The following is a 53,038-nucleotide window of genomic DNA, read 5'->3' on the forward strand; positions in this document are numbered from 1 at the left end:
TCTTGAATTAAACTGAGTGTGGCTATCTAATATTCTCATAGCCTCCTTCTATAGGCATTACATATTCTTGAATTAAATTCATAGTGGTTACATCCAGAATGTCATCCTTTTTAATCACGGATTTACACTTGCATGCCAATCCTTGCACGGATTACATGGCCATGGTGAACCTCACACCTGCAGAAAGCCCATTTATACAATTTCTCCCAAACATAACTAGGCATAACAAAACTGTGGTTAAAATTTTCCGTGAATATTGCTACTCCTTACTCATACAGATATAACATGCAGATAGCGCCTAGCAAATCCTATGCCTATGTTGGCTTAACTTGCAGGAGTCCCATCAAGGCCAATAAAACTGAAAGATCATACATTTCCGTAGTAGTCATGTACTGCCAAATAATTAGCTCACAGTTTTGCTTCTGTTACCAAATACGGGTGTTTCTTTTTAGCTGGACATATTTAGTTCGACAGATTAATATAACACGCCATAAACCTGCTATTTATCATGCTTTCAATTTTATACTAAATCTTAGGTACTGACATGCTCCCTCATCCCATGGACGCAATCCGATAAGCATGGAACAACTCCTTTTATCTTCCTCTGTATTGTTTTGGAAGGATAAACATAATTGATTGAAATTCTTCAATTTTTAACTAGTTTGAGAATTCTGCTAATTCCAAGTATTCCATTATTATTATTAAAAAAGAGAATATAAAAAGTAAAGAGGAGAAGGCATAACCAGAAGAATTTTGATAAATAAGTCAATTTATCAAGTTGAGGCATTTCTATTTTGATTTCAAATAAAACCCTCAAGACAGAAAAAGACTCCCTCCCTATATTATTATATCATAGATTTCCTTCTAATAAATAGGAATAGGAAAAAAAAAGATAAACATAATTGATGAAATTCTTCAATTGTTAACTTTATTTAATATACCATATGTGCATGGTGAGGAATAGCTTTTACAACTCTTCCTTTTGTTCTACAGAGTCATTACTTTGTTGTTCCATTAGGTCACCAGCGATTCCCAAAAGGCGAAGGGCCTGATGCTGAGTTGTTGCCAGATCCGGCCGTCGAGCTGAGGCGCCGCCGCCGACGGCGAGGAAGAACCGACAGGCAGCCGGCAGGGCCAACCCCACACAGCGCAGCGAGACAGGAGAGGTGACATGGTCTGGCTTGTTCACATTGCTTCAAAAAGTTTACTGCATTCTAATCTTTGATTGGACTCATGTTGGCTAATGACATTTTCCCTTGATCATGCTCTATACTCATCGTGCTGTATAAACCTAAGTAGGGCAACATTTCCTGGGGTTGACTGGCGATCTTTTGTACATGTTCCGAAATTATATAGGTCGTGCTTACCAAGTATGTTGAAAAAAAGGTAAATTTACTTATGAGTTTTATTTGGTTGAAATATAGATCAATAAAAAAATTGACTCATAGATTTCCGTATCCTAATAAAGATGTTGCTTTATGTTACATTGTTTCTTAATTTTAGCTTCACTAATTCAGTTCTATGTGAAAACAACACTTATCAAATTATCTGTTCCTTTCTAGGAACCAGCACATATCCAATCGAGGCCATGTTGTCTCTTGATTGACCGCGACAAACAACAAAGATCCACAATGCTAACGTCAAACTGCCTCAGTTCCTTTGCAGCCACGTGACATCCATATGTGAGGCCTTAGAGTGGTTTGCATACTCAAATTGAGTGTTTCTTTCTTTGGCGAGATTGTTTGTCGCTAATCAGATGCTGTCACAAAAGGGCAATGTATCAATAACAGAGCTTCAGACTATTACATCATCCACCAGTCGATGGTTGCTACACAAAGTAAATGTGTTACATGACAATGTATCAATAACAGAGCTTCAAACTATTATTACATCATCCACCATGGTCGATGGTTGCTAGACAAATTAAATGTGTTAAATGACAGATTATGCACTACAACTTAAAATTTTTCCTCTGCCCATCGACGCGCGAGGGCGCGCGCCCTATACTAGTTTATTCGAAGTGATAATGTGAGCATTAATGTCGGGTACCATAGAAAGAGGCCCCCTAAGCAACAACCGAAAAAATCGCTTAGACCCTGTCAAAATCAATACCAAGAGACAAACTATTGGCTAACCCCCAGCCTTGAACGAGGCCACCGATTCTCCGCCTGTCGATGTTTGACCACCGATAGCCTACCACGGGGATACCCGGGGCAGTGTGTTCGGGCTTCAGCGTATGCGGAACTCGACGGTTAACGCAAGAGACAGTCGAATTATCCTGGTTCGAGCCCTCGATCGTAAATCGAGTAATAGCCCTACGTCCAGTCGGCGTTAGCCTTTGTGTTGGATTGATTGTAAAGTATTGTGTTGTACAATTGTTGTCTGAACTCCTGATCCAAGGAGCCCTGCCCTCCTTTATATAGTTAGGAGGCTAGAGTCCTAGTCGGTTTACAATGAGAGTTCCTAGTAGGATTACAGAATAATACTACTACTAAGATTACAGGGGAAGAATCCTAGTTAGGCTAGTTCTTCTCCCTTCCCTACGGGATATCCCGTGGGTCCCGCACTGACAAGCCCCCGAGCACTTCATGGTTGAGTTCTGGAAGCCTCGTCTTGTTCCTTCAAGTCTTGTCGAGCAGGAACAAGCGTCGTCCGAGTGCTTTCTTGAGCGAAACCATGCAGCGCTTCATGAGATCTTCGCGTGGTGTGTACCTTTTTGAAGAAAAAAGTATCCCCATTTGGATGTAGCCCCCAAGCCTCTTGCTGTTTGGCACAAGGAGCTTGAGGGTCTTTTCTTGAAATCTTCCGGATTCTTCGTTGAAAGGTTCCTCGGTTTCCTAATTGAAAAGAGCTCTGATTTAGCTGTGTTCGGGTTCTTTTTGTCGGAAAGAGCTCGGATATAGCTATGTCCGGGTTCTTTTTATCTTGTGGCCTTGAAGTCGTCTGTCTTGAAGAAGTGTTCTGATTGATGTGCACTTTTTTGAAGGAAAAAGTGCACTCACTGAGTGTAGCCCCCGAGCCTCTTGCTATTTGGAACAAAAAGTTGGAGGGTCTTGAATCTGAGTTGTTCGAAAGAACTATATACCTCTCCTTTTGCAGCCCACGAGCATATATCCAGGTTGTTTTGTTCAGGAAGAACTCGGATGCAGAGTCTTGGCGTATTCTCTGGTAGTCTGCTGTTGTTAGATGTAGTTGTATGGTGGTGGTTGAGTGTAAATGCCTTTTGTTCACGGGTTGTACTGTGTTGGTATATTCTTCCGAATATGCTTGCCTTCGAGTACTGTTCCCTCTCACCTGAGTCTTCCATTATTGAGCCATGTCTTTTTACTATGTCCTTTGTTAGGCTTATTTCGTTGGTACTCCTAGTCCATGTGCACCGCTCCTTTGATCTATAAATACCCTCCCGGAGTGCTTGTTTTCATCCATTGAACATTCAGTTGAAACCTTCGTAGTTATGAATATGGTAGTTTGTGAAGTAGAGCAGCCCCCGGGCGTGTTTTGTAGTTCTTGTGTGTCTTGTCGTAGCTAGAGGAAGTCTTGTGATAGGGATTAGAGGTAGACTAATCTCACAGCAGCATTGTACCAGGATGTACGTGGCGGTAGTTGGAGGAAGTCTTGTAATGTGGGCTTCGTTCCTTCATCTAGCAGTTCTGGGTTGATCCTCGTCGCCTGTCCTGAGACTGTCTGGTGCAGATCAACACCATATCTAGCATCACATCGGTCTTGGGTAGACAAATGCCTGCTGGCCTTCTCTACTCCATGTTGTCCTACCGTACTGCTGATTTCTGCCTCAGATGCACTGCGTCCATCCTTTGAAGAAAATAGTGTAGCCGATGGCGGTTTGTCCTTCCGAGTAGCAATTTGGGATACATAGTCGTTCTAGAGTCTAGCTGTGTCTGGGTTCCTCTTTGCTACTTTGCTTTTCGTGGTACCGAGTTCATTGGGTCTTGTAAGATTTGTAATCTTCTATTTTTAAAGTCACTTGTAATGGAAAGAATCTTGTCTTCTGAGTTGTCATTTATTTTTCTGCTGTAGTTCCGGTTGTTCATGAGATTCCTGAGTTCTTTCCGTAAGAACCGAGTTCTTATGTTCCTTGTGAGGTAGCCCTTCTTTTCTTCATGGTTGATGGGTTGTTTTTGCAGTAATCTGATAACTCCGCAGTAGTGCTGGATGGATAAGTTTGAAATCTGCCTGTTGAATTGTACCGTTGTGTGGATTTGTGCCCTCTGTCATTTTAGCTGTGTTAGTAAATGGACCGTTGCGTTCTCACATGGTGCTTTAACGGGCCTGGTGGGCTATTTTTATCGCTGTAAAATCTATTTAAAGACCCTTCATCTTCTTTTTCTTTACTGCCCTTCTCTTGCCTTGAAACCCTAGCTTTCAGAAATCCACCGTTGCCATTGCCGCCACCGTCTTAGCGCTGCCGTCCAAGCTTTCTCTTCCCCTAGTTGCTTTTTTGCCTCCATTAGTACATGGGTAAGAAGAAGACCACGAGCAAGTCCCAGTCAACCTTCATGGACGAGGAATCATCACTTTCCGTGATTGAGAACCAAGAGTTCGTGGCCATGAGGGTTGCCCAGAAGGCTTGGCTGGCTCCGATGACGACCGAAGATCAGCTTCAGGAACTTGTCAGTGATGGTTTGATCCAGAGCAAGGCCATTGCTGAATGGAGAGTTCTAGGTGAGCATCGGGTCCCTGCTCCAAGTCCTGGTGAGATCGTTCTTTTCATCTCCTTCATTCGTGCTGGACTTTGTCTTCCTACCTCCGCCTTTCTTCATCAATTTCTCAACTATTTTGGGATTTGCCTGAATCATCTTGCTCCCAATGCAGTCCTTCACCTTTCTGTCTTTGTTCATCTTTGTGAAACTTTCCTTGGAATTCCCCCTTCTCTTTCTCTCTTTCGCTACTTCTTTTGCCTGAAACCCCAACCTTGCCGCGAAGACACCGGTGTTCTTGGTGGCTATAGGATTCAATTTTGCTAGGGTCATAAGAGCAAGTTCTTTGACTATGATCTGGTTGATTCTATGAGGGATTGGCATGCCAAATGGTTTTATGCCGCCAATCTGATTCCTTTTCTTGTTGTTCACTCTGGATCTGGTCCCTTGGTTAATGACCGATGGGATAAGAACCCTGTGACGACTACTGAGGTTCAGGCAATCCAGCCATTTCTTGATAGGATAAGTATTCTGAAACAATAGGGCTTGACCGGTTTTGGTATTGTCTCGAGCTTTCTTCATCGCCGAGTTCAGCCTCTGAAGGAGCGAGAGCACCTTGGCTTCGGGTATTCTGGGGCTAAGGATCCTTCACACATGGTCCTAGCCCTTGAGTTGACCGACGAGGAGGTACTCGAGCATCTCCAAAAGATGCCAAAAGGAGCAAGCGTTGTCCCGCTTACTGTCTCTGAGTTCTCTGCCAACAACCCGCCTCCAGCTGTAAGTCGTTTTCTCTTCGTGCGGGCACTTTCTGTATTTCTTTTGACGTATCTATTTTTGCTTAATTTTCCTTGTCTTGTTGTTTTATTCTTTTCGTAGGAATTGGGGTGCAACTTTGTTGACCCGATCCCTCTTGATGCCCTCCCTACCGTGGTGAATACTGGGGAGAACCTTGCTGGGGCTTCTGTAACTAGTAAGTTCCTAATCACTACCGTGTTTCCTAGAGTTTCTTCCGGAGTTGTTGATGTATATGAAGAATATGTTCCTCGTCCAGTCCCTCAAGGTCCTCATAGTGTCTCGAAGAGGGGGCGAGCGGATGGTTCTTCATCTGGTTTACCTGCTTCCAAGAAGTCTCACCAGCCAAGTACTCGTCCAGGTACTCTAGTTGTAGCTAGCATGCTCTTAGGTGAGCATATCAATACACTATGTCCCTTTGTCTTTTTGTTATTATATTGAACCGAGTTCTTTTGTTCTATTTTCAGCTGGTGCTATGGTGGCCTTGGTCGAGACTGAGGAAGAAGAGGATGATGATGTGCCCCTCATGCGGTGGTGAGTTGTTTTCTTATTTCCCTACACTTGAATCCCTCCTCTTTGTTTTGACTTTGGTCTTGATCTTTTTATAGTAAGCGGTCGTCGGGTACCAGTTCTTCTAAGGCTCCTGCTTCGGGTTCTTCTATGGCTCCGGAGCTGGGTTCTTTCATAGCTCTGGTACCGGCTATACCGCTCCTACCGCCTAGTGGCGGGGACATTTTTGCTGCCGTGGTTCTTCCTGCGAGGTCTTCTTTTTGTTTTACAAAGAAGAAGATAGCTGGATGAGTGGATTCTGGTTTCGTCTCTTTGCTTCTGTTCTCCTTTTCTCTTGTTCTCATTGGCGAGTTCTCTTATCAACTTTTAGGCCTTCGCCTTCTCTCGTCCCCTCGTTGACTTCTTCTCAGCCCTCTGTTGTGCCACCGAGTACTGAGCCTCAGGACTCATAGCACACTGTTAGTGAAATGGTTATGGGGGGTGACAAGGCCTTCTGGTGATGATGCTGCTACTGTCTTGGTTGCCTCGGAGGTGACCGTGGCCATTGCGGTGGACTCATCTAGGGAGGCAGCCGAGACTTCCCATGATGTGTCCTTGGCGTTGTCTTCTCCACATCGGCCATCTCCCTCCTCTCCTCTTTCTGCTGAAGATGAGGTTCATCAATTTGATGCCACTCATCGGTTGTCAGAGTTGACTGCTTCTTGGGGAGAGTTCACGACCTTTGCGACTTCTTTTGGAGAAAAACTCTAAGTAAGTTTTCTGAAGTTCTTTCTTTGGGTGTTTGTCTTTCTCCTGTTCTTATGCCTTTTTTCTCTCTTTCTTTTTGTTTAGTCCTTCTCTCGGGACCATACCGGCTTCTTCTTCTCATCGGAAATTGAGAAGAAGTTGTCTTCTGAGTTGAGTGCCTTGAAGGCAGAGCTGGATCTTTGCCATGCTGAGATGGAGGCTGAGCATCAAACGTATCAAAAGGAGGAACAAGGTCTTCGTGCCCAGGTTGTTGAGGCCGAGAAGCAGAGGGATGCCGCTATCTAGGAGGCCTTAAGGAATTCGAAGGCCATGAAAAACTTGGAGGCTGTGAAGAAGGAGTGCAACGGTATTGCAGGTTCTTTTTGTGTCCTTCTGCATTCAAACTCTCCTCTCTACTGACTTGTTGTTTGTTGCCTTGTCCAGCTCTCCGGGTTGAAAAGCAGAAGCTCTCGGAGGGCGTTGATGAAATGAAGACTCTTGTTTGCATGAGTCACAACAAGGCTGAGGAGGTAATTACTCATGCTGAGGAGGAACTTGCATTTGCTAAGTTGATTAGGCGTGAAGCTGATAGAGATCTTGTGTAGGCCCAAAAAACTATTGAAGACTTGTCTGGCAAGTTGGCGATGGCTACTGAAAACTAGAAAGCTTTGTGGAAATCCTTTCGTTCAGTAGACGATGTTCTCCGAACTCCAGTGGATGATGGGCAATCTTGGGCTCAGTTGATTCCTCGAATTCCGACTCATTTCTAAGAGTTCGTGAAGAGGTGCGCCCAACTATGTACCAAGAATGTCCTGGCCTAGGTCCAAGTTCTTGCTCCAGCGGCTCCTTTGGCCAAGATAGCAGAGGAAGCTGACAGTCAAGAATATATTGATGCCGTTGAGAGGATAGAGCCTGAGGTTAAAGACTTAGCTAGTAGAATAGTAGATAATCTTAATATTGTTATCTCTTCTCCTGATGATGAGGCTTGATGTATTTGCCCTTGTAATATGACATTATACTTCTTTTTGAATGAAATTTTTTTATTGATGTCTTCTTTGTCTAGATGCCTTGTTTATTCCTTAGATGATTTGTCCAATTGGTCAGAGTTACTTGAATTGCTGAGTACTTTGTCTTGCTTTCGTCTTTGCCTCGTAAACAATTCTACGCGCTATCTTGTCAAACTTTCTTGATTTGTCGAGTACTTTTCTGTCCCATGTAAACAACTCGTTATATATAGATCTTTAGTGTTTGATAACCTTTCTTGATCTGTCGAGTGCTTTTCTGGTCTTCTTTTGTGCCATGTAAACAACTCGTTATATGTAGATCTTTGTGTTCTTGGATATCTCCAGTGTAGCCCCTGAGCCTCTTGGTATTTGAAACAAGTAGCTAGTTCTGGTCTATGCTCAGGCTTAGTTTCAGCCATTTTGCTTTTTATTTCGGGTGTTAGCTTGTTAGCTACCCTCATCGATGGGCTCAAGCGTCTTTTTAGCTATTTTGCTCTCGGCCAGGATGCTCAGGCATATTTTCAGTCATTTTGCTTTTTAGTTTGGGTGTTAGCTTATTAGCTACCCTCATCGGCGGGCTCAAGCATTTTTTTCAGCTATTTTGCTCTCGACCGAGATGCTCAGGCGTCTTTTCAACCATTTTGCATTTTATTTCGGGTGTTAGCTTGTTAGCTACCCTCATCGGCGGGCTCAAGCATCTTTTTAGCTATTTTGCTCTCGGTCGGGATGCTCAGGCGTCTTTTTAGCCATTTTGCATTTTATTTTAGGTGTTAGCTTATTAGCTACCCTCATCGGCGGGCTCAAGCATCTTTTCAGCTATTTTGCTCTCGGCCGGGATGCTCAGGCATCTTTTCAGCCATTTTGCATTTTAAGAAACAACTCAGAGGAAGCCATGATGAGACATATGTTTGTCGAGAAAGAATCATATTTATTGATCATGAATATTGATATGTCACAATGATACATATGTTTTTGGTGAGCGCTATCTTTGTTGATCATGAACGTTGATCTCTTGTGTCTTGTATACATATTTTCCCTTGAGTTGTTTTTATGCGTAGAATCTTCGTAGCTGACTGATGTGCCATGTATTGTTGACTTCTTTTCTGTCTTCAGTTATGAGCTTGTATGTGCCTAGACCGATGACTTTTGTGACGATAAAAGGACCTTCCTATGGACTGAGTTATTTGTGGCGTCCGTCTGTTTTTTGTATTTTTCTCAGTACTAGGTCTTCGACTTGTAATGATCGAGACTGGGTATTCTTGTTGTAGTGGCGCCTTAGTCCTTGGAGGTATCTTGCTAATTGCAGGGTAGCGTTTACTCTGACTTCTTCTGTACTGTCAAGTTCTAATCTTCGGGTGTGCTCTACTTCTCCTTCGTCGTATTGCTCTATTCTTGGTGACATCCAGATCAAGTCTGCGGGTAGTACGCCTTCTGATCCATACACCAGGAAGAAAGATGAGTATTCGGTGGCTCTGCTTATTTGAGTCTGTAGCCCCCATACAACCTTGGGTAATTCTTCAATCCATTTTGACCCATAGTCTACTAGTTCTTCATACAGTCTTGGTTTTAATCCCGCTAGTATGAGTCCGTTTGCCCTTTCTACCTGTCCGTTGGCCTCTGGGTGTGCAACTAATGCGTAATCTATTTTGAAACCACAGTCCTGTGCCCAACTTTGGAATTCTGCGGCCGTGAAGGGAGAACCCAAATCCATGATGATTCGATTGGGCATGCCGAAGCGGTGCATAATGTCTTAGATGAACTCGACTGCTTTGGCTATGCTGTATTTTGCGAGTGGTTTGTATTCGATCCACTTGGTGAACTTATCAATTGCCACAAATATGTACTCGAATCTGCCTTTTGCTTTCTTGAGAGGTCCCACTTGATCCAGCCCCCAGCAAGAGAAGGGCTAAGCAGGTGGTATGCAGATGAGGTTGTGGGCTAGCACATGAGCCTGTCTTGCAAACATCTGACAACTTTTGCATCTTCTGACGAGTTCTTCTACGTCTTTCAAAGTGGTTGGCTAGTAAAAACTAGTGCGAAATGCTTTGTCGACTAGTGTTCTTGAAGCGGCGTGATTTCTACAGCAACCTGAGTGTATTTCATCTAGGATTTGTTTGCCTTCTTCAAATGAGACGCATTTTAGGAGTACTCCTGATGATGCAGCTTTTTTGTAGAGCTTGTCTCCTACTAGGACGTAATTCTTGCTTCTACGAATAACTCGTGTGGCTTCCTATTTTTCTGCTGGCAACTTATTCTCTTTCATGTAATCAATAAAAACCTGGGTCCATGAAGTGGTGATTACCAAGGTCTGGTTGTCTTTGGCTGAGATTTTAGGGGATATCTCACCGGGTTGCTTGATAGAGGGAGCTAATAGCTCCTGTATGAATACGCCTGGTGGGACCTTTGCCCTATCTGATCCGAGCTTAGCAAGGACATCCGCTGCAATGTTGGAATCCCATAGGACATGTAGAATTTCTAATCCTTGGAAATGTTTTTCGAGTTTTTGGATTTCAGCATAGTAGGCACCCATGTTTTCTTTGGTGCAATCCCAATCTTTATTGACTTGGTTGATGACTACTACCGAATCACCGTATACGAGTAATCGCTTGATTCCGAGGGTAATTGCCACTCATAGCCCATGGATGAGAGCTTCGTATTCTGCTTCATTATTGGTAGCTTGCCATAATATCTGAAGGACATACTTAAGTTGTTTTCTGTCCAGAGAAATTAGGAGGACACCTGCACCAGCTCCACCTAGCATGAGTGATCCATCAAAATACATCTTCTAATGATCAAGGATGGTGCTTGATATGGGTTGTTGAATTTCTATCTATTTGGCAACAAAATCAGCAAGGGCTTGGGATTTAATTGCTTTCCGTGGGGTGAAATCGATGTTGAGAGCACCGAGTTCAACTGCCCACTTAGATATGCGCCCTGTTGCATCTTTGTTGTGTAAGATGTCTCCTAGTGGGAAATCTGTCACCATGGTAATCTTGTGGCTTTCAAAATAGTGACGAAGCTTGCGTGAAGTGATCAGTAGGGCTTATAGTAGTTTTTGCACATGCGGGTACCGGATTTTTGATTCTGACAGTACTTCACTGATGTAGTATACTGGGAGTTGTACTTTATACGCACGCCCTTCTTCTTCTCTTTCCACTACTATTACCATGCTAACTACAGTAGAAGTTGCCACAATGTATAGCATCATGTCTTCATCTTTCTTTGGAGGTGTTAGGACTGGTGAGGATGTGAGGTATGCCTTAAGTTTCTTGAAAGCTTCATTGGCTTCTTCTGTCCACTCGAACTTGTCTGTCTTCTTTAGCAATTTAAAGAAAGGTAACCCTTTTTTGCCGAGTCTTGAAATGAAATGATTGAGTGCCGCCATGCAGCCTGTTAGTTTTTGTACATCTTTGACACTTCGAGGAGGGCCCATCTCTATTATGGCTTGAATTTGCTTGGCGCTTGCTTCGATTCCGCGATGACTGACCAAGAATCTAAGTAGTTGTCCTGAAGGAACTCCGAATACACACTTGTTTGGGTTCAATTTTCACCTCCATCTTTTCAGATTCTTGAAGGTTTGTTTTAAGTCTTCAATCATTGCATCCGGGTTCTTTGTTTTTACAACCACGTCATCCATGTATGCTTCTACGTTTTCGCCGATCTAATCTCCAAGGCATGTTTGGATAGCTCTTTGGTAAGTGGCTCCAGCATTCTTGAGTCCAAATGATATGGTCTTGTAGCAGTAGGTGCCGAACGGAGTGATGAAAGATGTCTTGCTTTGGTCTTGGTCTTTTAATGTGATCTGGTGATATCTGGAATAGCAGTCCAGAAAGGATAATAGGGCAGATCTTGCTATTGAATCGACTATCTGATCAATGCATGGTAGCCCGAACGGATCTTTTGGGCAGTGTTTGTTGAGATCTGTGTAGTCGACACACATGCGCCACTCGTCCTTATTCTTTTTCTGTACTAGAACTGGGTTTGATAGCCAATCTGGATGAAGGATTTCTCTAATGAATCCGGCTGCCATTGGTTTTATAATTTCCTTTTTAATTGCTGCCTTCTTGTCGGGAGAGAATCATCGTAGTCATTATTTCACAGGCTTGGAGCCTTCATTGATATCAATTCTGTGCTAAGCCAACTCTCTTGGGACCCCTGGCATGTTGGCCGGCTTCCAAGCGAAGATATCTTTGTTGTCTCGAAGAAAGTTGGTGAGCGCGAGTTCCTATTTTGCTGATAGGTGTGCACTGATGGTTGCCATTTTTGAGGGATCACCGGTGCCCAGGTCGATTTGCTTGACGTCGGCTTCTTTTGGTGGTGCTAGGATGCTTGGCTTTTTAGCCGGTATCTCTAGTTCTTCTTGACTTACTTCTACGGCAATAGTGGCTATTTCTTTTCTCCCATCGTTTGCTTGTGCTCTTGCTGCAATTTGAATAGCCTGAACATCATAGTCAAATGCACGCTTTAAATCACTCCAAAGAGAAAGAACACCGTTAGGCCCTGGCATCTTAAGCAATAGGTACGGATAATGCGGTATTGCCATGAATTTTGCTAGTGCCGGGCGCCCGAGGATTGCGTGATATGATGAATCAAAGTCTGTGACTTCAAACTTGATGAACTCTATATCGTAATTTGAGGGAGTTCCAAAGGTAACCGGTAGAGTGATTTGTCCAAGTGGCATTGCTGCCTTGCCGGGTACTATGCCGTAAATAGGTGTGCTTGTTGGTGTGATCATCCCGGTGAGTTATAGTCCCATCTTCCTTAGAGTTTCTAAAAAATGATGTTGAGTCCGACTCCTTCGTCGATTAGTACTTTTGTAACAGTCATACCGGCAATGGTTGGATCTAGAACCAATGGGTAATGGCCTGCATTTCCTACGCTGGTCCATTGGTCTTCTCTTGAAAATTGGATTGGATACTCTGACCAATTGAGATATCTTGGTGTAGCAGGTTCTGCTGCCATGATGGTTCATAATGCTAGTTTTTCTTGATGTTTGCTTCTAGAATCTGGAACCCCAGCAAAGATTACTGCCACTGTTCCCCTAGATTTTTGGAATCCCTTATCTTCAAGGTTGTCTCCTTTTTTCTGATTGTCTTCTTTATTGTTTCCCTTGCTATCTTTTCTAGTGTATCTTTCGTTGAAGATGTAGCAATTTCTGATGGTGTGCTTTTCGTTGGGGTGCAAGGGGCAATGTATGTTCTCAATGTCGTCATATCTTTTAGGCTTGGTAAATTTCTTTGATTTGTCAGCCATTGCTATTGTGTTGTCTGGACCACGCTTTCTCTCCTGATGTCTGCTGTTTCGAGGAATTTGCCTATCCAGGTTGTCTCTGTTGTTTCTATCCGGAAATCTTTCTCGTGTCTTCTCCTCTGCAGTAACCATTTTTCCACTGTTCTTCTGAATTCTTCATTGTTTCTTGGGTTTTCTTTGCAGAAGTCTTGAAATTGCCACCTAGCCATGATTCCATGAGAGAAGGCTTCGATTACTTCTCATTGTGTGATGTCATGTACTTGAGCTCGTAGTTCGCCAAATCGTCGATAGTAATTTCTGAGACTTTCACCTCCTTTTTGCTTGAGTCCTTTTAACTCTACGTGGGTGATTGGATGTGTAATAATTCCTACGAAATTTTCATAGAAAGCTCTTTGCAAGTCTTCCCAATTTCTAATTGATCCTGGATTCAATTTGTCAAACCATTGGAGTGGCATGGTTTCTAGGGCCATGGGAAAGAACAAGGCTTTGATGTCATCGTCTCCTCCAGCCAATTCAATCGATTGTGAGTAAATCCTGAGCCATTGCTTTGGTTTGGTCTTGCCACCATACTTGGAGTGGTTGGACGGCTTGAACTTGTGAGGTAGTCGTATTGAAGCAAGTCTATTCGCAAAACAGGGGAATCTATCATGCGTTCTGGCTTCCGTATATTCTAATTCTGCTCCCCCTTCTTGCCAACTATTGTCTTGGTGAGAGTAGCTCTGCATGGCTGTCCAAGTAGGTGCTTTGCTTCTGGTCTTTCTTGGTTGCTCGACTCGGTTGTTTTGACTGTGATTTCTTCGGCCCTCTCCATTGTGACTTCCAGTTGGTCCAAGTCTTTCGAAAGCAAACTTCCTTTGATTTTGATCTTCCTATTCATGAGATATTGCCCTTCCGTCGTGCGTTTTAAGGACTATTGATCAGAGAAAATCTCAGAGTTGTTCTTGTTTTTCATTGGGATATGAGGTTGCCCTAAGTTCTTCTAGTGCTTCTCGGATCTTATCATAGGGTGTATTTGCTGCTCGTCCTTCTTCAATCTCTCATTCTGATTTTCTTCTATCATACTCGGCTAGGTCTAATTCATATTTGATCCAAGTGCCCTTTCGCTGCTTAGCACGGCGTTGACTTCCTTGTTTCAATTTGTTCTTTCTTTCTCTCGCTTGCCTCTGACTCTCAGTCTCACCATCATGCCCCTAGATAAATGGTGATATGTTGGATTCGGATTCATCTAAAGACCTCACGTCAGGTACTTCTAGGGGGATCAATGGTGATCGAGGACAGCGAATCATGAATATTTCTCTAGCATGAGTTGTTCTATCATCGTCGTTGATTTCTGTACTGCCAGAGCTATTGATAACTTCAGTAGATGTTTCAAGGTCATAGATCGAATCTCCTTGGTAGGGTAGAGTTTTTGTCGTCGTATCGTCGACTAGTTGGGTGTCATCATCCTTAGGAATGGTACCTGGCCAGTGAACGATGTAGTCTTGAGAAGTTATAGTTAGAACGAGACCTTCTTGGGCTCCCTTCAGTGGCATTCTAAGCACCGGATCAAGGAATCCTTCAGGTCGTGTCTGATTAGACGTCGCCATGTTGTGGAGTCTGAACGGAAGAGGACCTGACTTCTTTGAAGTATTCTGAGTGTATTCCGAGTAGTATTCTTGATAGGTTGACGTCATGTTCTGGAGCTTTTTCAGAAAAGAACTCGGTTTTCCGAAAGAACTCGGATAAGACTTTGTCTCGGAAGCTGAACTTGAGTTTGAATCGGATGCGTGAAGTCACAGAATCCAAGTTGGATTAGAAATTACAAGCTATGTGAATCTTTCGGCAAGCTGATCTGTTGTTGTTGTCGAAATGAAAAAGTCCTGATGATAATCTGAATCTTTGAGGAGATGGCCTTGAGCTTGCCATCATTGCCTGCCTCACAGATCCATGAATCGAAGATAAAGATTGATCCCTTCGAGAAGATCTTGTTATTGAGCTCCATCATGCTCTTGGATGTAAAGTCGTCGAAAGCCCCTACCTGGCGCGCCAGCTGTCGCTGTTTGACCACCAATAGCCTACCATGGGGGTACCTAGGGTAGTGTGTTCGAGCTTCAGCATATGCAGAACTCGACGGTTAACGCAAGAGATAGTCGAATTATCCTGGTTCAGGCCCTCGATCGTAGATCGAGTAATAGCCCTACGTCTAGTCGGTGTTAGCCTTTGCGTTGGATTGATTGTAAAGTGTTGTGTTATACAATTGTTGTCTGAACTCCTGATCCAAGGAGCCCTACCCTCCTTTATATAGTCAGGAGGCCAGAGTCCTAGTCGGTTTACAATGAGAGTTCCTAGTAGGATTACAGAATAATACTACTACTAAGATTACAGGGGAAGAATCCTAGTTAGGCGAGTTCTTCTCCCTTCCCTACAGGGTTTCCCGTGGGTCCCGCACCGACACCGCCCCGCTCAAGGCCTCGCCCGAAGGGCCTCGGATGGTCTATCGATTTTCTGCCTCGCTGAAGGCCTCGCACGAAAGGCCTCGGATGGGGAACCGATTCTCCATCTCGCTCGAGGCCCCGTGCGAAAACCTCGGACGAGATGCCAATTCTCCATCTCGCTTGAGGACGGCTTGGCAATAACCCTGTCGCCCCTGCCTCGACCGATCTCCCCGACAGATCATCGCATCTAGTTAATGCGACCAACCACCCCCACGACATCAGTCGGACGATGGCTCGACACTGCAGAGCGGTCGATGGGACGAGAAGTCGCATCAACACCATATCATCTGGGACAGGATAGGGCAAGGGCTACCAGCCGCTGTGCTCAGTACTGTGCCCACAACCGGTGCCTGCACTATGCTATGCTACCTAACCCCTACTCTAGGAACAACATGGCATGGGGAGTCAAGTCTAGGTCACTATAGCCTCGGAATCAGTGTACAGGACCAACTACTCCCTCCAAGCCTCAGCAATCCACTTTAGGATCTTGGCAACCTCGGGATTCGCACTAGCCAAGCCCCCCACGATGGCTTGGCCTCGACACCAACTGAGCCTTGGCTCCTTACGCGGTCAACACACAGTGACCGGCACATCGCCCGCCATGCCCAGTGTCAAGCTATCACTGGAGCTCCCACGTCGCATAGGATCAGGTGTGACCGGCGCGTTGCCCCAGCACTTCAAGGGCAGGACCACTCCATCGACCATGCTACCACAATAACAGGCTATAGGGCTCGGACATGCCGCCTTTGTTCGCACGACGCCACATAGCTAACACATGTATCACCCCTGTCCCCCCTTCAACTATAAAAGGGGGGGACCGGGGCCGCTTTTAGGGGGAGGCACATGAGCACACAAGATGGATACGAACAGGCACGAGCTCATGAGGTAGACAGACTCACTCATGAAAGCGACACTCTGTAACACGCACGCTTCCTCATTACCTGAGATCCACATCTCAAGCAATTCGCGCTGTTCTTCGCAGAGACCTGGGACTCGCTCCCTCTCTCGCCCTGCCTGTAACCCCCTACTACAAGCACTTCGGTGCAAGGAATATAAGATCGATCTCTCAGACTAGACGTAGGGCACCTATTGCCTGAACCAGTATAAATCTTGCGTCTCTTTGCATCACCGTCTGGGATTAGGGGCACATAGTACATTTTTACTAGTTGGTTGAGGGCTCGCCAGTCCAAAACACCGACAGTTGGCGCGCTAGGTAGGGGAACTACTGCATGTCATCTTGGTCATCCCGATAGGTTCTGGATGGCAGACCCCGTGCGACCACTGCGTCTCGGCATGATAATCTAGTTTAGGAGCCTAGAGTTCATGTCTCTAGGACATGAGTATGATATGGTACTCCTCTCACCCTAGGTCCCACTAACCATCGATGACATCATGCCCTAGTAGCCTAGGCGTAGGTGGCGCCTAGGCCATCGCTCTCATCACGCTCACTAGGTATGGCACGGGCAAGACCACCCCGACACCACGCAAGCTCAGGGCGATGCGCCGCGCTCCACCAGTATCCCATGCCTAGCTGTTGGCACGAGATCCCTGGTTGGGGACCTGTCTAGCCTAAGCCTGGACAAGGGTAAGATGCCAGTGGTGTGCGGCGATGCCCCGTCATCAAGCTCTGCCCTGCCATGTCCTGAGGACTCAACTTTGGTGGAGCGAAGCCTGGCGATGGCACCATCCCTGTACCCCTTTGGGTTGAGAAATGCCACCGCCACCTATGCTTCCGCCTACGCTTCCGCTCACACGGAGCCCTTAGGACGCCACCAACACTTCATCCTCGACTTTGACACCACGACTTCAACCCACACCCACGCTGACTCCTTAGAGGAGGACAAGGCGTGGGCCGGAGCGGACTTCTCTAGACTTCATGACCCTGAAGCCATGCACCGCTTCCTAGCCGCGAGCGACTACTGCTTCGGCTACTCCGACTCTGACGACGAAGGAACTTGCGACCCCACCCGTGAGTGCTTCCATGTAGGGCTCAGGATACCGAGCATAGGTGATGAGGACGAGGGGACAGGCTCTCGCTCCCTGGCCCCCTGCGGGGGCGAGTGGCGCTGCACCTCCACGCATCAAGCCCTGAGCCGCGTGGAATGAGAACCCTGCCCCCGAAGGGCCTCGACGCCTGGACCTAGAGCAGCTCCGTGAGCTTCAGGCCAAGGTTGAACAAGACCGACTCCTTCTGCAGCAGCTCCAAGACACTCTCGAGCAAGAGCAGTGGGGTCACGGTGGGGGCAGAGTAGCCTAGCGAAGGGCTCGCGATGTCCACCGCCGCATCAACAACGACGGGGGGACGAGCAATCCCCTATCTTCAATTATGCTAGCCAGAACGTCACAGCCATGGCGATGCTTCTCTGAACGATGCCCGAGCCCTCAACCACGATAGGGCAACGGGACCACGGCGAGCTCCGAGACCTCCTTGAGACCGCTGTGGTGTAGCAGGCCGAGAGCTCCGCCTCGCGATGGCGCGGGGGCACCTTGGAACTACCCGCGACATCGCTTTGGTGGGATAGAGAGGCCTTGGTTCATCCTGAGCCTACTAGGGTGCCAACAGCCAACAGGGCCCCCTCGGTGCACGACCGCCTCGACGCCCGACGTGAGGCGCAAGGTGACCACAATGTGGGCAGCAGGCGTTGGTGCCATGACAACGAGGGGCCCGCCCGAGGCTACCATCCACACCGAGGTGGCCGCTACAATAGTGGGGAGGACCGTAGCCCATCTCTTGAGCCACCTGGCCCTTGAGTCTTTAGCAGAGCCATCCGCGCTGCTCATTTCTCGGCCCAGTTTCGGCAACCGGCCAACCTCATGAAGTACAGCGGTGAGACCAACCCCAAACTTTGGCTGGCCGATTACCGCCTGGCCTGTCAGCTAGGCAGCGCGGACTATGACCTGCTCATCATTCGCAACCTCCCGTTGTTCCTGTCAGACTTAGCGCGAGCCTAGCTTGAACACCTCCCTCCCTCGTAGATCCACGACTGGCGTGACTTGACTAGGGTCTTCGTCGGGAATTTCTAGGGCACATACGTGCACCCCAAGAACTCCTGGGACCTTAAAAGTTGTCGCTAGAAGCCGGGCGAGTCTCTCCGAGACTTCATCCAACGCTTTTCCAAGTAATGCACCAAGTTGCCAAGTGTTGGCGACTCAGAAATTGTCTAGGCTTTCCTCTCTGGCACCACCTGCCGAGACCTGGTCCAAGAGTTAGGCCAGAACGTGCTGACCTTGGTGGCCGCACTCCTCGACATCGCCACCAACTTCGCCTCAGGCGAAGAGGCTATTGGCGCCATTTTCCCCAACAGCGACGCCCAGGGGAAGCGAAAGGACGAGGCCACCGAGGCCTCAGCCTCCCACCTCCCCAAGAAAAAGAAAAAGGATTGCCAGAGGAAGCAGGAGGTCCTTGAGGCTGGCCTGGTCATGGCCGTGGAACACAAGAATCCCCGAGGCCCCAGGGGCCCCGGGCTCTTCGACGACATGCTGAAGAAGCCCTGCCCTTACCACCAGAGCCCGATGAAGCACGCCCTCGAGGAGTGCACCATGCTTCGATGTTACTATGCCAAGCTCAGGCTCCCCAATGACGATGCCAAGAAGAGGGGCGCTGGCGACAGGGATGATAACAAGGACAACGGGTTCCTCGAGGTGCACAATGCCTTCATGATCTTTGGCGGGCCTTCAGCATGCCTCATGGCGTGCCAGCGAAAGAGGGAGCGCCAGGAGGTCTTCTCGATGAAGGTGGCCGCTCCCCGATACCTCAACTGGTCTCAAGAGGTGATCACCTTTGATTGGGATGACCACCCCGATCATGTCCCAAACCCCGGGCAGTACCCACTCATTGTTGACCCCATCATCGGCAACACTCGACTCACTAAGGTATTGATGGACGGAGGCAGCGGCCTCAACATCCTCTACGCCAACACCCTAGAGCTCCTAGAGCTTGACCAATCGCAGCTTCAGGGTGATGCTGTGCCTTTCCACGGCATCATGCCAGAGAAACGCATGTGACCCCTTGGGCGCATCGACTTGCCCATTTGCTTTGGTACTCCCTCCAACTACCGCAAGGAGGTCCTCACCTTCGAAGTGGTTGGGTTCAAAGGGACCTACCACGCCATCCTAGGGCGGCCGTGCTACACCAAGTTCATGGCGGTCCCCAACTACATCTACCTCAAGCTCAAGATGTCGGGTCCCAATGGCGTCATCACTATCGAGTCCACGTACAAGCATGCATACGATTGCAACGTCGAATGCATCGAGTACGCCGAGGCTCTCGTGGAAGCCGAGACCCTCATCGTCAACCTCGACCAGCTTGGTAGCGAGGTGCCTGACTCTAAGCGTTGTGCTGGGACTTTTGAGCCCATGGAGGCCGTCAAGCTCGTCCCGGTCGACCCCACCTGTCCTAATGATCGGGCGCTGAGGATCAGCGCCACCCTCGACATCAAATAGGAAGCCATGCTCATCGACTTTCTTCGCGCGAATGCTGATCTATTCACGTGAAGTCCCTCAGACATGTCGGGCATACCGAGGGAGGTCGCCGAGCACACCTTGGACATCTGAGCCGGTTCCAAACTAGTGAAGCAGCGCCTGCGCCGATTCGATGAGGAAAAGCGTAGGGCCATCGGTGAGGAAGTATAGAAGCTTTTAGCGGCTGGATTCATCAAGGAAGTGTCCCATCTGGAGTGGTTAGCTAATCCTATGTTAGTTAAGAAGAAAAATGGGAAGTGGAGAATGTGCGTAGACTACACCGGTCTAAATAAGGCATGTCCAAAAGCCCTTTTCCCATTACCTCGAATCGACCAAATCATTAACTCCACTGCGGGATGCAAAACCCTATCCTTCCTTAATGTGTATTTCGGTTACCATCAAATCAAGATGAAAGAGTCCGACCAGCTCGTGACTTCTTTCATCACCCCATTTGGCATGTACTGCTACGTGACTATGCCGTTCGGCCTTAGAAATGTAGGGGCCACATACCAGCGATGCATCACTTAGGTCTTTGGCGAGCACATTAGGCGGACCTTCGAGGCCTACGTGGACAACATCGTGGTCAAGTCCAGGAAGGCCAACAATCTCGTCGATGACCTAGAGATAGCCTTCGAATGCCTCAGGGAGAAGGGCATCAAGCTCAACCCCGAGAAGTGCGTCTTCGGGGTCCCCCGGGGCATGCTCTTGGGATTCAAAGTCTCTGAGCGTGGCATTGAGGCCAACCCAGAGAAGGTCTTAGCCGTGACCAACATGGGGCCAATCTAAGACCTCAAGGGAGTACAGAGGGTCATGGGATGCCTCACGGCCCTAAGCCGCTTCATCTCGTGCCTTGGCAAAAAAGGCTTGCCTCTGTACCGCCTCTTGAGAAAATCTAAACGCTTTTCTTGGACTCCCAAGGCCAAAGAAGCCCTCACCAAGCTCAAGGCATTGCTCACCAACCCTCCCATCCTAATACCACCAGCCAGAGGTGAGGCCCTCTTGCTCTACGTCACTGCAACGACCCAAGTGGCCAGCACGGCCGTGGTGGTCGAGAGGCAGGAAGAGGGGCATGCCCTACCCATCCAATGACCTATTTACTTCATTAGCAAAGTACTCTCTGAGACCAAGACACACTACCCCCACATCCAGAAACTAATCTACACCATAGTCTTGGCTCGATGCAAGCTGTGTCGCTACTTCGAGTCCCACCCGGTGACCGTGGTGTCATCTTTCCCTCTAGGAGAGATAATCCATAACTGGGAGGCCTCGGGTCGGATAGCCAAGTGGTCCATCAAACTAATGGGGGAAGCCCTATCTTTTGCACCTTGGAAAGTAATCAAATCTCAGGTCTTGGCCGATTTCATGGCCGAGTGGACCGACACCCAACTGCCACCTGCTCAAGTCCAGGCGGAATGCTGGACCATGTACTTCGACGGGTCCCTGATGAAGACCGGGGCAGGCGTGGGTCTGCTCTTCATCTCACCCCTCAGAGTGCACATGCGCTACATGATTCGGCTCCATTTCGCCGCCTCCAACAACGTAGCCGAGTACGAAGCCCTCGTCAATGGCTTGCAAATCGCCATCGAGCTTGGAATATGGCGCCTCGACGTGCGGGGCGACTCGTACCTCGTCATTGATCAAGTGATGAAGGAGTCGAACTGCCATGACCCTAAAATGGAGGCATACTGCAAGCTGGTATGTCGCCTTGAAGACAAGTTCGATGGTCTCGAACTCAACCACATCACGCGAAAATTCAACGAGGCCGCGGATGAACTGGCAAAGATGGCGTCGACATGAGCCCCGGTCTCCCCGAACATCTTCGCTAGAGATCTCCACAAGCCTTCCATTGATTACGCCTCGGCAGCGGAAGAGGGCCCACTAGTCGAGCCCACCACAGGGCTCAAGGCCCCCTCGGCCGCCGAGACCCTCGTGGCCAAGACCGAGGTCATGGAAGTCAATGAGGAGCCTCCTGAGGCCAACCAGGGCACGGACTGGTGGGTCCCGTTCCTTGATTGCCTCGTTTGAGGAGAGCTCCCTACAGACAGGACCAAGGCCAGATGGCTCACACGGTGAGCCAAAGCTTACATCCTCAGCAATGGTGAGTTGTACAGGCGAAGCCCATCTAGCGTCCTCCAACAATGCATCACCACCGAGGCAGGTCAAGCCCTACTTTGGGACTTGCACGCGGGAGCCTGTGGGCACCATGTGGCACCTCGGATGCTCGTTGGAAATGCTTTCCACCAAAGGTTCTACTGGTCGACGGCAGTTGCTGACGCCACCAAGCTAGTATGCTTCTGCGAGGGATGCCAGTACTATGCGCGGCAAACGCACCTCCCGGCCCAAGCCCTCTAGACCATTCCCATTACATGGCCATTCACCGTATGGGGACTCGACATGGTTGGGCCTCTATAGAAGGCCCCCGGGGGCTACACCCATCTGTTGGTAGTGATCGATAAGTTCTCCAAGTGGATAGAGGCTCGTCCACTCAATCAAATCAAATCCAAGCAAGCGGTGCTGTTCTTCACTGATATCATCCATAGGTTCAGGGTTCCAAACACCATCATCACTGACAATGGGACGCAATTCATCGGCCGCAAGTTCTTGACGTTCTACGATGACCACCACATTTGTGTGGCTTGGTCAGCCATAGGACACCCTAGGACGAACAGCCAAGTAGAACGTGCCAATGACATGATCCTACAAGGCCTCAAGCCAAGAATATACAACCGGTTGAAGAAATTTGGCAAGAAATGGCTTGCCGAACTCCCGTCGGTCATCTGGAGCCTGAGGAACACCCCAAGCCGAGCCATGGGGTTCACACCATTCTTCTTGGTCTATGGAGCTAAGGCTATCCTCCCCACTAACTTGGAGTATGGTTCCCTGAGGCTACAAGCCTACAACGAGCAAAGTAACCGCACTGCCTGCGAAGACGCCCTCAACCAACTAGAGGAAGCCCGAGACGTTGCGCTGCTACATTCGGCCAAGTACCAGCAAGCCCTACGACGCTATAAAGCTCAGCGCGTTCGAAGCCGAGACCTAAAGGTGGGCGACCTGGTGCTGAGGCTAAGGCAGAGCAACAAGGGCCACCACAAGCTGACCCCACCATGGGAAGGATCGTACATCATCGCCCAAGTGCTAAAACCCGGAACCTACAAGCTAGCCAATGAGAAGGGTGAAATCCTCACCAATGCTTGGAACATAGAACAGCTACATCACTTTTACCCTTAAATTTCCAAGCATTGTATACATTGTTTCTCGAAATACAATTAAGAAGCGTTCTTTAGTTGTTCTAATTTTTCGAGAAACCCCCCGAGCCCATCGCAGGCCTTGGCATTACGATAACACCGTAAGGGAGATTCAGCTCTGTCTCTATAGAGGTGCCCACTGCGGGGCTCGAATAGGACACACCTCTGCCACTATAGAACCAAGCCTCCCTTGGGGGCTAGAAGGGGGGACTCCCCCCTAAGCCCCACGCACCATTTTTTAATTGTTTTTCAAAAAAATTTCTACGCCAAACTCTCTAGCGTGCTCTGACAAATTGATTGTAAAAAACCTAAGGACCAAAAGACTATCTCAAGGCCAAAAGGTCGGCCGAGTCATGAGACGGCCTACGCCTCTAGGCTACGGCACTCCCTCACCACCTTTTGCCTGAGGGGCAGCTTAGGCTCTGAGGAAGTTTTTTTGCAAGAAATATGTTCAGAGACGAGACAGAGGGCAGAGGCTCAGAAATACAATAAAAAACAATTAAGAAGCGTAGATGCACGATTACTTTAAAAAAGGCCTCGATGGCCACCAGTGTTATGATACGGTAACGTAATCCTTAATCTATTTACATGGCCTCTTGGGCCCAGGTCAAGGTGTAGGGTCTCCAGCATCGGCAGACGGTGTGGGAGGGATCACCTCCTCTTCGAACAGCTTGGCCAGCGCCGTGCCGGGGCCCTCAGCCACCTCCATCAGCTTCATGACCTCCTCATCGGCCTCCTCGTCATCCTCGGCCAGGACGTAGCCATCGCTGATGGCCTTGAGGTCAACGCCGACGTAGTGCGAGGCGACAATGGCTAGGGCATGCTTGACGCCCATGTGCAGCGCCCCTCGGAGTCGCTCGTGCACTTGGGCGCTCAACGTGATTAAGCGGATCCCAAGGGAGCTGCCAGACTAGACCCCCTCAACCTCCAGGGCCTCATAGGCGGTACGGGCAGCGCTCCACAGCGCGTTTTGCCTCTCGATCTTAGCCTCGAGCACCACCTGCACCACGACGAAAGCCTCCTTCTCCAACCCTGTGCCAAGAAAATAAGCCAAACAGGGGCAAAGGACCACATGACTCACCCTCGGCTTTCTCTTTCCAGCGCTGGGCCTTGACCCGAGAGGCCTTGGCTTTCTCCTTCTAGCCCTAGACCTCGACTTGAGAAGCCTCGGCTGCCCTAGAACCCTCTGCCTCTAGCTCTGCATCACACCAGGGAGTTAGGGGTCGAACACAAGAAAAACAAGTAAAACAAGGGGAACATGACTCACCATCGACCTTTCCCTTCCAGGCCATGGCCTCGGTCCGGGAGGCCTTGGCCACCTTGAGGGCCTTCGCCAGGGCACCTTTTGTCAGCAGGTGCGCACCCTGCTCCGTCCCTAGCTGCCCAGCAAGGGCCTTGGTGGAGGCCGTCGCTTCTTTAGCCCGGGACCTAAAGGTGTTCCGATCGCTGGCCACCCGGGTCAGCTCCTCCTCTAGCTCCTTGACCCGTGCTGCCAAAGAGGCCACCTGCTCCTACGCCGTGGCTGCCTCAGCCTTCATATCGGCACAGCGAAGGCGGAGGTCCACCACGGCCGTGCTCTGTTCCGACAGAAGCTTGTTGGCATCGGCGAGCAAGCCTTTCTACCACTGGAGCTGGTCCCAAACGTCCCTCTCCCATCGGAGGAACAATGACTTCCCAAGGGACCAGGTCTTGAGCTCCTAGAGAGACAGAATAGGGGTCATGCACTACGAGAAAACTCAGAAAAAGACGACACCGCATGAGAAAAGAAGGCGTGTACCTAGGCGACCCCGGGTAGATCATTGGCCATGACGGACAGCGCTGTCCGCAGTGACCGCTCCACCAGCTGGCGGTATTGCTCAAAGGTGTCCCAATGCCCCCCTCGGCCGTGTCCTCAAGGGCGAACAGAGGCTCCCCCTCAGGGTCGTCCCGGCTCTGCCACAAGACACGCGGGTGATCCTACCCGCGGGGCTTGAGTTGCACCCGCACGAGGGCCGAGCTTCCCTCGCTAGAGGTTGGAGTAGGCTGCTCCACGGTGCTGGCCGCCTTGGCATCCGCCATCTCCTTCTCTCAGGAAGTATTGTCAGAGGAGACCGAATGGATCTCCACTTCCCGAGCGCTCTCCTGCGGCGGTGGCGGGCCTTGGATCGGGGGGCAGCATTGAAGCTTGCCCCACCCCCATCTCCATTTCCTAGGCCACCAACTTTGCCATGCTCACGCCAGCCTCCATCGCCCCGGCCTTGGTGGTCTCAGGGGCTCCGGCCTCTGCCACCACAGCCTCGATGGTCCTAGGCACCTCGGCCTCCGTTGCCTCGGCCTCGGAGGTCCGAGGGGCCTTGACCTCGGTGGCCTGGGCGACTGAAGGCACCTTGGCTCCAGTCGACTCATGGTCCTCAGCCTCGCGAGGCATAGGCTCCTCCTCCGCTTGCTCCATGGCTGCCTCGGCCGCCTCTCCTTGGGCGTCTGGCTCCTTCGGGTCAGCCCTGGCCGAGGCTACGCCATGCTGCTTGGCAGTTTGTGCCTCCGTCACCCATTGGGCGGTGGAGCCGGCGCTCACCTTGAGCGCCTTATGTTGTGCCAGGGTAGGCACTTCCACGTGACGCTTCCGGCTAGAGGTGCAGATTCACAAGTTCAGCATGCGGCCAAGGGATGAGCGGGAGGTACTGCAACTCCATGACAAAACACTCACCTCGAGCAGGGATGCAACCGCTTCAGCACAGTGACCCTCCTCTGCAACAACAGTGGCAGCGGCGGTGGCATGACCTCTGTATCTGCCGGTGCCGGCCGGTCCTCGCCGGACTCCGGTGCCCCCTCAACCCTCTGTGGGGGCAGTTACATCGCCCCCACCACTGCCTACTCCACCTTTGCCATCGAGACCACTGAGCTGACAGTGCGCTTCCCTAACACCCTTTCCTCAAGCGTGTCGGCCTTGGCCTCGGGGCGTGCGGTTGCCGGCCCCGAGGCGTCCTATCCTCCTCCTCCTGGAAGCACCGGGGTGCTCAACGATGCCCCGAGCACTGTCTCCCTGATGTCAGGGAGATGGTCCAGGGGACCCTGCCCCATCTCGCTCTCGTCATCTTCGCCCGCAGAGTCCGTCGACAGCGACGGCGACGGAGACGCCTCCACTGGGAGACCCTCCTGCCTCTGCTACCGATGGCATTCTCCAGCTCTTCGCGCTCAAGGATCTTCCTCTTATGCTTTGCCCCCTCGGCATCCTTCCACTTCTTCTATGCCTCGGCGTGCGCCCGGTTCACCGCCCGCCGCTCTACGTCCTCAGGAACGAGCGGTGGGGAGGCTCACACGTCCCTCATCCCCTGCGGGGACGGCGAATACAAATAAGGGACCAGAAAATGGTGAGGAACAAGGAGGCCCTGGGGGCCGCAACAGCGTGTGACTTACCAGAGAAAGGTACCCCCGTGATGGGCGCATCGCGAATGGGGTCAGACCGCCAATCTTCAGCCGCCCCTCCACCGTCTCTCTCACCCGACGAAGAATCTCCTCATCAGAGAGGGCGGAGGCGGACATCCGGATGCCCTCGATCGGCTCATCTGTTCTCATCTCAAACAGGCACTGCCGCTAAGCCATCAGCGGTAGCACCCTCCGGCAGTGGAAGGCAGCCACGACCACAGCCACCATAAGGCTACGGTTCCGCAGCCTCTCTAGCCCATCTAGGAGCGGCTGTAGTTTGGGCTGATCCTCCTTTGGGACGCCATACCTCCACTTCACTAGATAGCTCTCCACGATCCACCCAGTGTAGGTGGGAAGTCCATCATCGTCGTTGTGGAGGTAGAACCAGCTGGTGTACCAGTGGCGATTGGTTGACGCGAGCTAGGCCGGGATGTAAAGGTGCTGCCGGTCCTGGCGCACTTAGAGAGTGCAGCCGCCGGCCCTCACCGCCTTCCTTGTGCCCGTCATGCCCGTTGGCTTGGTGGTATGCCTCGCTCGAAAGAGGTGGAGCCATAGCTCCCAATGGGGGGCAATCTCCAGGTACCCCTCGCAGACGGAGATGAAGATGGCTGCCTGTGCGATGGAGTTGGGGTTGAAGTTGTGGAGCTCCATGCCATAGTAGTGCGGGAGCGCCCGCATGAACCGGTCCACCGGTAGGCTGAGACCACGCTCATGAAAGGACACGAAGCTCACAATGTAGCCATCATGTGGCCTCAGCTCCGGCTCGCCCAACGGAGCAATTCACTCTAGCCTGTTGGGGTCGGTAACTGGATGGAGAAGGTCGTCATCGATGAGCAACTGGAGCGTCTCCATGGATACATCGGACCGACCCCAAGGATCTGCCTCAATGATAATTGCGATGGCCATGAGTGCGGTGGAGAATGCAACTACAGCGGTAAGCCTCTCTCTCTCGCTCTCTCTCTCTCTCTCGCCCTTCTCCCTTCTTCTCCCTGGCACTATCTATCCCTAGCAATGGCTCGAGGGTAGCAAAAGCAAGGGCAGGCAAGGTAAGGAGGAGAGGGGTGAGGCTCATCACGTATTTATGTAGGAAGGGGGCAAAGCAGATGGGCGATGAAATCGAGAAAGTTTCCCTTAGATCTAGCACAGTTAATCTAGATCCGATTTAACCGCCCACGTACCCACCTTTTCCTTATTAATCGTGTGGACAGTTATGTCACATCCACTGACATAGTGTCACGTCCGACCGTAGCAGCGGTAGGTGTCATTTTGCCTCCCCGAGAAAACTGCCTCAAAAGGCGTGCCTGCCGTTGTTAAGCCGATAGGGGGGAGGAGATATCCCCCATCCGATTCCTTTCTGACAAAGGAACTGGACACCGAGCCCGTTATGGTCTAGGGGTTCGAAGGCTAGGCCCCCGAGGGTTTCGACAGCTGCCCCAGGGCAACAGAGTCAGGGATGACTACAGGCGAGCCCATATAGGGCCGAGGCCCAAGCAAGCGAAACACTTGGGATGCCCTAAGTCATGTCTGAGACCGACAGGGAGGTCTCCAAATGGGATCCCACTGTAGGGAGGCACCGAGCCACTGGGGCCCATCGAATGGCCCCGGCACCCATTAGAGAAGCCCTCTGGTACTCTTGGAGTGTGTCTTTGGACTGCTAGCCGACCCCTATCGAATGGGGCATGGGCCTCCACTCGAACTTACCCGATAACAACTCACCGGAAGTGTCACCGCTCGCGCCCACCGAGGGTAGCCTAGCATATTCCACCCCTCCTTCTGAATGAAAAGGATGCGCGAGGGTCGCACAAAAAGCCAGGGGAACCCCTGATGGCACTCTCGCTCTGTGCAGAGGCTAGAGGGCTCTTCCTGCAAACTTGCCGAGACCCAGCGACCTAGGCTCGCACGCGAGGGCTCGGCAAACAACCCCTCCTTCTGAACGAAAAGGAAGCGCGAGGGTCGCACAAAAAGCCAGGGGAACCCCTAACGGCACTCTCGCTCCATGTAGAGGCTAGGGGGCTCTTCCTGCAAACTTGCCGAGACCCAGCGACCTAGGCTCGCACGCGAGGGCTCGACAAACAACTCCTCCATCCGAACAAAAAGGACGCGCGAGGGTCACATGAAAAGCCAGGGGAACCCCTGATCACCCTCTCACTCCGTGCAGAGGCTTGGGGGCTCTTCCTACAACCATGCCAAAGACAAGCAACCCGAACTCATAGGGAAAACACGATAAAGGGCACCGAGCCCGTTACGGTCTAGGTGTTCGAGGGCTGGGCCCCCAAGGGTTTCGATAGCCGCACCAGGGCAATAGAGTTAGGGATGACTATGGGTGAGCCTGTACATGGCCGAGGCCCGAGCAAGCGACTGCTCAGGATTCACTAAGTCGTGTCCAAGACCGGTAGGGAGGTCTCCGAATGGGATCCCACCATAAGGAGGCATCGAGCCAAATGGCCCTGGCACCCACTAGAGAAGCCCTCTAGTACTCTTGGAGTGCGTCTTTGGACTGCTAGCCAACCCCTATTGAATGGGGCATGGGCCTCCACTCGGGCTTATCCGATAACAGCTCACCGAAGGTGTCACTACTCGCGCCCACCGAGGGTAGCATGGCACCCTCCACCTCTCCTTTCGAACGAAAAGGATGCATGAGGGCCGTACAAAAAAGACAGGGAAATCCCTGATCGTCCTCTTGCTCCGAGCAGAGGCTTAGGGGCTCTTTCTACAACCAAACTGAGGCTCAGCGACCTAAACTCGCACTCATGGGCTCGGCAAATGCAATAAAACCCCTCGCACAACGTAAGAAAAGCCCCTGAAGGAATCAATCCATTCCTTTAGGGCCTTGGAGGCTACACCCGACGGGTGCGCTCGCGCGCACCCACCAAGGCCTTGAGTATGAAACACCATCCCGCTAGGAGCTGCCGTGAGCCAAGTCTCGTCAAAACCTCAGGAAGAGCGTTCACACTCTCCCTGAGGCTCGGGGGCTACTGTCGGGTACTATAGAAAGAGGTCCCCTAAGCAACAACCGAAAAAATCGCTTAGACCCCATCAAAATCAATACCAAAAGACAAACTATTGGCTAACCCCCAGCCTTGACTGAGGCCACCGACTCTCTGCCCCGCTTAAGGCCTCACCCGAAGGGCCTCGGACGGTCTACCGATTTTCCGCCTCGCTCAAGGCCTCGCACGAAAGGCCTTAGACGGGGAACCGATTCTCCATCTTGTTCGAGGCCCCGCGCGAAAAGCCTTGGACGAGATGCCGATTCTCCGTCTCGCTCGAGGCCAGCTCAACAATAACCCTGTCGCCCTGCCTCGACCGATCTCCCCGACAGAGCGTCACGTCTAGTTAATGCGACCAACCACCCCCGCGACATCAACCGGATGATGGCTTGACACTGTAGAGTGGCCGATGGGACGGGAAGTCGCATCAACACCATACCATCTAGGACAGGATAGGGCAGGGGCTACCGGCCGCTGTGCTCGGTACTGTGCCCACGACCAGTGCTCGCACTACGCTATGCTACCTAACCCCTACTCCAAGAACAACGCGGCATGGGGAGTCAAGTCCGGGTCACTATAGCCTCGAAATCAGTGTACAGGACCAACTGCTCCCTCCAAGCCTCGGTAATCCACTTCAGGATCTCGGCAACCTCAAGATTCGCACCCACTGAGCCCCCCACGATGGCTCGGCCTCGGCACCAACTGAGCCTCGGCTCCTTACGCGATCAACACACAGTGACCGACACATCGCTCGCCATGCCCTGCGTCAAGCTATCACTAGAGCTCCCACGTCGCACAGGATCGGGTGTGACTGGCGCATCGCCCCAGCACTTCAAGGGCAGGACCACTCCATCGACCATGCTGCCACAGTAATAGGCTACAGGGCTCGGACATGCCGCCTCTGTTCGCACGATGCCGCATAGCTAACACATGTATCACCCCTGTCCCCCCTTCAACTATAAAAGGGAGGAACCGGGGCCACTTTTAGGGGGAGGCACACAAGCACACAAGATGGATACGAACAGGCACGAGCTCACGGGGTAGACAGACTCACTCACTCACAAAAGTGACACTCTATAACACACACGCTTCCTCGTTGCCTGAGATCCACATCTCAAGCAATTCACGCCGCTCTTCGCAGAGACCTGGGACTTGCTCCCTCTCTCGCCCTGCTTGTAACCCCCTACTACAAGCACTTTGGTGCAAGGAATACAAGATCGATATCTCAGACTGGACGTAGGGCACCTATTGCCTGAACCAGTATAAACGTTGCGTCTCTTTGCATCATCGTTCGGGATTAGGGGCACACAGTACATTTTTACTAGTTGGTTGAGGGCTCGCCAGTCCAAAACATCGACAATTAAGTAAATGAACAATTAGGCCTATTCTTGCCGACTAAAAGGCCTTAGGGAAGGTGATATTTTGTCACCAATCGTGTTCAACATTTTACGGTGGACATGTTAGCCATTATTGTCTAGAGCTAAAGGGGAAGAATAGGTTAAAGGGGTTATTTTACACCTAGTAGAAGATAGCTTGTTTGTCTTGTGGTATGAGGATGACATAATTATTTTTATGGACCATGCTATTAAACATGCAAAGAATATGAGCAGTTATCGGGTTTAAAAATTAACTTTCACTGAACTATTTTGCTTTGTCAAGCGAAGGAATATGAGTACCAATACCTAGTTCTCTTCCGATGCAAATGGGTTGTTACCCTTTAGGTGGTGTTTGGATATTGGGTTATAGGGGGGTGGGATAGGGAAATAAGAGATGATGGATAACTCATCCGTTGTTTGGTTTTATGGAAAAGGAAATAGAGAGGGATAGGGAAAGGGATATGCCATCCCATCGATGGAGGTGGGTTATGAGCGGGTTACGATCTCCTCGCACGTGCGCTGGTGGAACCTTCCCGAGCTTGGAGAAGAACAGCAGCCATAGGGTGGGGATAGGATTTTCTATTTATTTTTTAAAGCCTGTGGGCCCCACTAAACCCAAACCCAAACCCAAACCTAGCTAACCCAAAGAACGGATTGGCTTTAAATCTTATTTCTCAATCCATAACCCATACCTCCTAATTTCCGTTTCCCTTTCCCCCTCACCATCCAAGCGTCACCTTAGGTATTTGGATATTCCAAAATGCACTTTATGAAGTTACAAAGCAAAGACCAAAAAGGCAACTGAGGAATACATTGAGAGAAAAACTAAGTAGTTGGAAGAGAAAATTTTTATCTTGTGGGGTAGGTTAAAGCTAATAAATAGTGTCCTTTTCGGTCTTCCGATGTCCGTGTTATCTTTTTTTAAGTCCCAAGCGAAGTACTTAAAATGATTGAATACTTAAGATCAAGTTTTTTTTTTCTGGCATGATGATTAACTTAAGAATAAATATGAACAAGCCAAATGGAATATATTTGATCAACCAAAAGAATACATCAAGTTAGGCTTTTGTCTAATTTTATTCTTTAACTACAAAGCCATCTAACTTTGACACCTCAACTATCGAAACCATTTTATTTTGACCCTAGAGCCATCTCAAAACCACTAACCACCTCAGGGAGTCAAAATTGAACGATTTGATAGTTGACGTGCTAAAATTATATAAAGACAAGAGTTGATAGGCAAAAAATAGATTTAATCAAGTGCTTTAAATTTACCTATTGATAAATATTTGTATGTATTAAACTATTTATCTATACTTTATTGGATTTTTATCATAAAAAGAAGTTTTAGAATTATCATAAATTAAACTTTGGTACCAAGTTTTTCAAAAAATACAATCTATCACATTGATTTGGGTTATTTCTCCATTCGAGTTTGATCGAACAATTCAAAAACTTTGAGTTCTAAAACATCAGAACTTCAAACAAAATTTTAGGACAATAAATAATTTCAAATGAAATAGTCTCCAACTATAAAGTTGTTAATCTCTTAGAAATCTACAAGTTTAGTTTTGGCCATTACTCTATCCGGGTTCATTCGAACAATTAGAAAAATAAATTAAAAAAATGAGAAATTCAAACATGAAGACCTTAAATGGTTTAAAGTAAAAAAAGTCATCGGCTACAAAGTTGTACATCTCATCAAGATCTACGAGTTTGGTTTTGGTCATTTCTCCATTTAAGTTTGTTCGAACAATTCAAAAAAAATTAATTTCAAAATATGAGAATTTCAAACTGAATTTTGGGACGTAGTTGAAATAGTCAACAATTACAAAGTTGTATATCTCATCAATATCTATAAGTTTGGTTTTGGTCATTTTCTCCATCCGAGTTCGTTCGAAGAATTCAAAAAAATTGAATTTAAAATATGATAACTTCAAGTGAAATTTCAGGACTGTAAATGTTTTTGAACGAAAAAAATCATCATCTACAAAGTTGTATGTCTCATTGAGATCTACGACTTTGATATTAGTCATTTCTCCGACCGAATTTTTTTTGAACAATTAAAAAATGAATTTCAAAATATGAGAACTTCAAACTTATAGATTATATTTTAAATATATTCGGATTCGTACTCAAAATAAAATATCCAGTATATAAAAATCCAAAAAAGAGTACATATATATTTAATACATATAAGTATTTATCAATAAGTAAACTTAATATATAAATTTTTCATATATATCTAAAAAAACTAAAATACTTGATTAAGTTCCTTTTGTCTAACTTTAGCACCTCAACTATCAAAACCACTCAATTTTAACCCCGGGGCGGGTTTGATTGGTTTTGAGATTGCTCTGAGGTCAAAATTAAACAGTTGTGATAGTTGAGATGTCAAAGTTAGACAGTTTTGTTATTGATGATTAAATAAAAATAGATAAAATCAAGAGTTAAGGGGTCAAGAGTGGACTTAATCTTAACAAATAACCGTCATGTTTTATAGCACTACTTTAGCAGTATTTTTCATTGAACGAATAATATTTTTTCTCTCACAATAAATCAGCATAAGCAACAATATAAGTCAAATTTCAGCGAAACAAACAGGGTCACGAGTCTCGGTTCTAGGATACACAGACCACCGTCGTGTCATGTTATGATCATTGGGAAACAAAATCTAACAGGCTAGAAACAGAGTTTATTTGGATTTGTGATAATTTGGAAAGAAAAGGAAAAAATGTTACATGAAAATTAGTGCATTAATACAAAGTTCCCGCCACACTGCTGACGTTAACATTTGTCGAAGATCTTTTATTAGTCAACTTGCTCGAATGCTGGCTGAATCCACCGGGCCAAATATTGCAAACCAAAATGAATAGGAAGAGAATAGTGTCACGAACTAGGGATGCGCTCACAGCTCACTTTCTATCCTCTCGGCCGCACCCGATCCGATAACGTCACTCTCCTAGCCTCGCCGCTCCCTTGCTCTCTCTGTTCCTGAGGTTCTCCTCCCACCGAGATTCCGGAAAGAAAAGGAAAAAGGTGAGCAAACGCCAAGAATAAAAAGATTGGCCGAGAGGCGAGAGGAGACGAACCGAAAGTGAAACGGCCAAGAGGACGCCTTCTTGCAAGGAGCAGCTTGTCTCGGGAGGTCGTTCCCTCGGTTCCGCCGCTTCCTCCTACATCAAGATGAGATTTTGATGCGGTTCGGCAGACTGGGTATTTTCTTCTTCGAACAAGTTCATTCTCTTGGTTTAATCTGTTATATTAGATAATAATGATCCGGGTGCTGATCACTTATGCAGAAGGTTTTCGTCCTGGTTGGGATATTGTGAGGCTCTGCTATTTAGTGCCTAGAGTTGTCCATATGTTCATGCTCCTGGCCACCATGAATATTTGGTACTTGCATGTTCTCTTGACTATACAATCATTAACCAGTAATCTAGGGGTTACTTGAATTTTTCAGCTACCGAAAAAGCTCAAATTTCTTTCGATTTTGTTGGAACTTAAAAATTCTTGAGTTGTTGAAGTGCTTTGGCACCTCTGTTCAACTTGCCCAGTTAACCATAGAGGAAGAATTTTACTGGCACCTTTTGTCACAAATGGACGACGGAGTAGACCTTCCAAGCCACCACCTTCTGTTACCACACCCTGAGATCTCCCATGGATTCGACGATTTCTTCAAGAGTACAGCTGCATGTACTCATACACACACCTGCAATCCGCCGGGTCCATCGGCCGCTATGCATATCCACACATGCCTCCACACGCACAGGCAGGTCATAGCCTCTAGCGAAGAGCTGAGGACGCCTCGAAAACCTCTCGGAAACAGAGAGGCTGTGCGTAAGTACCGGGAGAAGAAGAAAGCACACGCGGCCTTCCTAGAGGAGGAGGTCAAGAAGCTGCGCGCCACCAACCAGCAGCTGCTGAGGAGACTGCAGAGGCATGCAGCACTTGAGGCTGAGGTGGCGAGGTTAAGAGGCCTCTTGTTTGATGTGCAAGGCAAGATCGATGCAGAGATCGGTGCCTTCCCGTTCCAAAAGCATCGGAGCTTTGGTTCTGTTATCTGCACAGACCCTAGTCTTTGCTTTATTAATGATGATGATGCAGAGGTTGCAGGCCGGGAAGAGAGCTCCGGGCCAACAAATTTTGATTTTGAGATCGATGAAAGTGGCAGTATCTCACGTGAACTCGATATTCCTGAAGTGATTAATTCCATGGATGCTGCTGCAAGCTTGGTGAACTCAGCCTCTTTGGCTGAGTGAATGACTTTGGCCAAGCTGCTTTTGACCATTTTCAGATACATCCCAGCTTGGTTTGCTTGATGTTGTTATCTAGTTGGTATAATGTTGTTACTTATACCCTAGTTTTGAATAATTGGTTGCTATATGGGCAGGTTTGTGAAGTTGATGATATACCCTGTCTAGAAGCCTGCTGGATGTAAGTTCTAATTCTACTTGTAACTGCTCAGTGTGTACTGTGCTTATCTGATACTAGTATATGGAGGAAGTTCTATTCTGTGTTCTGCTGGATTTTTTTTTTGAAAGTAAAGGCTCTGGGTTAAGAAGGAAAAGGAGGTTTATGTACAATGGCACCTACAGTGCCTAAGAAGATTTTTTTTTATTTTTAACACTTTTTGTAAACTAATTTTAAAACTGATATTGTTATTTTTTTTTTCAAAACTAACACTTTTGACCGCGCCTATTTCCCTGGCGCGGCGAAACGTCTGTGCCGCGCCATGCATGGTGGCGCGGCGAGAGGGATGACGTGTCGACGACCGGGGCGCTGACCGGTGACGTGGCAGGGTCTGCCGCGCCACCGATCTTGGTGTGGAAAGGAGGGGATGATTTGACGGGTTGCAATAATGCTGCTTCTATTACCACCAGCACCAACACTAGCACTAGGGAGCCGGCCAGGACTGATGTGACTTTTTGTAGAAGCAGTCAAAGAGCAACGCGTTGAAAGCAAATGTGTCTCTGATAAATGCCTTTTCTCTAGGCGTGTGACGTCTATCCTACCACTGCACAGAGACAAAAAAAAATTGACCCTACCACTGCACAGAGACAAAAAAAAATTGACGTGACCTTGATATGACCCTACAAGAAAAAGTTGCATACTTAAACCTTGGGTTGGGAAACACAATAGCTTGAGTACATCTAATCCTACGTGGATGATAACTTTTATGTGAGGCAGTCAATACTGTATGCCTCTATTGCGCTTGCCCTAATGGATCAACGGATCACAGTGCTTGAGTGCTACGGAGTACACAAGTGATTCAGGGGGTGTACACACGCAAAAAAGAGATTGAGGGGCCCTCCAGCCTTTAGTGCGCGAAAAACGCGCAGTATCACCGAACGCGCACGCGTGCGCGTAACCTAATTTTTTAGAAAAAAAATTAGAAAAATATATGAACACCTTGGTTTAAACCCTGGCGGATAGCATCCCACTAGACTATCCTACCCCTAGACCATATGCCCATTCGCTATAGCATAGTTTTTTCACTATAGAAAATTTGTGGGCAATCTGAGCCTAACCAACTTTACCCATAGGATGGTCATGGACAAGATTGTTCTGGGCCAAAAACAACTCCCCTTTTTTCAGCTCAGCCCAGCCTGGTCCAAAGTCTAAAAAAGATGCATGGGCCATTGGGTTTGGTATTTTCGGGCTTGGTCGGGTTTGTCGGGCTAGGCTACTGCAACAAGCCTACTGGAGAGCCCCTCAATCTCTTCTTTGCGTGTGTACACCCTCTCAATCACTTGTGTACCCCGTAGCACTCAATCACTGTGATCTGTTGATCCATTAGGGCAAGCGCAATGGAGGCATACAGTATTGACTAGCTCACATAAAAGTTATCATCCACGTAGGATTAGGGGGTGTTTGATTGCTCCTCCTAAATTTTAGTCATTGTCCCATCGGATGTTTGGACACATGCATGGAGTATTAAATATAGACTAATTACAAAACTAATTGCATAGTTTACAACTAATTTACGAGACGAATCTTTTAAGCCTAATTAGTCCATGATTTGACAATGTGGTGCTACAATAAACATGTGCTAACGGCAGATTAATTAGGCTTAATAAATTCGTCTCGTGGAGTACTGACGGATTCTGTAATTTGTTTTTTATTAGTATCCGAACATCCCATGCGATATCCTCACGTGATACCTCCTAAATTTTAGTCACCAAATTCAAACACCCCCTTAGATGCATTCAAGCTATTGTGTTTCCCAACCCAAGGTTTAAGTATGCAACTTTTTCTTGTAGGGTCATATCAAGGTCACGTCAATTTTTTGTCTCTGTGCAGTGTTAGGATAAATGTCACAAGCCTAGAGAAAAGGCATTTATCAGAGACACATTTGATTTCAACGCGTTGCTCTTTGACTGCTTCTACAAAAAGTGATCTAGCCTGGCCGGCTCCCAAGTGCTAGTGCTGGTGGTAATAGAAGCAGCATTATTGCAACCCGTCAAATCATCCCCTCCTTGCCGCGCCATGCGCCGTGGCTCGTCACTGCCGCACCAAGATCGGTGGTGCGACAGACCCTGCCACGTCACCGGTCAGTGCCCCGGTCGTCGCCACATCATCCCTCTCGCCGCGCCACCATACATGATGCGGCACAGGCGTTTCGACGCGCCAGGGAAATAGGCATGACCAAAAGTGTTAGTTTTGAAAAAAAATTAAACAGTGTTAGATTTAAAATTAGTTTACAAAAAGTGTTAAAAATAAAAAAATCCCTAAGAACACCGGTCATAGGACCAAGAAACAACATCCACCGCTCACGCACGTGTTTTACCCCGCAATACACATGGCCCTACGCCTTTGAACCATGTCCTCCTTGGCTAGATAGGCGACTTGCTCTGCCGTTTGGTGCTCATTTTCAAAAATCCTCCTATTCCTTTCCTTCCATATGTTCCACACAATGTAAATAAGCGCTCCGTTAAACGTTTGGTGTTCTTGCTTTGGTATCATGCTTGCCACGTCCTCCCACCAGTCGGCCAGACACTAGGGCTCTCGTTGGGGGTAACTGCACATCAAAATTTTCCTAAGATAATAAGCATGTTCGGCTCGGCTGAAAGGTCCTAATGGCTAGAGGGGGGGGGTGAATAGCCTAATAAAAAATTTCTACAACAACACTTAACCAAATGGTTAGACAATTATGAGGCGAAGCGAGTGTTGCGCTAGCCTACTCAAAATGCAAGCCACCTACCACAATTCTAGTTTAGATAGTGTCAATTCACACAAGAGCAATGACACTACCCTATGTTAGTGTGCTCTCAAAGGCTAACTAAAGAGCCACACCAACCAAGCAAGCAAGCTCTCACAACTAGCTACACTAAAGAGCTTGTCAACTAGTTTGCGGTAAAGTAAAGAGAGTGATCAAGAGGGTTATACCGCCGTGTAGATGAATGAACCAATCAATCACGAAGATGAATAACAATGATGACCAATCACCTCGGAATCAATGATGAACACAATGATTTTTTACCGAGGTTCACTTGCTTGCCGGCAAGCTAGTCCTCGTTGTGGCGATTCACTCACTTGGAGGTTCACGCGCTAATTGGCTTCACACACCAAACCCTCAATAGGGTGCCGCACAACTAACATAAGATGAGGATCACACAAGCCACGAGCAATCCACTAGAGTACCTTTTGGCGCTCCGTCGGGGAAAGGTCAAGAACCCCTCACAATCACCTCGATCGGAGCCGAAGACAATCACCACCTCCGCTCGACGATCCTCGCTGCTCCAAGCCGTCTAGGTGGCGGCAACCACCAAGAGTAACAAGCGAAATCCACAGCGAAACACGATCACTAAGTGCCTCTAGATGCAATCACTCCCAATCTCACTATAATGATGAATCAATGATGTAGATGAGTGGGAAGGCTTTGACTTAGCTCACAAGGTTGCTATGTCAATGAAAATGGCCAAAGATGTGAGCCACAGCCGGCCATGGGGCTATAAATAGAGCCCCAATCAAATAGAGCCGTTATACCCCTTCACTGGGCAAAACGCGCTCTGACTGGACGCTCCGATCATACTGACCGGACGCTGACCCTCAGCGTCCGGTCGCCCGATGGACGCCACGTGTCATCGCCTTCAAATGCTGTTCGTCAGATTCCAACGGTTATGACGCTGACCGGACGCTCCGGTCAAAACTGACCGGACGCTGAAGCCCCAGCGTCCGGTCGTTTCCAGTAAGCTCCCCGAGGCATGTTTTTTCGACCAGACACGTCCGGTCCACCTTGACCGGACGCAGACCAGCGTCCGATGCTCAACCCTAGCCTACTATGCAGTCTGACAGCTCGACCAGACGCAGCCTTTCAGCGTCCGGTTGCTGAGTGACCCAACGTCCGGTCAGTAGACCGACGCCAGCATCATTTCGACCAACTCCATTTCAACTCTAACTTCTTCACCCTTGCTCAAATGTGCCAATCACCAAGAATTTTGCATCCGGCGCAATAGAAAATAGACATTTCATTTTTCCAAAAGCGCCGAATGTGTACATGTGTTAGCATATTTTCACAAATATTTTTAAGGGTGTTAGCACTCTACTAGATCCTAAATGCATATACAATGAGTTAGAGCATCTAGTGGCACTTTGATAACCGCATTTCGATACGAGTTTCACCCCTCTTAATAGTACGGCTATAAAACCTGAATGTGATCACACTCTCTAAGTGTCTTGATCACTTAAAACAAAATAGCTCCTATAGTTTACACCTTTGCCTTGAGCTTTTTGTTTTTCTCTTTCTTCATTTTAAGTTTAAGCCCTTGATCATCGCCATGCCATCACCATTGTCATGCTATAATCTTCATTAGCTTCTTCTACTTGAAGTGTGCTACCTATGTCATGATCACTTGATAAACTAGGTTAACACTTAGGGTTTCATCAATTCACCAAAATCAAACTAGAGCTTTCATCGGCTTGTCTTAGCTTGTTTCAGCTTTTTCTCTCTCACAGAACACTATTGAATCAGCCAAAACCAGCTGGAATAAACTAGTACACAGTAGATGAATGTACCAGCCGAACGGGCTGATGTAAGGCATCTCTAGTGTTACGATCTTGTTTAGCACCACGATTTAGGCCTAAGAAAAATTACCGAGATGATTTTTTGGATTTAAAATTTAAAAATCAGCTTTTCGTGTCAACGGTGAAAATCGGAAAGTATATTTTAAAGTGTTGTTTGTGGCGAATTGTTTTGCATAAAATAATCACATAACGCTTTAATATTTTGTTCCATGGCTTGGTACGAGTATAAGCTACCGCGTCCGATGTTTTTAGGTGAGCGGCAGTCGCACCGAGCATTTAGGCTGCAGCAGGTCCTTTTTCTTTTCCCCGCTCTATCTCGCGCGCCTGCTTTTCAATGCCTCTTGTCTTGTCTCTTTGCATGCATTGTGCGGTCTCAACCTTGCCTGCCTCCGTTGTTCCATCGTACTAGTGACCTTGGCGTGGTGCTCTCGCTGGCACTGCCCTGTGCACGCCTTGGCCGGCCGCCCACATGTGCTTGCTTCCTCGTTGGCCCCGCTCTCGTCCTTCCGACCAAGTCCGCGCTTGCTACTGCTGCCTCCATTTGTCTACCTCTTCATTATCTCTGCGTTGCTCCTGCATTGATGAAAGTTGGCCAAACACTCTTGTTTTCCTCCTTTTCTATTTCTGTGGGCTGCCTTGCTTGTATCTGCCTGCTCCGTAGCATCATTTCGCAACAATCAGTGTCTTTGTCTGCCTTTGCTTGTGCTGCCGTGCCATCAAGCCTTGTCTACACCCGCAATCTCCCATTCTCGCTGCCTTTCCTGTGTGCCACAACACCGCCTCTCCTTTTTTTCCTCCCTCTTCCTTCCTGCTGTGCCAAGGAGGAGGCCCCCAGCCCAGGAGTGCCATTGTCGGGCCACCATCCCTACTTCTCCGTCCCTCCCTTTTCCTCTACCGTTGAGGCCTAGCTGTTACTACCGTGCTACACAGTGCTCGCTATCGAGCCGTTTCACCGCTACCGCCCGAGCACGCGCCATCTCTTCTTTTCCTGCTCTGGACCGCAGTGCCATGGCCGCGCCCACCCCTCGGTTCCCTACTGCCCCCGCGCTAGTCCCCGCCGTGGTCACACCATGTTGTCGTGCCCTCCTCCCCGAGTGCCCGCAGCATCTTGCTGCCCCTCTCGTGCCGTCTGTGCCGGAGCCACCATTGTGCGCCGCACCACCGCTGTCACAGGTTTTCCTCCTCCGTCGCGCACCCCACCAGCGTTGGCCCTTTCTCGCAGCGCCGTGCCTCCACCGTGGACCGCGCTAGAGCCGCCGATGCCCCACATCTCTCGGAGGATGGCCACGCATAGCTTTGCCTCCACGACCTGCCCCCTCCGTGTCACACGCCTGGGCGGCATGGACCCACACCGCTCCACATCCGGCGTTGTTGCGCCTTCAATCGTTGCCCAGCCACCGTGCGCGAGCGTGCCACACCACCCCATGGCCATTCCCGCTGTCGTCCGCCCGTCCCGTGCCTCCTCTGTTCCTCTGCTTCTCCCTTGACAGGAGAAGGGTAAGAATCCAAGCCGAAGTTTTGTACATCGTGTTTACTGCAAAATACATGACTCGAATGAATAGTGCTTTGGGATCTCAAAACGATTAGGGAAAGTGTAGGGGCCGCTTTGCAAATGTGTCGCGCCACCTGCCGCCTGGGCTGGCCTACTGCCGTTGTGCTTAAGCCGTGGGCCGGCTTGGCTGGGCCGCTCATGCCCCGCCGTGCGCTGGGCCGTGCTCGTTCGCGCATGGGTCGGCCTGCTCGCGCTGGGCGGCGGTCCGTTTGCCGCCTGGGCCACGCGCGCGTCTAGGGCCATGTCGCGCTGCTGGCTGTGCCGCCCACTCCCGCCCCACCTGGGCTACCGTGGCCGCTGGTCCAGGCGAGCTGGGCCATTTCGGGCCCAAAGGGGTCTTTTCTTCTTTCTTTGATATTTTGTTAATATTAGTAATCGGCTGAATGTTTGGAAATTTGTAATAAATCATAGAAAATCATAAAAATCCCAAACCAATTTTGTTAGTCTCCTAAAATTATTATCTACCTGTTAGTATATTTTGTTTCCATAGTGTGATAATATTCTTGGAAGCTATATAATTAATTTAAGGTACTTAATAGTGTAAAATATAAACTTGTAGGAATTGTTATGATAAATTAGTAATAATGTTGAATCTAAAATTTTTACGGTAGGCTCCTAGCAATATTAGGTACTCACTGTAATTTTTGTAGCTCCAGAATAATTAGTTACTAGATTAATAATGATGTCCTATTTTAAATAGAGATTAAATCGATAGAATGAAACAAAGAAATAACTTGGGTTTGTATAACTAAAACATTGGTTGGGAAGTAACGCCTTATTCAACAATATGGATACGTAGACCAACGTTAGAGCTATCGCGTTAGCTTGTGAGGAGTGATCAGATTTCTAAGAGTTTCGGCTATTGCTGATTATATGCATCAATGCATATCATATAGGTTGGATGATGGATCAACGGATCAATTGAAGGATGATTGGGAATTCAGAGATGGTATAATGGTATTCTCTCGAGGAGACGATGTAATGGGCTTTCTATTCAGATGATAGTGGATGATCTGAAGATGCAGATACTAACTTTTAATATATATCTTACCTAGGCAAGCCCCGGTGCATAACCCCTACTTTTCTGTAGTTAAAATTATATTTGTGCATTAAGTTTTAAGGAGTTGGATGAAACCCACTTGCATATATATATATATATATATATATATCTTTATCCTATGAGTCTTACTAGTATGACAGGATCGTGTAGATTGCTATGCTACAGGACTCCGGTAGAAGTTGAGTGATGGCTGTCACTCGTGAGAGATAGGAAATATATTATTGAACTATTATCACTTGGAAAATATAAATGGTGGAAAGGAAAAATAGTGATCGGGTAGGGATATGGTTTGGATATTGGTGGGTGTAAAAGGTTGTGTCGCCGTGGATGCGAGGAATAGCTTAGTTGCATTGCTTTCCCTATTTGTGTCGATTAAGGACCGGTCGTTGCATAAGGCATCATGGGCAAGTCACAGACTTATTATCCCAAGCACATATTTGGGTATGGGCGCTTGAAAGACTTGTTGCTATCTTGTCATGGGTTTCGGCTCTTTTTGGACCGACTGTCAGGGTTTCTTTTTGGTGGAGAATATCCTTGCACCGCACTGAGTCCGGGACTCAGGGGCGAGGGATTGGAGTCCTAGTTTAGACGGGGACCTAGGACCCTAGGACAGGAGGGTGATGGGTTGGTCCTACTTGTGCCTTAGGTACAAGCGGGGCGTGTGTTTTCGAGGTACCCAGCTGGGGGCATTGATTCATGAATCACCGGGCGATCTGATACGGCTTGTTTCATGTTTAGCACTGTAGTAAGAACTAAAAGATGAAAGATGAAAAAAGAAAATCTTATTGCTTACCACCTGCTTGAAAGTAGCACAGGTGCTTACATAGAATCGTTAGTTAATGAACCAATGTGGCTATTAATAAAAATTGAATATAAGGATGCACGCTTAGTAATGCTTCCTACAAATGCAATAAACCTACAAGTCAAAAAGCCTTGTATATCCTTAGAGTCTTTTCTTTTCTCTTGTCGGGTAAGTCTTGCTGAGTACAATTGAGTACTCAGGATTTTATTTCCCCCTGTTGTAGGTGACAGGTGAAGACTAGAGCTGACCTTTGTATGTGGATTCCTCCTGGTGGGCTCAACGATAATTCCTTTATGCTACGACGGTAGTGTTTATTTATAACTCTCACCAAATATTTTTATAAATGAAAGTTTTATAATCTATCGTCATCGTTTACATATCAATGTTTCATCATGCCATGAATAGATAATCATTTCCGCTGTAATTCTGATTACATGTTTATATTCCGTTGTTACATTAAATTGTTCATAACTCTGATAATATGATTACATTCCGTTGTTATAGTCATAAATGTTATACTCGGATGTACAAGTAAAGTGATGTAAGAAATGGTTAAGAATGATGTAAGCTTTATTCTCTCATTTGTGATCCTGATGGCAAAAATATGGATTTTCGGGTTCTCTCCTGGGGTGCGCCCAACGGAACCGAGTAATTTGGTGTTCTCTTTTGGGTGCTTAGTGTCTAATGAAAGACGAGCACCCCTAGGAGGCATTAGATTAGGCAGTTCTGCCATAGGTGGTATCAGAGCGCAAATGAGGAAATAAGGCTTCGAAAACCTTTTCTAAACTAAAATTTGACAACAAATTCTTTTTAAAAAGTTAGAACATTTGTATACGAAGTTATATAAGTAGCCCTATTACTATGGTTATGTATCTAGGATAGATGGCACTCTGCTGACTTAGGTAGACTTAATCAAGTTTTTTATAGGTACACTGACTCGAGCATAGTCTGATAGTATCGACTGGCTATAGGGAGAGAACGTTGTGCCAAAAATCTGAGAATGGTTGCCCTATATGTTGGCGACATTGAAAGGACATATAGGACGTGCATTCATGCATATCTTGTTTGTGCACCATATTGTCGTATTGCTAGTAGATACGCCACCCATAGGTGTCATGCGTGTCGTATTGTGCACAACTGCCTTGTTCCTGTTTAGAGTTAGGTCTGCACTATGGCTTCATGTTTCGTGTTCGCTCATGGTGCATGCTTGTCATGACCCATGTCTCCCTGTACCCCTTTACTGTGCTCTTGTCGGACCCTTGCCCTACAGTCATACTAGTTAGTAATGGCATCACACTTTGCTCACCTTAAACGTGTGGAATTTGGTCGATTCATCGTAGTGATCCCACGCAAGAACCCTGGTGGACCACGCCAGGACCACTGAACTCTCCGCCTTTATAAGCAGAGCCTGACTTAGCCCTTGGTACCACCACTCGGTGCACTTTAGCTCGCTTAGCTTTTCCTTTGAGCCAGCTTTTCGCTCAACCTTCCTCACAACCATCGCCAGACGTGGCAGGAGCCTGGGTTCGTAGTTACTGCCTAAACGTTGAGGGTTTTCCTAGAATCCTGCATGCCACCCTACAAAAGCTCAGAGTCAAAGATCGTCCCGAGTATGAGGGCTGTGAGTATGAGGTTATCGTCTATATCGAGAAGAGTGAAGAGTTCTCTGATCTCACTAAAGCCCAGAGTGTGATCGTAACCGGGTTTAGCTTCACCAACACCTACCAGGTTGTAGCTCGCAAAGCCCTGTGGTACCTTTGTCGGATCTATGAGGAGCCCATTTCCCGTACCCCCATGAGGTTCTTTTGACCTTTGGACAAGAATCGGCGGGCATAGAGGGCTCGCATGGAGGCTTTGCAAGGGCAGGATCCATAAGAGGACAGTCCTACCATGGTGCACTTGACCACGTACCTACTTGCTCTAGATGAGCAGTATGACCAGTAAGCCTTGAAACTGAGGATCTGCCTCCGTCGAACCAAGGAAGCCAAGATCTTCAACCGAATGCTCTAGGTGTAGCTCACTGAAGCGCATGCCAGTGCTGCAGCTGCTGAGAGCCAGGAGACCGCCATGTCGAAAGCTCTAAAGGAGGCTAAACACTAGCATGTTCATCAGCTACGTGTGGCCTATCTTGTCACCGAGGCCAAGCGGAGGATGTTGGCTGCTGAAAGGCAGGATGCCCCGATCTTGGAAGGGATCTCTATCCACCCACCAAAAAGAAGAAGAACTGGTGTGGTAGTGCCGCCAGCACCTCCACCTTCAGAAGTGTCACAGGTAGAGCCCTTGATTCTTCTCACTCAGCCATTACCACAAGAAGATGCAGATCCATAGCTAGGGCAGTGGAAGAATCTGCCACGCCCGAGAATGAAGATGCGTGGCTAGAGTAGCTTAGTTGCCTTGGAATGTTGTACCCGTAGTAGTAGTGTTTTTCATCGCCGTCCTCAGGTATTGTACTCTTGCCATTGTTTTTCGTTCGTAGTTGTTGAGATCGTCCGACCGTAGGTGAATGATGTGCCATGAATGGGAGGTTGGATGCCTGTATGATGTACCCGTATAAGACCGTTGGAACATGCATTTTAGTTATTTTGTTGTGTTTATTGCGTTCATCTACCCTAAGTTTCATTATACGTGCTTAAAGTTTTCAAGGGCGATATTAAGCGGGTTACAAGAGAAGTTGTCATTCAGATACCAGCAGATCAACCGTGATTGGATAATTTTGGACACTATATAGACTAAATGTGGATGTTCCAACAGAACACTTGAATCTCTTTAAATCAAATCCATCGTTGAATTTGAATTCCTTGTCCCTTGTTATGAAGGGAACCCTTGTTGTTTGAATTTTCCCTTGCAATACTCCCCTTACTCTATGGTCTATGACCTCGCCGCCTTCATGGCATTTAAATTGGTAGTAGTTGTCTGGTTAATAGCTTATGGTGCCACGATGAAATTGAGGGCTCCATGTGGAATAGCTGCCACATGGTGACGCTGCTCGGCACGCACTGGTATCGAGGTTGTTGACCAAGTACCTTTACCAAGTTACACTACCATACCGCTTTTGCTACAAATATTCTCCTTGAAAATATTCAGGTGTTCAAACAGAAAAATCCACAAACGGGTCGATGAATTAGTGTTCTCTCAAAGTAAGCAAGAGGAGGTGGTTTTGGAGGAAGAAAGTAGGACATGGTCTTAGTCTACATGAAAGACGGATGTGGTCGAGTAAGGGAAAGAAAAAGAAGAGTAGTAGGAAAATGTTAGTCATGGATAGTCGGGAGTAATTGTAAAAGCCTGAGTGGATGTCATGTCCCAAGCCTTATGTTTAGTTGACCGCGTTACGCATGCTGGGTCGTTTTGCTGCGTGCCCTGCGAACGCTGTCTGTATCAGGCCTTTAGCTCCCTGCTCTCACGTGGCCATAGTCTCGTGTCGTACTCGCCGTCTTTGTGCACTGTGCGCTTTTCCTTTTTCCCAGCATCTGGTCGGCTCTTGACTCTCACGCCCCGTCCCTCGTACCGGACCCCCTTTCCCTCTCCTTTCTTTCTTCTTTTGGAGACATGACCGCTCGCACGCCTCCCTCATTGAGCGCACCCTCTTATCTCCTCTCCTTTATTTCCCATCCACTCGCTTGTGCTGGGAGCGCACCATGGCCATGTTATCCCCATAGCATGAACCATCTTTGTACCTCATCCTTGTCGTCTCTCCTGCTGGTGTTTTGCACCCCACCTCTATTCACCACTATAAGATACCCTTGGTCCTTGCTCTTCTTCTTCATCCCCATCCCTTCGAAACCGACATAGAGCTATGAGATCCAGTCGCCATTGTGAAGCGAGATTTGTCAGTCTGAGGTGATGGTGTAATCTGAGAAGAAGAAGGATCTAGTTTGTCGAAGAAGTTGAAGTTTCCTTTGGATAGTTCGATTTTAGGGTTCGCGATGTTTTACTTCTCAGTCAACTGTTTCTGGATCTATTGGTGCTACACTATGTTTTGGATAATTATTATCTTGTTGCTTCTCCATTGCCCTCGTCTATCTCGACTTCTGGGTTAAATCTTGGCTGTACTAGGTTGCCCTTAACAATGTATCCCTATATCCTCGTGTGGTTTAGTTTTCGAAGTCATGTATTCTTTCGTGTAATCAAGGATCTACAGAATGTAATTGCGTTTCCCCTCTTTTGGTTCTTGCTTCAAATCTTGGGATGAGATTCTTTTTAAGGGGGTTGGTTGTAACACCTCTGGTATTACGATCTTGTTTAGCACCATGATTTAGGCCTAAGAAAAATTACCGAGACAATTTTTTTGATTTTAAAATTTAAAAACCAGCTTTTCGCGTCAACGGTGAAAATCGGAAAGTATATTTTAAAGCGTTGTTTGTGGCGAATTATTTTGCGTAAAATAATCACATAATGCTTTAAGATTTTGTTCCATGGCTTGGTACGAGTATGAGCTACCGCATTCAATGTTTTTAGGTGACCGGCAGTCGCACCGAGCATTCAGGCTGCAGTAGGTCCTTTTTCTTTTCCCTGCTCTATCTCGCGTGCCTGCTTTTCAATGCCTCTTGTCTTATCTCTTTGCCTGCCTTGCGTGGTCTCATCCTCACCTGCCTCCGTTGTTCCATCGTACTAGTGACCTTGGTGTGGTGCTCTCGCTGGCACTGCCCTGTGCACGCCTTGGCCGGCCACCCACATGTGCTTGCTTCCTCGTCGGCCCCGCTCTCGTCCTTCCGACCATGGTTGTGCTTGCTGCTACTGCCTCCATTTGTCTGCCTCTTCATTATCTCTGCGCTGCTCCTGCATTAATGAAAGTTGGCTGAACACCCTTGTTTTCCTCCTTTTCTATTTCTATGGGTTGCCTTGCTTATATCTGCCTGCTCTGTCGCATCATTTCGCAGCAATTAGTGCCTCTGTCTGCCTCTGTCTGCCTTTGCTTGTGCTACCGTGCCAGCAAGCCTTGTCTGCACTCGTTGTCTCCCATGCCCGCTGCCTTTCATGTGTGCCGCAGCGCCGCCTCTCCTTTTCCCTCTCTCTTCCTTCCTGCTATGCCAAGGAGGAGGCACCCTATCCTAGGAGTGTTGTTGCCGGGACACCATCCCGGCTTCTCCCTCCCTCCCTTTTCCTCTGTCGCTAAGGCCTAGCTGCTGCTACCATGCTTCGAAGTGCTCGCTGCCGAGCCATTTCGCTGCTACCGCTCGAGCACGCGTCGTCCCTTCCTTTCCCGCTCTGGACCACAGCGCCATGGCCATGCCCGCCTCCTGGTTCCTTGCTGCCCCATGCTGGTCCCTACCGTGTTGTCACGCCCTCCTCCCCGGGTGCCTACAGCATCTTGCCGCCCCTACTGCGCCGTCTACGCCGAAGCCATCGTTGCGTGCCGCACCACCGTGTCACCAGTTTTCCTCCTCTGTCGTGCACCCTAGCCGCAGCACCCTGCCAGTGTTGGCCCTGCCTCACAGCGCTATGCCTCTGCCATGTACCATGCTGGAGCCACCGATGCCCCCACGTCTCCCAGAGGATGGCCGCGCACAGCTCCGTCTCCATGACCCGCCCCCTCCGCGTCACGCGCCCGGGCGGCGTGGACCCGCACCGCTCCACATCTAGTGTTGTTGTGCCTTCGGTTGTCACTCGTCCACCGTGCGCGAGCATGCCGCACCACCCTGTGGCCATCCCCACTGTCGTCCGCCTGTTCCGTGCCTCCTCTGCCCCTCTGCTTCTCCCTTAGCAGGAGAAGGGTAAGAATCCAAGCTGAAGTTTTGTGCATGGTGTTTACTGCAAAATACATGAATTGAATGAATAGTGCTTGGGGATCTCGGAGCGATTAGGGAAAGTGCAGGGGCCGCTTTGCAAATGTGCCGCGCCACCTGCCGCCTGGGCCGGCCTACTGCCGTTGTGCTTAAGCCGTGGGTCGGCTTCGCTGGGCCGCTCGAGCCCCGCTGCGCTCGTCCGCGCATGGGCCGGCCTAGTCGCGCTAGGCAACGGTTCGTTTGTCGCCTAGGCCGCGCGCGCGTCTGGGGCCATGTCGCGCTGTTGGCTGTGCCGCCCGCGCCTGCCCCGCCTGGGCTGCCGTGGCCGCTGATCCAGGCGAGCTGGGCCGTTTTGGGCCCAAAGGGGTCTTTTCTTCTTTCTTCGATATTTTGTTAATATTAGTAATAGGCTGAATGTTTGGAAATTGGTAATAAATCATAGAAAAATCATAAAAATACCAAACAAATTTTGTTAGTCTCCTAAAATCATTATCTACCTATTAGTATATTTTGTTCCCATAGTGTGATAATATTCTTGAAAGCTATATAATTAATTTAAGGTACTTAATAGTGTAAAATATAAACTTGTATGAATTGTTGTGATAAATTAATAATAGTGTTGAATCTAAATTTTTTTACGGTAGGCTCCTAGCAATATTAGGTACTCACTGTAATTTTTGTAGCTCTAGAATAATTAGTTACTAGATTAATAATGATGTCCTATTTCAAATAGAGATTAAATCGATAGAATGAAATAAAGAAACAACTTGGGTTTGTATAACTAAAACATTGGTTGGGAAGTAACGCCGTATTCGACAACATGGATACGTAGACCAGCGTTAGAGCTATCGCGTTAGCTTGTGAGGCATGATCGGATTTTTAAGAGTTTCGGCTATCGTTGATTATTTACACCTATGCATTTGCATCAATGCATATCATATAGGTACGGTGATGGATCAACGGATCAATTGAAAGATGATTGGGAATCCAGAGATGGTGTAATGATATTCTCTCTAGGAGATGATACAATGGGCTTTCTATTCAGATGATAGTGGATGATCTGAAGATGCAAATACTAACTTTTAATACATATCTTATCCAGGCAAGCCTCGGTGCATAACCCCTACTTTTCTATAGTTTAAATTATATTTGTACATTAAGTTTTAAGGAGTTGAATAAAACCCACTTGCATATATATATCTTTATCCTATGAGTCTTACTAGTATGACAGGATCGTGTAGATTGCTATGCTACAAGACTCTGGTAGAAGTCGAGTGATGGTTGTCACTCGCGAGAGATAGGAAATATATTATTGGACTATTATCACTTGGAAAATATAAATGGTAGAAAGGAAAAATGGTGACCGGGCAGGAATATGGTTTGGGTATTAGTGGGTGTAAGAGGTTGTGTCGTCGTGGACACGGGGCATAACTTAGTTACACTAATTTCCCTGTCTGTGTCGATTAAGGACCGATCGTTGCATAAGGCATCGTGGGCAAGTCACAGACTTATTATCCCGAGTACATACTTGGGTATGGGCGCTTGGAAGACTTGTTGCTCTCTTGTCGTGGGTTCTGGTTTTTTTGGACTAACTGTCAGGGTTTCTTTTTTGTGGAGGAGGTCCTTGCACCGCACTGAGTCTGGGACTCAGGGACGGGGGATTGGAGTCCTAGTTTGGACAGGGACCTAGGACCCTAGGACAGGAGGGTGATGGGTTGGTTTTGCTTGTGCCTTGGGTACAAGCGGGGCGTGTGTTTTTGGGTACCCAGCTGGAGGCATTGATTCGCGAATCGCGCGGACGATCCGATACGGCTTGTTTCGTGTGTAACACCGTAGTAAGAACTGAAAGATGAAAGATGAGAAAAGAAAATATGATTGCTTACCACCTGCTTAAAAGTAGCACAGGTGCTTACATAGAATGGTTAGTTAATGAACCAATGCGGCTATTAATAAAAATCGAATATAAGGACGCACGCTTAGTAATGCTTCCTGCAAATGCAATAAATCCACAAGCTAGAAAGCCTTGCATATCCTTAGAGTCTTTTCTTTTCTCCTGTCAGGTAAGTCTTGCTTAGTACAATTTAGTACTCAGGGTTTTATTTTCTCCTGTTGTAGGTGATAGGTGGAGACTAAAGCTGACCTTTGTGTGTGGATTCCTTCCGGTGGGCTCAGCGAGGATTTCTTTATGTTGCGACCGTAGTGTTTATATATAACTCTCACCAAATGTTTTTATAAATGAAAGTTTTATAATCTGTCGTCATCGTTTACATATCAATGTTTCATCATGCCATGAATAGTTAATCATTTCCGCTGTAATTCTGATCATATGTTTATATTCCGTTGTTACGTTAAATTGTTCATAACTCTGATAATATGATTACATTCTGCTGTTATAATTATAAATGTTATACTCTGATGTACCTGTAAAGGGATGTAAGAAATGGTGAAGAATGATGTAAGCTTTATTCTCTCATTTGTGATCCCGATGGCAAAAATATGGATTTTTTGGTTCTCCCCTGGAGTGTGCCCGACGGAACCGAGTAATTTGGTGTTCTCCTTTGGATGCTTAGTGTCTAATGAAAAACGAGCATTTCTGGGAGGCATTAGATTAGACGGTTCTGCCATACGTGAATACCCACAGAATAGCAGTGCTAATGCAGTATTGGCCCAAAATGTTTCCTGATCTGAGACACTTGGTATGTATGCAGCTGTACTGACAGCAGCGCTTCATTGTTATAATAGTATCTGACTTGCTGCATGTAGATGACACTGGGCATTTTTTTTTTGACAGAACAGGAGGGGTCGAGACCCCTGACAATGAGCATTTCAGCATCGTCTTTCAAAATGTAGTTTGCTTCGAAATTTTCTTGTCCGGACATAGTTCTACCATAGTTTGTTTAAATAAAGCACAACGTACCACTGTCTGTCAAAGTGTTTTCTGTATCTATAAACTTAAGTGATTTCAGAGCCGCTACACTTTTTTATCTAGTTTTTCTTATCTTGCTGTCCAGTTAATATTCGGTACATTATGGAGCTCCAAAACATGTAATTGCGGATGGTACTTGTGCTGACTGTAAGCAGATTGCCCTCGCAAGTCAAATGCCATGGTGCACCGAGTATTTTGGAAGGATGAGAGCTCAAAATCTCGATCAACACTATTTTATATCTTACTAAATATATTTGTTTGTCAAGCTTTTAGACTGTATCTTTCGTCGACTGATCATCTAATGCTTAGCATCAACAATACTTTGCAGCGTGTTCACTTACACATATCAAGCAACTTCTTCCTAGATGTTCTTTCAGGAGCTACCCTTTTCAGTCTTTGCCGGTGCAGGTTGGCGAGGCATATAAATATTCTTTCAGGAGCTACCCTTTTCTGCCTCAAAACGCCGGGTCGTTCTCCATTGATGTCGAGGTTCATCGCTCGCCGCCCCTCCAGCGAGGGAGGGAAGCCGCAGGCGACAGGCAGCAAGGGCAAGAGGCGTCTCTCTAAGGGGGCCTTTGGCAGGGCTCATTTAGCAGCTTTTGCTCAAGCCCTACCAAACACTCCGATTCAAAATGGCTTCAGGCCAAAAGCTACCCATGAACCACTCTTCGGCTTACACTGCAAACCATGAGCCAGAGAAAGTGGCTTCTCCCGGCTCATCTCTATCCCAAACAGTAAAAAGTCGCATGTGCCCTTGACTATTCACCAAAATTACGAGAAACTTGCCATCGCTTGCTCATATATAAATTAGGAAGAAATAAATAGAAGAAAAAGGATGGGGAAGGAAAAATAAAAGAAGAAAAAAAGGAAGAAAAAGAAAGAATCAGGGAAAACACGAAGAAAAAAGGTATATCTACTAATTTCATTCCTCATATATATAAATTATATTATCAACTACAATCACACATAAAACTCATATATGCAACCACTATACATATGCAAGGGCACAATGAACTATACATATGCAAGGGTACAATGGACAATTGACATCTTCTATACATTC

General features: G+C 47.8%; 3 protein-coding genes and 1 long non-coding RNA gene across 5 annotated transcripts; 3 read left to right on the forward strand and 1 right to left on the reverse strand.

The window, feature by feature from the left end:
- The first annotated feature begins 1,115 nt into the window (after nt 1–1,115).
- On the forward strand, nt 1,116–1,911 carry LOC136459269 (uncharacterized). Its single transcript, XR_010760162.1, has 4 exons — nt 1,116–1,166; nt 1,300–1,386; nt 1,563–1,682; nt 1,772–1,911. It is a non-coding gene; the product is annotated as an uncharacterized lncRNA (long non-coding RNA).
- Nucleotides 1,912–19,551: 17,640 nt separating this feature from the next.
- Nucleotides 19,552–19,854, forward strand: LOC136461092 (uncharacterized). Its single transcript, XM_066460542.1, has one exon. It carries the CDS (start codon nt 19,552–19,554, stop codon nt 19,852–19,854), a length of 303 nt encoding a protein of 100 aa, XP_066316639.1.
- Nucleotides 19,855–24,027: 4,173 nt separating this feature from the next.
- On the reverse strand, nt 24,028–25,874 carry LOC136461093 (uncharacterized). The gene is made up of 4 exons (XM_066460543.1): nt 25,804–25,874; nt 25,333–25,723; nt 24,385–24,628; nt 24,028–24,149 (listed from the first exon to the last, which is right to left on the reverse strand). The coding sequence occupies exons 1-4, from the start codon at nt 25,872–25,874 to the stop codon at nt 24,028–24,030; spliced, it is 828 nt and encodes a 275-aa protein (XP_066316640.1).
- Nucleotides 25,875–33,852: 7,978 nt separating this feature from the next.
- On the forward strand, nt 33,853–35,403 carry LOC136459270 (basic leucine zipper 23-like). Of its 2 annotated transcripts, XM_066459144.1 has the most exons (3): nt 33,854–34,101; nt 34,188–34,281; nt 34,443–35,403. In XM_066459144.1, the coding sequence occupies exon 3, from the start codon at nt 34,485–34,487 to the stop codon at nt 35,145–35,147; it is 663 nt and encodes a 220-aa protein (XP_066315241.1). In that variant the 5' UTR covers nt 33,854–34,101; nt 34,188–34,281; nt 34,443–34,484; the 3' UTR covers nt 35,148–35,403. The 2 variants fall into 2 exon arrangements, with proteins under 2 accessions (XP_066315240.1, XP_066315241.1); XM_066459143.1 differs by having other exon boundaries at nt 33,853–34,101; nt 34,188–35,403.
- Nucleotides 35,404–53,038: the final 17,635 nt, after the last annotated feature.

This window comes from Miscanthus floridulus, chromosome 6, assembly GCF_019320115.1.
Source record: "Miscanthus floridulus cultivar M001 chromosome 6, ASM1932011v1, whole genome shotgun sequence".
Lineage (NCBI taxonomy): Eukaryota > Viridiplantae > Streptophyta > Magnoliopsida > Poales > Poaceae > Miscanthus > Miscanthus floridulus.

Bases quoted from the DNA above. Each gene is read 5' to 3' on its own strand.
- LOC136461092 (XM_066460542.1), top strand. From the start codon at position 19,552: ATGGCGGTCCCCAACTACATCTACCTCAAGCTCAAGATGTCGGGTCCC.
- LOC136461093 (XM_066460543.1), bottom strand. From the start codon at position 25,874: ATGCCACCGCCGCTGCCACTGTTGTTGCAGAGGAGGGTCACTGTGCTG. The intron at 25,724-25,803 runs GTGAGTGTTTTG...CTGCACCTCTAG, and splicing joins CGGTTGCATCCCTGCTCGAG to CCGGAAGCGTCACGTGGAAG. The intron at 24,629-25,332 runs GTGAGCATGGCA...GCCACGGCGTAG, and splicing joins CCGGGGCGATGGAGGCTGGC to GAGCAGGTGGCCTCTTTGGC.
- LOC136459270 (XM_066459143.1), top strand. From the start codon at position 34,485: ATGGACGACGGAGTAGACCTTCCAAGCCACCACCTTCTGTTACCACAC.